At 37.2% G+C, this 72,089-nt stretch overlaps 1 protein-coding gene and 1 pseudogene across 1 annotated transcript; one reads left to right on the forward strand and one right to left on the reverse strand.

Annotated features, from left to right (window-relative positions):
• Positions 1–23,085: 23,085 nt before the first annotated feature.
• On the reverse strand, positions 23,086–47,645 carry LOC125829364 (uncharacterized; annotated as a pseudogene).
• Positions 47,646–48,386: 741 nt separating this feature from the next.
• LOC125829319 (protein COFACTOR ASSEMBLY OF COMPLEX C SUBUNIT B CCB1, chloroplastic) lies at positions 48,387–50,257 on the forward strand. Its single transcript, XM_049508556.1, has 4 exons — positions 48,387–48,792; positions 48,875–49,005; positions 49,679–49,831; positions 49,919–50,257. Exons 1-4 carry the CDS (start codon positions 48,484–48,486, stop codon positions 50,103–50,105), a joined length of 780 nt encoding a protein of 259 aa, XP_049364513.1. The 5' UTR covers positions 48,387–48,483; the 3' UTR covers positions 50,106–50,257.
• The last annotated feature ends 21,832 nt before the right edge of the window (positions 50,258–72,089 follow it).

Consider the following 72,089-nt stretch of genomic DNA (forward strand, 5'->3'; position numbering starts at 1 on the left):
ATACTTACCTCTTCTCAACTCACTCAACTCAACTCAAAGAAACATGATTCAACTCGACTCAACTCAATAAGGAGATATTCAACTCAGTGAAAGAAGGAACAACTTAATAATAAGATACTCGACTTTGGATACTTAACTTTGGATACTCAACTCAATATAAAGCAACAATAAAAGATGCAATAGATGGAAAGCTTTTAAAACAATAGAAAGTAACTCAATTTATTTAAAAATAACTCAGTTTGTATACAGGGATACAAAATAACTCTGTTTGTATATGAAAATACTAAATAAACTTTGTGTATATAAGAATACAAAATATCTCTATGGGAGTTTCTCTAATTGACAATTATCACTATGAGCTATGTGATGATATAGCGTCTTGCCCACACTGCCAGAACTGTCCTATACTTTGCCAGGGGATAAGACCTACTACTAAGTGGATCCACTAGTCTATGCTAAAAAGAATTAAAGAATCATCTTAAAAGTATGATCCTTTCTACCCACGTTGGCTACATTGTTTATGGGGGCTATGAGTTGTATGAACTCTCCTACATATCAGTGCTCAATACTACTCCCAAAATATAATAGTTCATATGTTTAAAAACGTAACTCTTTCTGTGTTTTGAGATTATTACTCAAAAATCTTTCTCTTAAAAGAGATAGTACTTAAACTGCTCAAAACTCTTTTGGAAATCTTAGTTTTCTCTCATCTTAAATGTAAAAATATTTACTCTTGGGAATATTTATTTCTCATATAACATTTTAAAGAAAATGAACTCAGCTCTACTCTTCTTCAACTCAGTGCTCAAGTCTTTTAAAACAATTTGTAAAAAGACTTCTTAAAATAGGGTTCATTTTGAATTATGGACGTGAACGACTAATTCAAGGTTTTCAATAACCATGCATAGAACTCAAACCTTGGAACTCGACAATTCCAGAACTCAAGGAGTCAATGATACTACTCATCTCAAGAATGCTCGACTCAGAGGGTTCATGCGAAATTATGTGCATGAACAACTCAACTCAACGACTTCATGGGTAGATATGTAATAGTCCCATGATTAGGAATAAAATCTCAAAAGGGATTAGGAACTCAATACTCTAGACTTAGAATTTGAAGATACTACTCCTCTCACATATACTCAATTTATGGAGTCTAATTACCCACTCCAATCAATCTCTTTCGAGCGTAAACCGCAGATCAAAAGTAGGAATTAAGTTTGCAACCTTAACCCATAAGTTAACCACATGCTTATTAGCCTAAATCCATGTATGAACAACAACAAAATAGAGCATAACACAATACCCACTACATTAAATCAATACCCAACCTCAAGAATGCACCCTTAGATCTTGAGGTTTTGGTGACCCATCACAAAGTTTAATGAATTTATACCTTGAATAAAAGCAGCCATGAGTAACATGAAATTAAGCAATTACAAGCAAACACACCTTGAATTCAACTTCAATTTATCAATTTCAAGAGCAAAAGTTTTAAACCCCCAAAGCTAAAACTGTTCTTCACAAAGTAAAAGTGTTTCTCTCTATAAACTATTCAGAACTTTCTCACAACTTATCTGACCTTCGAAACTGTCGAAACCCTCTTTTTCTCTTTCCTTTGGGCTATTGATAGTTTCCCAAAATTTAGCCCAAAATTCACTACGTGAATCGTTGGGAAATGTTAGTCGGGCTCACCGATCTGATTAAGTGAATCACCAACTACTCTTAAGTTCTCCTTTCTCTATCTTTGGCTTTAAGTTTTCAAACCTTAGTTGATGAGCTCGTTCGAGTCTGCTTTTCACATTCGGTGTATTGTCGAGTACTGATGAGTTGGAGATTTTGACTCATTTAGGGCTTAATACTCAAAGAATTAATGTCCTCAATGCCTATTTTATGCTCATAACTGATGTTAAAATGTTAATTTGCAGCAATGAAGGCAAAAGAGCAAGGCAGGGACATTACGAGGCTAAAAGGAGCGAAAAAACTGAAAAAGTTAAAGGAAAGCAAAGTTGGTACTCGCCAAATCCACTCGGTGAGTCGCCGAGTGGACCTTCACCTCTCCCAAAGTGACAGAATGCCAACCCATGGAAAAGAACAACTTGGCGAGAAAATGAGTGGTTTGGTGATACACCGAACAGATTGGTGAGGCCAATTTTGATCGCCTAAAGTTATAAAACAAGATGGTGAAAGGCCAATCCAAGAAAGCGAGAAGAGGTTCATTCGGCGTGTCGCCAATCGGTTCGATGATATCAACCTATTTCGCCGAAAGTTACAGAATAATTTTGCTGAAAAAAGCACATCAAAAAGTGATGAAAGGGACACTCGGCGTGTCGCTGACCAGTTCGATGAGCCTGAATTATTTCGCCGAGTGCCCTTTGTGCTGAACTTCTGGAAACGTATAAATTGGATTTTAAAAATATTTACTGGAGTTTTTTACTAGTTACCACATTGTCCATTTCTAGGTTTTTGATCTTGAACATTCGTAAGCATTGTTTTTACACTTTTGAACAGAGATTTAGGGTTTGTTTGATTTTTAGCTTAAAATTTGAGCATTTGGAGACTTGTGGATTGTTGTCCAACCTGATGGAAAACTTTGTTGGTAATGATTTCTTGCTCTCTATTATGTTTGGCTAAAACCCCTATTATTGGGGTGTGATTATGTAGTTGAATGCATTAATTAGCTAATGGGTGTTGTTATTTACTGATTTCATTGTGGATTTGAAGTGGGTTCAATTAATACTTTATGTTTTAATTGAGGAATTGTAGTTGCAAATGTAATTCCAATTTAGTAGTCTAAGCTTGCTTGAGAAAGAAGTGTTAGAGTTAAATTATTAGCTGATGATTGTAGTGATTGTGTTGTTACGGATTTATCTTGAGAAAGTGGGTCTGAATGCAATCTTACATATCTAGCTTGAAAAAGTAGATTGATTAAGGTAATGGGTTGTTAATTTGTGTTGTGCTTGTCGAGGTTGGAAAGGACTTGCTTGATTTGTAATAGTTGATTGAGACATGACTATTTCACCCAAAGCCTAGCCTACCCACTCAGATTCAACAACTTTTAGTAAATAATAATCACCCATTGTGTGAATTGTGCATTCAATTTATAACACTCCTAAGAAACCCTCTCTATTTGATTACCCTCGATTTTAGTAGTCGTAACTTGGTTACCCAAATTCCCCCATTTGACATTAATTTCCAAAACCTTGTCATTTATTTTATTGTTACAAAAATGTCTACATCTACAAAAGATTAGAACATTATTTTACTTCTTAATCGATTTCTTTATCGTATCACTCCCTATGGGATCGACCCCAACTTTTAGTTGGGTTTATACTTGCTAGCGACCACCTACACTTAGAATCGGATGAAGTGCAGTTGAGTGTTATCAAAAATGGTGCCACTGCTAGGGAGTGGTGTTTAGAATTCTTTTATTGAAGTTTAGTAGTGAACTGATTTTGTTGTAGTTGAATCAACTTATTTATGTTCTTTGTTGGTTGCTCTAAAACAGGTGAAGACATGAGTGTTATTGGGAGAAATGCCAGCCAACTAGGGAATAACAATGGCATCGGGAACTTGCACGTTGCCAATAAAGATTAGTTGGAAAGTGCGGGTGCCATCTGATTGCCTCCAACTATTGGCAATGCAGTGTTCCACGTGACCAACACTATGTTGCAGCTGTTGCAAATGAAGGGTCTCTTTGGAGGACTTGCTCATGAAGACCCACATAACCATATCCGAAACTTTGTGGATGTGTGTGGGTCATTCTCTTTCCAGAACATCACTCGGGAGTCAATCTGACTTCGTTTGTTTCCCTTTTCTCTAATGAGGGAGGCAACGAAGTGGTTGGCAGATTTACCAAGGGAATCAATCACTTCTTGGGAGGAGTTCACTGATGCATTTTATGTATGGTTTTTCCCTCCCTTGAAGATGGTGAAGTTGAGGGATAATATTCAGAATTGCAAGCGAGTGGATGGTGAGCCTATTCACGAGACATGGTTGAGGTTCCAGAAGTTGCTGCTACAATGTCCAACTCATGGACTACCGAACAATGTATTGTTACAATATTTCTACTAGAGCCTCGACTCAGAATACAAAGGGGTGGCGGACCAGCTCATTCGTGGAGGAATCATGCAACAACTGTTTGATATAGCATCTACCATTCTTGATGAAATGATAAAGATTAATAGTGCTTGGTACACTAGAGAAGATCAGGTGTTTCTTTTGAACTTTGGGATGACAAAGGAACAAATAGAAAAAAATCAAGAGCGAGATGAAAACATGGCCAAAATGATGACCCAAATGAACCTATTGAAAAAACATGTCATGGGAAATGGTTATGGGGCTATGAATCCAGCTGGAGCGATATTTGAAAACAAAGAGGTACAACAAGTGTCAAGACTAAAGAAGGGTTCTTGTCCGAGCTCTTTAAGGACGGGCGGGAATCAAGGTTGGAACATGTTTAGTGAGGATGGATGGAGAGGTTACTATCGAGATCGGTCTGATCAACATAGATTTTGGAGGAGAGAAGATGACGATGATGCCTGTTATGTGTACATAGGTAATAGTCCAAGATCTGGGGATAGTTTTGGGAGCTTTCTCGTGGATGATTTGTTGTCTCGCATTATAAATAAGGTGGAAGGATCGGACGAAGTGCTTAAAGAAATGAAAGAAGATTTCTCATCATTGAATAAGAAGGTGAACTCTCACTCAGATTCCATCAAGCAACTTGAATTCCAAATAAGTCAACTTTCAGCCCAATTAGAGTCTAAACCACAAAGAGTTTTGCCAATACTATGATGGTGAATTCAAGCATTAATCATGAAAAATTCTTGGCGGTGATGACTCAAAGTAGAAAAGCAATGGGTAGTGACGTAAAGGTAGATGGTGAGGCAAACACCGGTAAAGAAGGAAATGATGCCATTGATATAGAGGGGTCTGGCCAAGAACCGGAAATTGACACATCCAAAGAGGTTGATGATATTTCAAGACAACTCCTCAACGAAGAATTGTAAACATCAAATGAGGAGGCTTCTTTTTCATCAAAACCTACAAAACTGTTGCCCAAAGTCAAACCACCATTCCCTCAAAGACTTAAAAAATGGGATGAAGATGCAAAGTTTCAAAAGTTTCTGTCTATTTTCAAGTCTCTGTCTATAAATATTCCTTTAGTGGAAGCATTGTTGGAAATGTTGGGCTATGCAAAGTTCATGAAAAATTGGTCACCAAGAAGAGGACTATGGATTTTGAAACGGTGGAGGTGTCTCATAGTTGCAGTGCCATCATGACAAGCAATGTGGTTAGCAAGAAAGTTGATCCGGGAGCATTTACTATTCCATGCACTATTGGGATACTTCAATTTACCAAAGCATTGTGTGATTTGGGGGAAATTATTAACTTGATGACATATGCCATTTTCAAGAAACTTGGGTTGGACGAACCTAAGTCTACAACAATGCGCCTTCTCATGGCCGATCAATCTATTAAGAATCCCATTGGCATACTTTGTGATATTTTGGTGAAAGTGGATAGGTTCATATTTCTGGTCGACTTTGTTATTTTGGACTACGAGATTGACGCCGAGGTACCTATTATGTTAGGTAAACCATTCTTGGCTACCGATAGAGCCCTTGTGGTGTTGAAAGCAGTGAGTTGAAGTTTCGGGTAAATGATGAGGAGGTTATTTTCAATGTGTGCAAATCAATGAAGCAACCTAGTGATATTCATGTGGTCTCAACCATAGATGTGATTGACGATGTAGTGGCTAGTGTGAGTGAAGTGTTTTATGTAGGTGAACCCTTAGTTGTCGTCCTTTCGAATTATGATGAGGAAGAAATTTAGGATTAGGATGAAGTTGTGGCTGCTCTATCGGGTTTAGGTTCTCATTCTAAAAATCCATTGAAGCTTGACATTGATCTAAAATATTGGGAATGTCCCCCCGCTAAACCATACATCGAAGAGCCACCGGAGCTTGAGATGAAAGTGTTCTTGTCCCACCTTCAGTATGTGTTTTTAGGAGCAAACAACACCTTGCCCATCATCATAGCCGCAGATCTGCTTGAATGGCAGGTAAACATACTTTTCAATATGTTGAAACGATACATTAAGGCCATCGGCTGGATAATTGCGGATATTGCGGGGATTCCTCCGAGGATTTGCACTCATAAAATCCAATTCGATAGTGAATGCAAACCAAGCGTTGAACACCAAAGGAGGCTAAACCCACTGATGCAAGAAGTGGTGAAGAAAGAAATCATCAAGTGGCTTGATGCAGGTGTGGTATACCCTATTGCTGATAGCAAATGGGTAAGCCCCGTGTAATGTGTACCAAAGAAAGGAGGTATCACGATGGTTCCAAATGAAAAGGGGGAACTTGTGCCTATGAGACCAATTACCGGGTGGTGTGTATGCATGGACTACCAAAAATTGAATGCTTGGACCGAGGAAGATCATTTTCCTATGCCACGCATTGACCAAATGCTTGACAGGCTTGTGGGGCGTGGATGTTATTGCTTTTTAGATGGGTATTCCGGGTACAACCAGATTTCTATTGCACCAGAAGATCAAGAGAAAACAACTTTTAGATGTTCTTATGGGACCTTTGTTTTCAAAAGAATGCCTTTTGGGCTATGCAATGCGCTGGCAATGTTCCAACGATGTATGCTCTCTTCCTTTGTCGATATGGTTGAAGATTCAATGGAGGTCTTTATGGATGATTTTTCAGTTGTGGGTGACTCATTTGAAACATGACTCGAACATCTTGGGAAGGTACTACAAAGATGTGTTGAAATCAATCTTGTTCTAAATTGGGAAAAATGTCACTTCATGGTCAAAGAGGGTATTGTTTTGGGACATAAAATTTCAGGAGAAGGAATGCAAGTGGATCAAGCTAAAGTCTAAATCATTGCTAAACTACCTCCTTCCTATTTCGGTGAAAGGCGTTCGGAGTTTTCTAGGTCATGCAGGGTTCTACAGGCGTTTTATAAAGGATTTCTCCAAGTCTCCTTTGTAAGCTACTAGAAAAGGAATCCACATTCAACTTTGATGAAGCTTGCCTAAAAGCATTTTTTATGCTTAAAAGAAAAACTAGTGTTAGCTCCAATCATTGTTGCACCCAATTGGAGTGCCTCGTTCGAACACATGTGTGATGCTAGTGGTATGGCTTTGGGATATGTTCTTGGTCAATAAAAGAGCAAACTATTTCACCCGGTTTATTATGCTAGTAAAACTTTAAATGTAGCTCCAACGAATTATACTGTCACTGAACAAGAATTGCTAGTAGTGATGTATTCTTTTGAAAAAATTTAGAGTGTATTTGTTGGGTACTAAAGTGGTGGTGCACACGGATCATGCTGCAATCCGATATTTGATGGCTAAGAAAGATGCAAAACCAAGGTTGATTCAATGGGTGTTGTTGTTGCAAGAGTTTGATTTCTAGGTCAAAGATCGAAAGGGTGTGAGAACCAAGTGGCAGACCACTTATCTCAGCTGGAAAACAATAGTATTGATCCCGATGAGAGGGACATTGAGGAAGAATTTCCCGACGAGGTAGTGATGAGGGTACCCATGGAAACCCCCCGATATGCTGATTTTGCAAACTATGTAGTATGTGGGATCCTTCCCAATTGACTGAACTTATACCAACGGAAACGGTTCTTGTTCGACGTTAAGAAGTACTTTTGGACAAACCATACCTATTTAGGGAATGCACTGATCACATAATTAGAAGGTGCGTACCGGAAACGCAATTCTCAATGCTTGTCATGCATTGCCTGTAGGCGGACATCATAGCAGGCTGCGCACAGCCGCTAAATAGCTTCAAGGTGGTTAATGCTTGCCATCATTATACCAAGATGCTCACACTCTTGTCAAGAAATGTACTCAATGCCAAAATCAAAGAGTAGTGTCGAGAAAGCATGAGTTACCTCTACAACCTATTCTAGAGGCGGAGTTGTTCGGTGTTTGAGGAATTGACTTCATGGGACCATTTGTGAGATCTTTCGGAAAGAAGTATATCTTGGTTGTGGTTTACTATGTTTCTAAATGGGTAGAGATTGTAGCTTTTCCCAACAATGAAGGGAGGAGTGTTGTGCAATTCTTGAAGCGATACATTTTCAAAAAGTTTGGCACTCCGCGTGCAATTATTAGTGACGGGGGGCTCTCATTTTTGCAACCATTTGTTCACTTCGTTGTTGGGTAAATATGGAGTTAAGCATAAAGTTGTGAGCCCTTATCGTCCACAGACAAGTGGACAAGTTGAAGTATCAAAACGAGAAATCAAGGGAATTTTGACAAAAACATTCAATGCAAATCGGACTGACTTGTCTCGGAAGTTTGATGATGCTCTTTGGGCATAATGTACCTCTTTCAAGACTCCAATTGGCATGTCTCCATACCAATCTCGTAACCTGCCAATCGAGCTTGAACACAAGGCATTGTGGGCATTGAAGGCATTAAACTTGAATTGGGGGATGCTTCGAAAGGTAGAGTAAATCAACTCCATGAGTTAGAAGAATTCCGATTGCGGGCATATGAGAGTTCAGCCCTTTACAAGAAAATGAAGAAGTGCCATGATGCCAAAATCCTTCAGCGAGAGTTTAAAAGTGGTGACCTTGTTTTGCTTTATAACACTTGTTTGAGACTCTTCCCGGGGAAACTCAAGTCAAAGTGGTCAGGCTCATTCAAAGTAACTCGAGTGTTCACACATTTGGAAAAAATATTGGAAGTGGTTTGTGTATTTTTTCCAAATGTTTTGCTTGTTACCTGAATGTTGTTAGTATGTTCTTCTCGAACTTGGAGCTTGTTTTTTGTCCTGTGACCTTGTATCTCCCATATGTACAATTTATGCATACAAAAGTCCTTGTCTTCGAGCAGAAGCACTACCATTGTATATAAACAAGTTTTGAAGTCGAGGAAAAATTAATCAGATCGGCGCAGGTCTCTGCTGAACCTTCCTGGCACAAGTACTTCATCCATACTGCAGAAACATTTGGGGGGGAATATGCAATCAGGGTCAATTCCTTGCTGCAGAGGTAGGACAGTAGCCGCATTGTGTTTACTGGCCCATGAGGGAATACATTTTCGGATGGGTAGATCTTCATCTTCATCCTCTTCATCATCAGAGCACTAATAAGGTGAGATCTCGTATGATTTATCTAGACCTTTCTTGGTACCACACTCACTATCAGCCTTTTCATGATCAGTAGAGTTATTAGAAATGTAACATCTTCTTGGTGATGGCGTTGCTTGAAATGAATCATTTCTCAAAGTTTCAGTTGGCTTGGGTTCGCTCTCTTTTCTTATTAAAGGTCTTTCCAACTCTTTCTTTTCTTTTTTGCGACATATCCACGTTAGTATTACATTTCTTTTTAGCCATCGTCTTTTCATAATTAGTGGGAAGTCCTTTATCTTTCTCCGATCTTTTAGCATGAATTTTATTGTCCTGCTCTCTCTGCTGTTGTCGTGCTTCTTTGATGGAGGAACTTATTGAATATGATCTTGAAAGGAAGACGATTATTAATAATAAGATAAAAAGAGAGATACCATAAGTTGTTTCAGTTCTTATTGGTGTAAAATTTGTGGCCTATAATAAACCAGATAGATATAAGAGTATGGAAAGCGAATGTATGCTCTTCCAGAGTTTCTTATTACCTTTCAAATCAGATATATCTTGGTCTTATGATGATTTTCCTAGTTCAAGCTTCATGACGGGACAACTTGCACTCAAAGAAACTTGTTAATATCTCCTTTTTCAAGGTAGAGCAGGCTTCAATTGTCATCTTGCTCATCTAGTTTGTAAGTTTTCCTTCTATGAAATTCCACTTCAAATTTAGCTTGCCATACCTTAATCGTGACATGTATTTAAACTAGGATTATTTTGTCACTGAATGTGATTACATATATATTTAATTGAAGATGTTCAAGTATGACTCAATATTCCTTATCTATGCTCTTATGGTCCTCACCTCATCGAGTTCTGTACTTTTTACTTTTCTCTTTTGATTCTTCTTTCAAACCTCCTGTTGAATGAGTTTTGAAATTGATACCGTGATTCAAATTAACAATTGTTTCTTCTACAACTTAGCTTATCAGTGAATAAGTTCAATGCTCAAGCACGATATTAAAAAGTAAATGAATAGATGTATGCTTTATTATCTCTTTTCCTTCATTAAAATCATGGTTAACTTTGTTATTTATCTATGAGAATACATTTAAGGCCTACTGGTTACAACTGGACTACCAGTTATGCCAGACAATAACATGTTGCTACATTAGGGATTGCAACAAGCAACATTTCAAGTTCATGGTTTTTAAAAAATTTAGGCACATGCATTACTTGTTCTCCTTCTAATTGCTGGTCTTTAGGTGTCACCTCAGCTTCCTTTTTGTTCACATTGGCATGAACAGATTTTCCTATCAATTCCTGCACAATTCTCCTTCCTTCTTTCTATTCTATCCTCTCATCATGCAAATTCCTAGCTATTGTCTTCCCTTAGTCAAACATAAGGAGGTACTATCTTCTTTGTCTCACCCCTGCAGATATGGCCAAACTGCATACATGTACGCCAGAACAATGGTTTCCAATCTTAAGTAGTAGGTTGAGTAATGGTTCTTCCTTCCAAATCAATTATCATAATCTCGTTAGGATGCTCCTGTGTTATATTAATATCAACTAGAATTCTTGCATAAGAAATTCTAGTTTGCTTCTTGGTACATTCTTCCACAAATAAAGGTTCTCCCAGTCTGCTAGCATTTTACTTAGAGATATTGTTCCCCGGTAGTTTAGTGGAAGGTTATACAATCTGACTCATAGAGGAACTGTACTCGGGAACTCCTTTTGAAAATCGATGGTGGGAGTCTATATCTTCATCAATCATGACATACAATTCATTGTGTACAGTCCAGAGAATAGTATATCATCCCTATCCTGCATGCTTCTAAATCTTACTATGTAGAATCCTTCATCATGCAAATACAACTCTGGTGCAGAGACATTGTTTTAGTTTCTAGCAATATAGGATTTCATGTATGTGATGCTAGGACTTGTAAAGTATTAACACAATATTCGATTTCTTAGTGTATTCCTCTGGATCCTCTTTCTCCTGTGTAACCATAGAATTGCCATCTATTACTACTGGGGCCATAAAGTTAAGAGCCATATCATTCGCAGTAGTCTGATTATGTGTAAATAGTCTGTCTCTACTAACCTCTGCTCTAGGTTGTACTAGCTAGCAGGAGTATCCTTCGTCTAGTTGTAGAACTTGATCCCACTTCTCCTACAGTTTGGGTCAGTGATGATATTCTCGAATTGATTATAGCTTCCTTCTTCTTACTGATTTGTATCCCTGGATCTGGTGATTTCAAGCCTTCCTTCTACTACATAGTTACTGCTTCATTGGTTTTACATTCAATAGTTACTCCATCCTCTCAAATTCTCTCATTCTTCCTTACTCATACTGCTCTGTTTTGTGTCATTTCCATCCTTATGCGGTCATCCTCATTGTTGTCTCGCCATTGATGGGCACACATTAGCAAGCTGAACTAATCATGCACCGAGAGCTGATTATATTCAAGGATTTTATTAGCAAATAAAACTTTCTTTGCATATTACTGTTATGGCTGAAGTCGCACGTAGTGTTAAGGTTTGTACTACCAAATTGATGTAGTATACTTTGATTGTACCAACTTTGGTGTTGTTTATATTAATTTAGAAATTAGAAAATGTGTACCAATTAGCATGGGATACACGTGCAAGGCACACGTTTCTAGAACTAGTTTTTAAAAAGAAAATTGACTAGTAATTTATGGAGTTGTTATTTCAGTGTAGTGAAAAAATTTAGAGATAGATAATGTCGTTAATGATTACATTAACACTTTGATTTATATTGGATTGATTCTTTACTCTTTTTATTGCTGTCAAGTTGTAATTACATGTTAAAATTTAGCTATATATTCTCGATTACATGTATCACGTATGGCAAAGTTGAATACAATAAGAACACAATGAACTCAAAAGTTCTAATCATTTAGAGAAGATGTATTTTTCTTTTGTGTACAGTAGTTGAGTATAACATAGGTATTCTTGATCTCTTTGTGACTAAAGATATCTGCTTTCAATTACGGTGATTTTTTTACTTCAGTGATTAACTTAACTCATACTGCTTGTATACTTCTTTTTCCTCCATCTGAAATCAATTTAAGTAACATTTAGCATGTGTATTGTACTTCAACTTAGTTCAATCATTTTAATCAGAATGCTTCTCTAACTTACCTTCTAAGTACCGTTTCTATGTTTTGGTAGTTCACTGTCTCAATTAATGGAGTTATCATCTCCTGAATCTTCTCTAGCTTACCTCATGACTACCACTTCTCTCTATGGATAGTTCTCCTTCTTAATTAGTGAAGTTATCATCTTTGTCACCCCCCCCCCCCCCCGCCCAGCCAACCCAACCACACCACCTTCTCTCTCCCTTCTCTGTGTATATTTTTGAATGAGATGTTATTTCAAGAGCTTTGGACAAATTAAAATGGCCAAATATTTGGCTGTATAATAATAGAAAAAGAGCAACTTATGTTCGGCTTCAGTGAAAGATATATTAGTAGAAGTTTTATAGAAAAATCATAGAACTAACTTAATGTGATCATTTGATTTTGCAGATCAAGATTTCAAGGATAAAGAATCTCCTTTGTTAAAGTAAAGAGCAAGTCGAAGTTCAAGAGGTCTTTTATTTTTTCAAGGATGTTTAAAGAAGATATCATATGTATATATGCAGTAAGTATTTTTCTGTTAAGAGATGATAAAAACTTGGATGATATATCTTTTTTTAGTTCTTTGTAATGACATTGAAGTTTTATATCAATATTAAGTATTTAGTATGTTTATGAATGTGTTGTATAAAACTATAATAATTATTTAGTATAATTTTTCGTAAAATAGCTAATCAAAATGTGGTCTTAGCAACACTTTTACGATTAAATTGTTAAATGGACATTAATGAATAGAAGTTTAGTTGTTAAAAGTATTGATGTTGAAAGCAATATATAATTAACGAAAGGTATTTTGGTCGCTAGACTTTTTGATGATTTGATGAGAAATTCAAGACTTTTAACAACGGGATGACAAATTTAGTGAAGGGAAATCATTTCGCTAAAAAGGACATTTAACGATCGAAAAATTCAGTCGTTAACTTTAAACGGCCGGTGATGACCAAAATTTTTACGGTCATTATTGACCTATAGCGACCACATTTTGACTTTTAGCAACCATTTTTCCCCTTGCTATAAGTCATTTTTCTTGTAGTTATGACGATTGAACACACACAAAAAAGGAGAGAAATAATTGATCGACTGGTAAGACACAAATCTGTGAGGAAAATGGTCAGATTTGGAGACCAATTTCAAAAATCAATTTCTTTCAATTCAAGAGGAGTTTGATATTGGTTTTTGGATGTGGCACGGTACAATGAGTCTAGTTTCTTCAGAACCAAGCCGGTTGTCATTTTAATGCTCCAACACTAAGAAAAAGATGTTTTGGTGAGATTGTCCATAACTGTCAGAACTGCCCGATATGGGGACCAACTTCAAACATCGATTTTTGTCAATCCAAAAGATTTTTAACGTTGATTTTTTGGAGATGTCATAGTACTACAAGTCTAGTTTCTTCATAACTAAGCGGCTCATCATTTGGACACTCCTTCACCAAGAAAGTGATATTTTGGAGAGATTGCACATAATTCCGAGAAAAACTGCCTGAATTGAAGACCAACTTTAAAAATAAATTCTCGTTAATCCAAAAAACGTTTAATGTTGATTTTTAGATATGTTGCAATACTACAAGCCTAATTTCTTTAGAATCAAGCCACTTGTCATTTGAACCCTCTAACACTAAGAAAAAGACATTTTTGTGGGACCGCACAAAATTAACGCACCAAATTTGGAGTTCAACTTCAAAATTGTTTTTATGGCCGATTCAGGAGGATCTTTTTTCAATGATTCTTTGATCAATCCTTTATACATGGGAGATTCTTATATAGAAGTTACTTTGAATAATATTCTTTTCTTGTACAAGGAAAGCTGTGGTAAAATTGGAAGAAGCAAATCAAATCAATTCTTACACATCTAATGGAAGATACTAGCACTTAAAAAGAAAGCAATAATGCATTCCTAGAAAATTAGGCAAAGGAAAAAAGTTGGTAGGATTATTAAATCAATAATTGTTTCCAAGCTGAAGATTTACAAAAATGTGCAAATCAAGCTATGTTCTTATTTTATTCAAATTCCAACTTTGGGGACTTTTGTGGCAATCGGGAGTGTTGGTGTCCAAATTTGCATTTAAGTCTATGGTGAAAGTTTATTCCAAACTTAAAATCCATACAACTATGTCCACATTGATTTGGTTATCTCTCCCTAGAGAGTCCTCTGTATCATCCCTCAGGTGGATTAAAATAACAAATATCCTATGAGTATATCGTAATGGAATTGCACATGACCTTGACATACAACTTGTTTCATTGCAAGAAATAATTCACACAAATGTCTTAAGAGTAATATTGTCGGATCCATTATACTTCAAGTCTCGCCATCAAATGTCGGCAAACCTACACTTTAACAAGCCTTGAAGTAGGGGACATGTAACACCCCGAAATGCTAACCAAGAGTCGCTTGTCGATACACCATTGCTTAATCACTACAGTATGTTTTACTCTCATTTTGGGAACTTGAAATATTGTGATATTTGCAAACTTGCTTAACATAAATTGTGATCGTAATTTAATGGATTGTATTGGGGTATTTGCGTAATATTTTAGTTAGAATTATGTATAACTTGAAAGGGAGGTGAGGGTTATACATGTATGAATTTTGGGCAGCGAACCTTTTTTTGGGCAGCCACCTTTTGGAGACAGCTGTGCATGTGATAAACATCACACTTGAGACTATATTTTGACACCTCCTCTAGTGAAATTAGTTTACCCTGAAGTTTAAGAACCTTAGAACATTATCTAACCATTTGTTCTTCAAAATCACAAGAGAAAATCTTGGTCCTTTTGCCTGGAATTCGAGATACACCCTTCTCTTTGGTGAGTAGTCGAAATATGTTTTTGAGTTGAGTAGTGTTTATTACTTTCAGAATATATCATTCTCTAGAACTCCTTTTTAGGTGAATAAATATGATTTGGAAAGATAATTCATATACCTACAACTCTTATGTTAATGTAAAACTCTAATTTAACTATTATGAATTCAAATTATGAGACGCAACATAGGACAAGTTTTGTCCAGATTTCAAATTTAAAAATCCTGTATGTAACAATTGTTAGTGTATCGATGATATCTTTTTGTACAAAATATGTTTTGCGGTGATTCTTGATTGTTTGCAACCTTAAGAGATGTACCTACATCTTTCATGAAGGATATACAGTCCAGTTTTGCCGTTTTCCTTTTCAAATCTAAGTTGCGACATGAGGTACTAGGCTTGCCAGAATTACTGTTTTGGGAGCATAGTCATATATGTACAGGCTAAGCTTACTTGTGATGATAATCCTGTTTTACATTAACATTATTAAGCTACTAGGGATTAAAGAAGTTATTTAATTTTATTTTAAGGTTGTATATACTTGTGAACAAGTTGAGGACCTTGATACGTTGGTTGGTCTACGGTTTGAACTCTTGAAGTTGTGTTGGACTGTTTCTAAGCTAAGCACAGAGGTTTCTGTATAAACTTGTACTTGTACTCCTTTTACCTGTTGGTATATCTGAAAGTTTATCTTGGTACCTTGGTTACCCCTTGTCACTTTGCATTGTCGTGTTGGTATCCTTTAAGAGATTAAAGACGCTTGTGTAACTCGCCCACTTGTACGGATTGTTTGATCACTTGGTACTCTTGTTGGGACCTTGTCCTTCTTGTGGCTGTGACTTTGTCACTATTGGCATGCCTCTTGATTCGGATCATTTGCCAACTTGACTCTGGATTTTTAGTCCGTCTTAAGAATGGAAGTTGTCCATCTTAAGTACGAACTAGAAAGCCATTTTTAATATGGTTCTTGGTTCTCTTGATTATTGGGCTTGACCCTTCTTGATACAGGGCATCGGCCCTTCTTGATACATGCTTGTGCTTGGTGTAGCGACATGATGTATATATTGGGCGAGCCTTGTTATTGAATCTCTTGGAAAATGGTGATATGAGCGTTCTTGACATTTGGATCTTTAAATATTGTTTACTTGATTTGTTTGTTATGTTTCAATTGTGTTGTCTATGACTTGAGAAAGGTAGCTTGGTGAATCTGAGGGCTCCGAACCTATAGTTTTTACACCACTAAGATATATGCTTAGCGATAGTTGTTTCTATCGTAGGGAATGATCGAGAGGAGGCATGAAGCTGGCCATTGGAGATGGAGATTTTGAGAGCCTTAAGGAAGATCACATTTGCATATAGGCATCTATATTTTGTATAAACCTTGACTTATACATGATACATGTGTTGTATATTTACATGAAATTTTGAGGGCTAATTTGATCATGTCACCATGGGTTGTAATATAAGTTTGGCTATATGTTTTGTTCTTTTGGGGTGTGTAAGCCCAAGTCTTGTAATATATTAAATTTACCACTTGTTTTGAATGGTTGTGTGAAGCATGAACCACCTAATTTGGGTACTCGGAAGTTGGTAATATTCTTTTTATATCATTTTTGCAATGTGAGGATAATATATGCATAAAAATCTCGTGAGTTATTGGCTTATATTATTGTGGAAGGATTTTTCCATCATAAGTTAAAATTCTTCGCAATATCAATTTGATATCAAATAAATGTTTAAATGGGCAGGATGCACATCCTTAACTATTTCTTTTTCTTTTTTTTTCTCTTTATGAACCTAATCCCTCTACTAAATTATAATCAATATGGCCATAGTTAACCTCTTTTAAATGTCGCAAGTATTTAATTAGATTTCTTGTTTAAGTGGTAGTATCCTTTCGAAAGGGTCGCTACAAGTGTTGGCATCAGAGCCTAGGTTTGTGGTTCTTGGACTTTTGTTGTGAATTACATGTATACTTGTTTGTTTTCGAAAAATGTTCTACATAGATTATTTTTTCACTTACATGGTTTATAATATTTTTATCACATGTAGAGTGCATATGCATCAAGTACATGCCCCTAATGCAATGTGATCTTCCCTTGAAGTAATTAAGTTATGGCCTCTTCTTTTGACTGACCTATGGAAGCTACTCATGAAGGGTTGGGTACCTCTGTTTCCCAACCTCATGCACTAGAAGAAGTTGGAGAACATTTCTCGAATCAATATGTTCACTAGTGGGTCTGAAGTGGGAAACCATCAGGGTGTAAGAGCTGGTCCACATCCTCACATGAGTCGGGTACTCAAGCCATGAATCTTCCTTTTCAACAAATGGCTGAATTTTTTCCACCACATGGCTGAATCGATGCATGATCCCAATGGCATTAACTTTGAGAAAATGAGGAAAATGGGTGGAGTGGAGTTTGAAGGTACTGTTGATCCCACAGATTCTAAACAATGATTGGAGAGCATGGAGATGGTATTTGAGCAGTTGGAGTGTTCAGATGTTGCCAAATTTAAGTATTCTATTTCACTATTACAAAAGGATGCTTATGATTGGTGGATAAGTGTTCTGAATGCCAAGGTAAAACCTCTTGTTCTTACTTGGGATGATTTTCTTAAGGAATTGCGTATGAAGTATGTCCCACCTGCTTATTGTGATGCAAAGAAAAAGGAGTTTTAGAATCTAAGGCAACGAGACATGTCTATTGCTGAGTACCAACAGAAGTTTCTAAGGCTCTCTCGTTATGCTGGAGGTATTATTAAAGAGGAAAAAGACAAGTGCAGGAAATTTGAAGATGGTTTATATGATTCCATTAGGAAGAATGTGGTGATCCTGCAACATGAGAACTTTTGTAAGTTAGTGTCTGCTGCTTTTACTTGGGAACGACTTGATAAAGAAGAAGCTAGTAGAAATGAAAACAAATTCCAAAAGCCTAGACCAGATTTTGGAGGTCCATCCAAAAGGGGAAGGTTTGATGATTCTAAGGCTGGTAGTGATAACAGGCCACCTCAACAAAGGCAAAACAAATCAGAATTTTCTACAACTGGCACTCCAAATTATGGCCAAGGCAAGCCTCACGTTCCTACTTGCTCACAATGTGGAAAGAATCATTATGGTACTTGCAGGAGAGCTTCTGGTGCATGTTTTAATTGTGGGAGCTTTGATCATAAAGTGAAGGATTGTCCTAATCATAATAATGCTCATTCCTTAAGAACTGAAGGCCCAGTTCATAAGCCTTCTATTAATCCTCCTCAAACTAATAGAGGTGCAAGACCTAAAAACACCCAAGCAACAGGTGCAAGTGGAGCTAATAAATCTAGTGGACCAAGGGCTACTAAACACGCTTATGATATAAGGCAGAGGGATGATCAAGATGGACAAGACGTGGTTGTCGATAAATTTTACTTATTTTTCTTATGTGTGTTTACACTATTTGATCCTGGTTGTACACATTCCTATTTTTGTTCATCACTTGTTCTTCCTGAAAACGTGAAATCTATGAGACTTAATTATGATGTGATGGTTGAAAGTCCTTTGGGTTATCAAGTTGTGTGTAATCGAGTTTACCAAGATTGTCCCTTCGTGATTCAAAACCTAGTCTTCCCTGCTAATTTGATTGAAATGCCCTTCAAGGATTTTGATGTTATTATCGGGATGGATTGGCTTTATAAATATCATGCAATGGTAGATTGTAGGTCTAAGCATGTGACTTTTAAAGATCCTACATTTTCACACATCATTGTACAAGGTGAAAGATCATTGACATCTAGTATTATTTTTTCAGCCTTGGCAAGAAAGTTGATGTGTCAAGGTTGGGTTTAGCAAGATACTACAGAAGATTTGTGAAAGGCTTTTCCATTATTGCCTCCCCTTCGACTAAGCTCTTGCAAAAGGAAGTAAAGTTTATTTGGGATGATAAATGCCAAGAGAACTTTGAAACTCTCAAATCCTTGTTGACTCAAGCGCCTATACTTACTCTACCAATTGAAGGGAAAGAGTATGTAGTATACAGTGATGCTTCTCACAATGGTCTAGGATGCGTTTTGATGCAAGAAGTGAAGGTAATTTCTTATGCCTCTCGAAAATTAAAACCGCATGAATTGAATTATCCTACTCATGATCTTGAACTTGCTGCTATAGTGTTTGCTTTAAAAATATGGCGGCATTATTTATATGGAGAGAAATGTCATATATTCACTGATCACAAGAGCTTAAAGTACTTGGGTACTCAAAAGGAGCTAAACCTAAGACAACGTAGATGGCTTGAACTCATCAAGGATTATGATTGCACGATTGATTATCATCAAGGTAAAGCTAATGTGGTTGCAGATGCCTTAAGTCGAAAATCCTTCGCAAGCATTTCTTTGAGTCATTTGCCCCTGCTCCTTGAGTTAAGCGCCATGAATGTTTGTTTTACACTTGATTCAAAGGGTTCAGTCATTTCTAATTTGCAAGTAAAGCCAATATTACTTGAACAGGTGAAAGAAGCACAAAAGTTAGATGAGAAACTTGTAAAATTGATCAGAGAAGTTCAAAATGGGGAAAAGCTTGATTTTACAGTAACGGAGGATGGTGGCTTATTTTATCAAAACAGGTTATGCGTCCCTTGTGATGACAAATAGAGGAGATAAATATTAAATGAAGCACGTACTTCACCATATGCAATGCATCCTGGTGGTACAAAGATGTACCAGACCATCAAAAAACATTATTGGTGGAATGGTATGAAGAGAGACATTGATGAGTTCATTTCCAAATGTTTGGTTTGTCAACAAGTAAAGGTAGAGCATCAAGTCCCAGTTGGTTTACTACAACCCTTGTCGATGCCAGAATGGAAATGGGAGAGAATAACTATGGACTTAGTTTCTGGACTTCCTCGCACTCAAAGGAATCATGATGCAATATAGGTGATTGTGGATAGGCTAACCATGAGTGCTCGTTTATTAGCAATTAGGATGGATTACTCACTTGAGCGTTTAGCCGAATTGTACATTAATGAGATTATAAGACTACATGAGATACATGTGTCTATTGTATCTGATCGAGACCCAAGGTTTACATCTAGATTTTGGGGCAGCTTGCAGGAAGCTTTGGGTACTAAGTTGAAATGTAGCACTTCGTTCCATCCTCAGACAGACGGCCAGTCGGAAAGAGTGATTCAAATTTTGGAGGATATGCTTCGAGCATGCATTATGGAGTTTGAGGGTAGTTGGGACAAACACTTGGCTTTGATAGAATTTGCTTACAATAACAATTACCAATCGAGTATTGGAATGCCTCCCTATGAAGCCCTGTACAGAAGGACATGTCGGACCTCTCTTTGTTGAAGTGAAGTTGGTGAAACAAAGCTTGTTGGTCCTGAAAATTGTGCAACAAACAAAGGACAAGGTAAAAATTATCAAGGATCGTCTAAAGATTTCTTCGGATAGACAAAAGTCGTACGCTGATCTTAGAAGGCATGAAATTGAATATCAAGGTAAAAATTATCAAGGATCTGTCCAGATTTCAGATTTAAAAATCCTGTATGTAACAACTATCAGTGTATCGATGATATCTTTTTGTACAAAACATATTTTGCGGTGATTCGTGATTGTTTGCAACCTTAAGAGATGTACCTACATCTTTCATGAAGGATATACAGTCCAATTTTTTTGTTTTCCTTTTCAAACCTAAGTTGCGACATGAGGTACTAGGCTGGCCAGAATTACTGTTTTGGGAGCATAGTCGTGTTTGTATAGGCTAAGCTTACTTGTGATGATAATGTTGTTTTACATTAACATTATTCAGCTACTAGGGATTAAAGAAGTTATTTAATTTTATTTTAAGGTTGTATATACTCGTGAACAAGTTGAGGACCTTGATACGTTGGTTGGTCTACGGTTTGAACTCTTGAAGTTCTGTTGGACTGTTTCTAAGCTAAGCACAGAGGTTTCTGTATAAACTTGTACTTGTACTCTTTTTACCGGCTGGTATATCTGAAAGTTTATCTTGGTACCTTGGTTACCCCTTGTCACTTTGCATTGTCGTGTTGGTATCCTTTAAGAGATTAAAGACGCTTGTGTAACTCACCCACTTGTACGGATTGTTTGATCACTTGGTACTCTTGTTGGGACCTTGTCCTTCTTGTGGCTGTGACTTTTTCACTATTGGCATGCCTCTTGATTCTGATCATTTGCCATCTTGACTCTAGATTTTTAGTCTGTCTTAAGAATGGAAGTTGTCCATCTTAAGTACAAACTAGAAAGCCATTTTAATATGGTTCTTGGTTCTCTTGATTATTGGGCTTGACCCTTCTTGATACAGGGTGTCGGCCCTTCTTGATACCTGCTTGTGCTTGGTGTGACGACATGATGTATATATTGGGTGAGCTTTGTTATTGAATCTCTTGGAAAATGGTGCTATGAACGTTCTTGACATTTGGATCTTTAAATATCAAACTTGATACCTTTTATATATTTTTTACTTGATTTGTTTGTTATGTTTCAATTGTGCTGCCTATGACTTGAGAAAGGTAGCTTGGTGAATCTGAGGGCTCCGAACCTATAGTTTTTACACCACTAAGCTATATGCTTAGCGATAGCTGTTTCTATCGTAGGGAATGATCGAGAGGAGGCATGAAGCTGGCCATTGGAGATGGAGATTTTGAGAGCCTTAAGGAAGATCACATTTGCATATAGGCATCTATATTTTGTATAAATCTTGGGACTTATACATGATCTATGTGTTGTATATTTACATGAAATTTTGAGGGCTAATTTGATCATGTTACCATGGGTTGTAACATAAGTATGGCTATATATTTTGTTCTTTTGGGGTGTGTAAGCCCAAGTCTTGTAATATATTAAATTTACCACTTGCTTTTAATGGTTGTGTGAAGCATGAACCACCTAATTTGGGTACTCGGAAGTTGGTAATATTCTTTTTATATCATTTTTGCAGTGTGAGGATAATCTATGCATAAAAATCTCGTGAGTTATTGGCTTATATTATTTTGGAAGGGTTTTTCCACCATAAGTTAAAATTATGCGCAATATCAATTTGACATCAAATAATTGTTTAAATGGGCAGGATGCACATCCTTAACTATTTCTTTTTTTTTTCTCTTTATGAACCTAATCCCTCTACTAAATTATAATCAATATGGCCATAGTTAAACTCTTTTAAATGTCACAAGAATTTAATTAAATTTCTTGTATAAGTGGTAGTATCCTTTCGAAAGGGTCGCTACAGGACATTTGTAGACACATAAATTTTATTGGAATAAATTCATACAAAAGTTGAATCAAATCTATATTCATTTAAGTTGAGTGGTGTAATGTGGGCTTTACAAATAAATTAAATAATTTTATTAAATTCAAGTCAAAAGTTTGTTTAACCTTGAAGGCCAAACCTAAGTCACGTGTCACGATAACTATTCATCCAAGACCAACAAGATGAGACCACATGTCAAAATGATGTGGTGGTCCCAGTCAAATTCAAGAACCAATCACAATCCGTCAAGTGTTAAAATGACATTATTTGGCCAATCATAAACAACCTTGTCCACTCCCTACAAATAAAAATATAGAATACGCAAGAAATTCTGAAAATAATTTGAAAAACACTTCAACAAGCATTTTGCAAACATTGGTGAAAACTACAACATCAATTACATAGTTCTTCGAAGGAGTGGTCAACGAGGTTTTCCCAGAGATCGACTTGAAAAGACAAAGTCCTTTTCGGTGTTTCTAGATATCAAACACATCTCAAGAAGGTCTACAACATCCTACATTCGAGAAATACACTATTGTCAACCCTCAAATCATGGTGAAATCTTAGGAGAGAAGAATCAAGAGAAAAACATAATTGTACTAAAAAATTCATCAATAAAAAATCACATTTTTCTTTTATTTATTTTGGTTGCTGTTATATTTCAGCACTACAAAAATTTATTGCGAACAACTACTTCCACCATTAGAACACTTTTCAATCTTCATCATATGTATATTCAGATCGTGGATTATTTACCATCATGCTAGTTATCTAATAACCATTTTTGCACAATCAATTTTCCTTCTTGCAACTCCACATTACTTTCAGTCACTGAACCATCAAATATGCTAAACTCTACTCCCACCTCTTTGCTTTTTCTTGTATTACTCTAAGAAAAACCTTTCCACCTATTCTCATCCATCAATATCTTAAACAAATCCCTTGTCGTATGTCTAAACTTCTCTTTCATCGTAATCATCTTAAACACTTCCTTCTACTTCTCTTTCTTAACCTTTGCCTTCTCATCCACAATCACCTCAGAGGAAAGGCAACATTCTCGGTGCTGATGGGTTTCTTAACTACTTGTCTCACATAACCTTCCTTCATTGCAGAACTACCATTTGCCATAGCATTTACGTACGCCCTAACTTGCTCCAAAACAAAGAGTTGTCTTGATGGAATGTATGCGTCCACTAACGATCACAAGACCAGGTCCTTAGTACAGTTTAAGTGCTGAAAGTAAACAACTACAAGTAAATAAAGACACATGATTTTACATGGAAACCTTCTTGCTCAAGGGAGTAAAACCACGACCTGTCACACAGGATTTTTCAACTGTTTTCACTAATCACCAAGCAAAAGTGAAACACAGACTTCAGCTTACAACAATGAGATTAACCTCCTAATCTCAACCTAAGTAATATCCATATTACTTAAACGAGCCAAATCATGCCCTTATTGCCCATTATATTAACTATTCCTAATCAATATAGACTTGTATCCGTATGACACAAAGTTACTCCTAACTATGCTCTTACACGACTCATACAAAGTTTTGAAACGTTTCTAACAAGAGTGAAACATATCCTACAAGATAAGTACAAATACAAGCAATCAAAACATCAGCATGTTCAGAAATCAATTCTTCAATCAATCAGATCCCTTGTTGTTTTGTATGAAGCTTGATTTTTCTATCTTTGAATAAATGAGTAGTTAGTTGTTTGTCATTTTTGATTATATCAATCCACAAAGAATTATTGACCATTGGACAAACAACCTTGTTCGTTCTTATTGGTTAAGTACGCTGACGACTTCACCAACCACTAACAAGACAGTTTTTCCAGTTGTACAATATATTGCCCTGGATGAGAACACTTTGCAGAGGACCGAGTCCCTGCATTTGTTAGGATCATCAAAACATCTGAAAACCTATCATTTTCCCCTTTTTTGATGATAACAAACAAACTGCCTCACATGATTTTATATGTCATTCAAATTACCAGTTCCCCCTGTCAACAAACTCTAATTTCAATACACCAATTCACAGGCAATTCCCCCTTTTGACATCATTAAAAATGAGTGACAGTAAACATATACAAGCTACATGCAAAATCGTAAGGAATTTAGGGCCATGGGCCACACAATACATGAGCATGTAGGCAGAAAATAGAGAAGACAAAAGAATACCAAACAGGGAAAAATAGATAATAATATTATATCACAATACTGGCCACAGAGTCCAGTAAAAAACAGTACATGACATTAGATTGAGCAAAAGGGGAATTAACAATAAACACAAGAAGAATTAAGAACAAAAACAACATTTTTTTAGGATGGAGGGGGACGAGGAGAGAAGGACTGTAACACAAGAGTCAGGCGAGTATTAGCATCAATATGCGCCTAAATGAGTTGCTTGTTATGAGACTAGACTTCCTCACTGAGTAAGGCATTTGTCTTTAGCAGCTATGCATTCTTAGCTCTCAACTTTTCAACTTCCTCCTTACTGTCTGCACTAGGACTAGATCCTCGAGAAATAGAATGTTGAACCTGAGCCCTAAGTCGTGCAATTTTCACCTCCTTAGTACTTAAGGTTGTTGTGAAATCATTCAACTCACGCTTGAGTGCTTCCTGTTGTCCAAGGACTTCAGAGACATGGGACTTGGCTTTGACTTTACCCTCAGCACACTCACATTCCAAAAGTGTGGCTGCAGTCTCACATTTGCTTTACAGTACCAGGTACCCCTCTACCAAGAGGCACTCCAAAATGTTCAAACACATGATTCAATAAGTACCCATAGGGTATGCCATGCTTGGAATTTTTCCAGGTCATAACTCTATGCGTGTGCTCGAGCATAATCCCAGGAAGACTGATAGCTTCAAGTTCATCCAATTGTTCCATGAGAAACAGATCGGCTGCAGATGCCATAGTCTTCTTTTCACTTCTGAGCACGACCACTTTATTCACAAACTCAAAGAACAACTGGTACTCCCCTCTGAGAAACTTTTTAGGAAGACCTGCACATTTAATGTCCCCATGCTTGGTAGCCCTTTTGAACAAAATCAATAGAAGGCTTACTCCGTTCAACGGACCTGATCCCTTGAGAGGGAACTCCCAGTATAATTCCCAAGCTTTCTTCACTTAGGGAAATCTTCACCTCGCACAGTGGTCTGAATACCTCCATCATCAAGGAGTTCCATTTTGTAATAGAACTCACGCAGTTCTAGCTCATGTAAATATGGTGTTGGATATTCAAATAGATGCTCCCAACTTTGTAGGGGGACATAGTCATAAGGCGTGCACATACCATGTTCTGTGAATATGTCAGTATCAAACACCCTTCCATTTAGAACTTTTTGTTTCTCAAGTTCAGAAACGCATTCCTCTCTTGTCATGACCTTTCTTTCAACTGGTTTATGTCCAGTTGGACCTGTTCCCTTTACATACTTTGATTTTGAGACAACCTTTGTAGTACCCTTGGCCCTTTTGCAGGTGATTTTTCCCTAGATTTAGGATCTCCCTTAGGCTTAATTCTTTGTTCCTCCACCGTTTCACCATTGCTTTAAAAATATCCTCAAACTCTGTTTCGTTTGAACCTATCTCTTGAGGCAATGAAATTGGATATTCAGTAGGCACACTGTGAAGTTGTCTTTGCCTTCGATTTCTTATGGTTTGTGCCTCAATCGTTGCCAGAGCATCCCCAAGCAATTTTTGGATTGTACCTCTCGTTACATATCTCCTATTGTCTCCCTTGTTAGGGGATTCAACCATTTTTCCCTTTCTTTTTCTCTTTCTTTTCTTCTCTAACTCAATAGGCTCTTCCTCAATTCTTACTCCATGAGCATCTTGAGTTTCTCCAAAATCTGGTGCACACATATTTGAAGCATTTTATCCTCGAACCCCTCTTCTAGACCAAACAAGAGGAACTTCTTCATCCTATTCTTCACTGTTAACTCCCATGGTTTTAGGGGTTTGGTCAAACATAGGATGAAAACTATGAGGGACCTGTTCCTGCGACCAGCACTCCTCTTCCAAAAGAGTGGACTGAATATCTCCTCGGAGAGATGTAAGACTTTGCGCTGCCACTAGTTTCTCTGTAGCAGCCAGTATGTTAGACTTTGTTCCTTTGCCCTCAAGCAAATCCCTTCGAACAACCTTTCAGACATAGTAGATGAGACTGGACCTGGTTGATACACAACTTCCAAATCTTCAATGGGCATCTCAGTGACAGGTTTGACAACCAACTGTGCCTCAGAATTTTGAGAATCCATCCCTGATAGAACTAATGTTGGAGAACGAGGCATGTTTTCCATAGGGTTGAGTACAAGAGACTCTAATAGTTCAGTGTGGGTGTGATATATTCGCCAGTTTTACCAACCCCACATACTGGAGTAGATGGAGAACCCTCAGAAGGAAGAATTGAGAAATTGAATGAACTAGAAATTTTGATTTCTTGGGAGAGAGAGGAGATTTTGGGGGAGAAGAAGGGTTTGACATTTTTCCAAGAGAAAGGAGAGGAACAATTTGAGAAGTAGGGAGAAATTTTGAAGAAAACTTACATGATTTGATTTGTTTGAACACAAACAATGGGATGTATTTAAGCTAGGTATCGGGTCCTTGAACAGTAGCGACCTTCTATTTTTAAACTATAAAGACGTCTGTAACTGACACAAGAGAAGGGGAGATGAAACGTGGCAGTGACCGTTGACAGAAAACTGTGTAGTACAAGTGATACTAACCTTTAAAGGGACAAGGTCCCTTGCTATAGATACCCCTGCCTATTATGGTTAGATCTTCCCTTTAGCCAACATGTCATGAGTGTGTACCTGCAGTAAGGTACTAGGTGTGAATTCACAAAAAACAAGCAATACAACAAGTTTAGATATTTCCCTTCCTCAGCATAATAAAAAAGGAGGCTTTATGCAAATTTGTTTTGAAATCAGCTCAGCTTGTGCATTCCTAGACTCAGTCTATTCTTGACAAAGTGCTCTTTGCTTAGTTCCTTGGTGAAGATGTCAGCTACTTGTTCCTCTGTCTTGCAGTATCTCATCACCACATTTCCCTTGTCAACATTGTCCCTGAGAAAGTGATGCCTCATATCTATGTGCTTGGTCCTTTTATGCTTGACAGTATTCTTCGTCATGTTCATTACACTTGTGTTATCGCATATGAGAGTAACAGTATCTGTGAGGACACCAAAATCTTCGAGCTGTTTCTTGATCCACAAGAGTTGAGCACAACACGAAGCAGCAACCACATGCTTAGCTTCAGTAGTGGACAAGGCCATTGAGTTTTGCTTCTTAGTTCCCTATGAGATCAGTGATGACCCTAGAAAATGAGACATGCCTAAGGTGCTTTCCTTGTCAACAAGAAAACCTACATAATCAGCATCAACATATCCAATTAAGTCAAAGGAATCCCCTGAAGGATAGTATAGGACCAGGTCTTGTGTTCCCTTTCAAGTATCTCAAAATCCTCTTAGCTGCCTTCAGGTGTGATTCTTTTGGAGCTGCTACAAACCTAGCACACATCCCCACACTAAAGACTATGTCTGGCATGGTTGCAGTAAGATAGATGAGTGAACCAATGATTCATCTATACATGGTTTGATTCACATCAGTGCCTGCTTCATCATTATCAATTTTGACATTTGTGCTCATTGGAGTATCAAGTATTTTGGCCTCCTGGATGCTGAACTTCTTGAGTAGTTCTTTGATGTACTTATCTTGACATATTGATGTGCCCTGAGGGGACTGTTTGATTTGCAAACCCAAGAAAAAGGTGAGCTCCACCATCATGCTCATTTCAAATTCACTGCTCATCAGGGCTGCAAACTCTTTGAATAGAGGATCTAAAATGGCTCCAAAGATATTGTCATCTACATACACTTGCACTATAAGAAGCTCTTTTCCTCTAGACTTCAAGAACAAGGTGTTGTCAATTTTTCCTCATTTGAACCCATTTCTGAGAAGAAACTTTGACAGTTGCTTATACCAGGCTCTAGGTGCTTGTTTCATGCCATATAGAGCTTTGTCTAACTTCAGCATATGGGTAGGTAGGTCAACATCTTCAAATCCTAAATGTTGCTTTATACATAAACCTCCTCTCAAGTACCCATTCAGGAAGGCACTTTTAACATCCATTTGAAACAACTTGAACTCTATGTAGGTAGAAAAGGCTATTAGAATTCTAATGGCTTCCATTCTTGCTACAGGTGCAAAGGTCTCATCATAGTCAATTCCTTTTTCTTGATTGTACCCTTGTACCACTATTCTTGACTTGTTTCCTGTGAAAGTTCCATATTTATCCAGCTTGTTTCTAAACACCCATCTGGTAACAATAATGGTTCTATTGAGAGGTCTGGGAACCAGATGCCATACTTTGATTCTTTCGAACTGATGAAGCTCTTCCTGCATTGAATTCACCCAGTCAGCATCCTTTAAGCCTCCTTGATATTACTAGGTTCAATGGTGGAGATGAAAGGTGAAAAACAGCTAGATTTCTTGTTTTAGATCTAGTTTGTATTCCAGATTCAAAGGGAGATACAAGATTGTCCAGAGGATGGTGATACGCTCAAATTACACCTCTTTTCAGAAGCATAAGCGATCGTTATCCCGAGAACCCAACTTGTAAGTTGGGGTCGATCCCACGAGAAATATGGTTCAGACTTAAGTTCAATAACGATTATATTTGTTTAGCTAATGTATTTTCGAGACAAATAAGTAAAAGGGGGGGGGGGGGATTTATGTAACAAATTTTGGAAATTATGAAAGTAATTAGTAAGCAAGATTCAAACTTTTGTTGTTATCAAATTGAGAATGACACTAGAGGGTACGTGTTCCCCATAAGCTCATAACTCCATAATCGTAGTAATAGCAATCCCTTCCTAGTGTATTACATGCAAAGCGATAAGTTATGTATCTCTAAATCCTTGGTCCGGCATCTAGAGAATTTCACCCTGGACCTTGGTCTGGCTGCGTGTGTATAATTTACTAACCCTTACCATTACCTCATATTAGACGTGACATCGATGCATGGCTTAGTTTTCACCCTCGCACCAATCAACATTAATTTTATTAGATAGTATCACACTAAATCTATGTTGATAATTATTTTCTTATTAACTACCTCCTTGATCCGGCAAGTAGCAACAAGGCGAGTTCTAACGTTGCTCGCAGTTAGAAAGACTTCTAGACAACCCTAGTTGTGGAATTAGTTACCCATATTAGCAAGAAAACAATTCATAATGTTTGAAGAATAAATAATGAACTTACATAGTAGAGTAGAATAATCCCATAATTTCAACTTGAATTTCAAAGTAAAAATCACCAAAACGTGCTTAGGAAGTTAAGAATTGCTAAAGTTGCAAGTTAATCTCCAAAGCCAAACACTAGAATAAAAATAATAATCTCCAACCCCCCAAAACGAGGTTTACATACCCTATATATAGAGAAATAAGTCCTAACTAAAAAGGAAATGAAATAAGGAAATAAAGCTACAGGACGCGTCTTCATTCTACGAGACTGACCTACGGTCCGTAGGTCCCTTCCATGTCTCAGGACTTAGGCAATTTTTCTTTCTTCAAAATCTGCAAAATCTCTGTCGCAATCGACGATTCAACAGTACAGACCGTGAGTCTATCTACGGTCAGTAACTCTTCTCCGTAACGCCACACTTGGATTTTTTCAGCATCAGGTACTGGAACCGATCTTTGAATGATTTGACGAAACAACGGTACGGTCCATAGATCAATCTACGGTCCGTAAGTCACAACCATGGTTCCACACTTGGTCAAGAATTCCCTGATTTTCAGCAATGCCTTTTCTGCCCTTCTACGACTATCATCTATGGGGCATAACTGGACCTACGGTCCGTAAGTTGCCTCCGTAGATTCCCTTTTCTGCACTTCTTTCAGTTGTGTCTTCAAGTTTCCGCGCCTGAACCTATTCCCTGCAAACATAAGAAAAACACATATAAACTAATACAAAATAGCCCTAGATACACACAACTCTCAAGTGAAATGTATCAAAAATACCGTAAACTCACGGTACATCAACACCCTCAACTTAAAATTGTTGTTTGTCATGACGCGATGCACTAAGACTCTAAACGACACTTGTATAGAAGCAAGCAATTTAAGCACAAGCAATCACATGACTCTCTATCCCAACTCTCTTTTCGGGTGCAAAATCTGTTCTCTTAGACTCAACAAGCTAATTTGTGCGGATCAAAATATGACACAGATCGACCAATCAACTCACCACATACACTGTTCTATTATCACCAAGGTACCAACTTTCCAACAATGTCACGAGTGCCCTTACTTCAAACGAAATCCCTTTTTTCACACAATAAATATGATTTTAAGTATAAGGATTCATTCAACACTCACGCTCATAAGTAACTTCTATTACAAGTAGTGCTCAATACCATATGTTTACCCTTATTTTCACTGCTTAGACTCTCCAACTAGGTTCTACGATCACTATAGGACTTTCTTGGCTTGTAACGTAGGCTCAAGGTCAGGTGTGGTACATTTGGGTACTTTTAGTGACCTTCTTCCCTCCTTGACATTACATTAGGCTTTTCTACCTCTTTTTGCCCTATTTTCGACATCCTACCTTTTTCTCCTCTTTCCCTTGATTCTTTTCCATCATTGATGTGACTTTCGACTTTGTAGCTCTTTTATTTTTCACTTTTCTTCTTTTTCTTTAGTTTTGCTCACTTTCTTTCGCACAAAGTCACATCCCTTTTTTTTCTTTTCTTTTTCAACACCAAACTCTTTTCATGCGCATTTTTCTTTAGATTTCCCCTTTCATAGCCACCCTCAACTTAAGGAATTTCTTTTAGTTGAGGTGCACAATACCCGATGTCGGATCAGGGCCAAGATTGAGGTCACTTTTTTGCATTAGCCACCCTCAACTTAGGCCAGCCTAAGTTGAGGTGCACATGTCCAAGGAGGGACCGGGGCCAAACCAATAGATTACGGGAAGGTGAATTACGAGTTTAGAAAGAAATGGTCTCTTTTAGGCTCAAAGCATTTGGATCAATGAGAGCATTCATTTTCATTTCGTCGGATTCTTTTAGGCATTTAGTGAACTATTCAGAACAATGGCCTATGATCACTTCCTAGCCTCTAGAGTAGATTATCTTCGCATGACTAACCGGGCAAGTTCTAGATTGGCACCACTTGTTTGAACAACCAACGATTCTCGCACACTCTTGGCACACAGTTCCATTATCAGATTATCAGATTACCCAGTTCAAGCTTTTAGCTTAAGTCATGAAATCAAATTTGTCATTATCATGTCATACTCAGAGCCAACACATTCAACTTATTCTAGTCTACAACTTTTAGCACACATTTCAATATCTTTGGACGGGTATCATTTTTCAACAAGCTCATGCCATCATGTTTATGCTATCATTCTTTCTCATGTTTCTACACATACAATCCTAAACATGCCGGTTCAACAAAAATTAAGCAGTCTCTTGGGGAAAAAGAACATAGGCAAGAAAACCCCAAGAGAGGATTATGAGTTAGGTTACTCAGACTTCACCCTATCACTCACAATCCATTTACCCCACCCCCAACAAAAATAGGTGCAATTGTCCCCAATTCAAACAAAAAGCAGTAAAAATTAATGGATTTTGGTGAAGCAAACATGTGGCGCGTAGCGCCGAAGAATCATCAACAAGCGGTTGGGTCCGGTTTCCCAGATTTTGCTACAGCAACAGTGGAGTCACCCTCAGTAGTGCCCGCATCTTTGGTCACAACACCTTCTGTAGTGCTATTTGTCGGTCTCACCGCACCCCAGTGGTGCTCACATCATCTGTCATAGTAGGCAGAACCTCAGAAACGGGCATAGAACTCGATGCCCCAACAACCATCTCACGGGCCCTATTCTACCTCTGCTGCTCATCTATTATGGAGGCTTTTTGTGCCTTCTTCTCCTGCCTGCGCTGCCTTTTGCTAGCCTTTCCTCCTCTGTAAGCTCTGTTTTACGACTAGATCGGTGCCTCTTACCTGGGAACGTGCAGGCTCGGGCTGCTTCTCCACATCATCTCCACTGAATAGTGCAAGGATGACGTCAACATCGACCCGGAGATTAGCTAGCACGTTCCAAAAAAAAGGACGTATCAATAGTAAGAGCTGGCTTCTCTAGAACTCTCAAATCGAAGGCATCGAGCCGCCTATGAACTGCTTGGACCTTTTGGTCTGTTTTAGCCTTCATCATCTTTTCTACTCTCTCTTCGGACTCAACAATCAACTTCTGCATCTAAGGCTTAATATGGTGCAGCAAGGTGTCCATCTGAGCCTCTAACTTCTGGTCTCGGGCATGTGGTATAACATTGGCTCGAGAAAGCGGAATGGCTCTAGATGAGCTCGGGGCCTGGCTAGCGGCCTGTGAGGAGGAAGTCGGGGTATCATCATTGTGGGCTGGAGGGGCAGGATCATCACCCTACATCTGCTCCACCGCATCTACTAGATCAGCATTCTCTGGTACATCGATCCGTGGCCCTTTGCGTGGCGCTGCTACATTCGCCTGGTCCCGAATCATCCCAATATCTAGAGTTCCTGTTGCATGGACCAATTTGTCACAGTGCCAGATCGGCACTCCAGCATCTCTACATAGCTGAAAGATCATACACGGGAACGGGTAGGTAGTAGTGGTCTTAAAAGCCCTCTCATGAATCTCCGTTGATATCATCCGGGCAAAGTTTATCTCCAGCCCTGCCACCAACGCTGCAACCATGACCGCTCTATCCCACGTCACCAAATTATCAGCCTTGGTTGGTGAGACTCTATTTCGCACCAGTAACCAAAAGAACTTGGCCACCAAGTTTCGAGTGCCCTTTCGAATGCCCATCCGTGGTGCGGTGACCCACTCCGCATGCTCTCCATCTACAACGATGTGCCTGGTGATCCATAGTAACAAATCCTCCCTCTGCTCGGCATTTTAGGTGAAGGCTCAACTCCGCACTGTATCCCATCTGTAGTCAAAATCGGCCGTGTTTAGCACCCAAGTGTGATCAAGGCCAGGACCGTAGAGGAATCGACCGATGGTCGCATGAGAGATGTCCACCGAGAAACCTCGGACCATGGTTGAGGTGAGGGGGTCCTGGGCTGTGGGCTTGGATCACTTATCAATTGACCATCAGAGAGTGGCAACATAGGTAGCCTAGAACTCCTGCACAATCTCCCCGCTATACATTTTGGGGTCACGAGCCATCCACTCGCATTTGTGAAGCTTAAATAAGCAGTGAATGTCGGGCATGGTGTGTAGATTTCCCATGAGGACTCTGCACTCCTAAGAAATAAGCCGGTCCATCCTCTCTTTCTCATTTAGCATTTTGGCATCCCAATAAATTTGTCATTGCCCTCAACACACCATCCGTTTGGTTCCCCAGCCACCGGATCAGGGTCGTAGGTTTGTGGCACCGGGACTTCTCCCGAACTAGTGGCCTCATCAGATGAGGTAGCTTTTTCATGTGAACCTGAGCCTGTGGAGGATCCAGAATCGGATCCGGAAGCATGGGCGGGCTCATAGCCAGAAGCAGTGGCAGACTCTGAGCCGGAAGTAGAATCAACCTCAAAACGGAAGTAAAACCAGCCAATGACTCGATCAGTGTGTTCTCCACATCAGACTGGGAGACAGCGACTACGTCGGTGACCACCTGCCGGGATGTATTCCGGGTAGCCCAAGGTGTAGTAGGAGATGTCCTCGTGGCTGGTGGCACATATACTAGATCATTTTCCGCATCCGCATCTTCATCAATCAGCCTAAAAGTAGGCGCCACGAATTTTGATTTGCCCCTTTTGGAGTAGGTCACTTTCTTCTTAGGCGCCATGGTACTTGTGGATGTTTAATTAGTACTAAAATAAACTCATAACACACTCGAAAGGATTTTAGAACTATGAACGAACAAAAATGAAAAACAAAAAAAATCAGATAGTGCCTTTAGTGACCACCTATGGTGGGCATCTACGGTTCGTAAGCTGACCTACGATCCGTGGATCCCCTCCATAGATCGGAGGTACCAAAAAGTTGGTCTCTGATGGGAACCACAGATGTGTAGAACGGTTCGTAGATTGATCGACGGACCATAGTCCATTTCCATGGTTCCATACTTGGTGAAATTCTCATATGCCACCAACCACGGACTTGATCTATGGTACGTAGATTAACTTACGGCCCGTAGACGGGGTCTCGTGGATGGGATCTATGCCAGGTCTCAGACATGCTTCGATTGGAAGCCCACATTTTTGCCATATTCAACAATATCCTAGTCTAATCATGTATTTCAACATAAATTATGCTAGTTCGTCATTCTAGGCGTTCCAATTACTAAATTTTACAGGTATTTTCTGCAAGATAAATAACCCTAAGTCGAAACTTACATTTAGACTTATATTTCGTTATTTTTTTCACATACAACAAAGCAACACAATCATATTCTATTTTCCCAAGGGTGCATTCACTTCTAATTTAGCATACAATTTCATATATTAATTAGCCCAAGGTCAAGACCCAATTTCGGACTTTCTATAATCAATCGATGAATCGAAATTCAAAGTGAGGGGAAAGTCTATTACCTTACAAGCAACTGGAGTGGGGTGATTGTGTGATGACTTGACACTTTTGATACCACAACTTTGCCTTTACGTACCGAACCCCTACACCGAACCTCTTGGGGAATTTTGGGGATGAGTGGAGTTTGGAGAGAAAAGGAAATTTGGGATTGTAGGGAAAAGAAAGGGATGATTAATTGGGGAGTTATGGAGTGATTTAAGGGATTGTGAAGTTTAGAAATGGTTTGGGAGTAAATGGAGAGAAGTAAGAATGATTTGAAATTAGGGGATTTTAAATAGGAGGGGTCCGGGTCGGGTCAGGCAGAACTAGGGTTTGGACCCACAAGACCCCGCATACGGTCCGTGGGTCGATCTACGGTCCGTAGATCACTCTTTGACTTAGAAAATTTAAGAGACTTACTTGGGATCTACGGACGCCATTCATTGTCCGTAGGATGAACCACGGACCGTCGATAGGGTCCGTAGACCTCTGCACCAGACCTTTTTCTGCAGATTCTGCTTTTCGCCCCTGCACATGTAGCAACCATTAGCCCTTTCTGTTTACATTTTCTGGACAATTTTTAGACACGGACCCTAGGCTATATTTAGCCAACACTAAAACAAAAATCAAACAATTATCTAAATGAGTACAGAGAAGCAACTAAACAAAGAAAACTACTAAACGGAAAACAATAACCTATTGTTGGCTAGATTTTTACATCTTGGGTTGCCTCCTAAGCAGCGCTTGATTTAACATTGCGGCACAATGCAGGCCTCTTGATTACTCAGACTTCATCAAGATAGTAGGCCTCAACAACTTCTTGCACATTTTCTGCGTTTCCCAAATAGATCTTGATCCTTTTCCCATTTACCATGAACCTTGTTCCTTTATTGTTCTCAAGATCAACCGCTCCATGGGGGAGCACTTTTGTGAGAAAAAATGGCCCGGTCCATTTGGACTTGAGTTTGCCCGGAAACAAGCACAACCTAGAGTTGAATAGAAGCACAAGATCACCCACAACAAATTCTCGATTTTCAATTCTTTGATCATGATACATTTTCATCTTCTCTTGGTAAAGGCTGAACTTTCATAAGCTTTTAGGCGAAACTCATTAGCATATTCAAGTCATTTATTCTTTGATTAGATGTGGCTCCCCAATCCAAATTTAGCTTCTTCGTCGCCCACATAGCCTTATGCTCTATCTCTACCAATAAATGGCAAGACTTCCCATATACAAGTTGGTAAGGAGACATACCCATGGGAGTCTTGTATGCAGTGCGATAGGCCCATAGAGCATCATCAGGCTTCCTTGACCAATCTGTTCTATTAGCATTCACAGTCTTCGCCAAAATCTGTTTGATCTCTCTATTAGACACTTCAACTTGCCCACTAGTCTGCGGATGGTAAGGAGTGGCTATATTGTGGCGGACACCATATTTCTCAAGTAGCGCCTTGAACAACTTATTCCAAAAGTGGGAACCTCCATCACTGATAATCTCCCTCGGTGTACCAAATCTGGAGAAGATATTCTTTTTCAAGAATGCGGTGACACTTTTACCTTTATTGTTGGGAAGCACAACTGCTTCCACCCACTTCGATACATAATCAACCGCAACAAGAATATACTTCATCCCATGTGAACTCACAAATGGACCCATAAAATCAATGCCACATACATCAAACAACTTTATCACCAATATAGGATTCATAGGAAGCTCTTACCTCTTTGAAATCCCTCCTTCTCTTTGGCACCGGTCACAAGACTTGGCAAAATCATGAGCATCTTGGTGGATGGTAGGCCAGTAGTACCCACACTGCAAAATCTTATGCGCAGTCTGAATACCACTATGATGCCCACTAATAGGCGATGAATGACATGCCTCAAGTACACTCAACATCTCAACCTCGGGCACACAGTAACGAATAATCCCATCAGCATAACTACGATACAAGTAAGGCTCATCCCAAAAGAATTTCTTTACATCATGCATAAACTTTTTCCTTTGGTGAAAAAGCAAATCCGGGGGCACCAAATCGCTTGCCAAATATTTAGCAAAGTCGGCGAACCAAGGAATCAGATCATGAGAAGCAACTAATACATGTTCATCTGGAAAAGCATCATTAATTTCAACCCTATCACCAAGCTTTAGCATAGCGTCTTTCTCTAATCTGGACAGGTGATCGATGACTTGATTTTCGGTCCCCTTTCTATCTTTTACCACAAAATCAAACTTTTGTAGCAACAATACCCATCTAATCAACCACGGTTTTGCATCATTCTTTGCCATCAAATACCTCAATGCAAAATGGTTAGTATGCACTATGACCTTAGTACCAAGCAAGTAGGATAAAAAAAATTCGAATGTGAAAACCACCGCAAGAAGCTCTTGTTCAGTTACCATATAGTTCTTTTGGGCAACATTTAGAGCTTTGCTAGCATAGTAAATAGGATGGAGAATTTTATCTCGCCTCTGTCCCAATACCACACCAAGCGCCACTCCAATCCGGTGAAATAATGATAGGTGCAGTATCTAACTTCTTCTTCAACTCTTCAAATGCTCTTACACAAGCATCATTAAAATAGAACTTACACTCCTTCTCAAGCAGTTTACATAATGGATGTGCTTTTTTTGAAAAATCTTTGATGAACCTCCTATAAAAACGTGCATGCCCAAGAAAACTCCTAACACCTTTTACAAACATAGGTGGAGGAAGTTTTTCTATTACCTCAACTTTCACTTTATCTACTTCAATGCTCTTCTCAGAAATCCGATGACCTAGCATTATACCTTCTTTCACCATAAAATGGCACTTCTCCCAATTGAGCACTAGATTGTAGTCTTCACACCTCTTAAGCACCTCGGCCAAATGATTCAGACAACGATCAAAAGGGTCACCCACCACTGATAAATCATCCATGAACGCCTCAATAGTGTCCTCCACCAAATCAGAGAATATTGACATCATACAACGCTGGAAGGTTGCTGGAGCATTACACAACCCAAATGGCATCCGTTTGAAGGCGAATGTCCCATAAGGGCAAGTGAAGGTAGTCTTTTCTTGGTCTTCCGAAGCTATAGAAATCTGATTGTAGTCCGAATAACCGTCAAGAAAACAATACCAACCTTTACCCGCCAGTCTATCCAGCATCTGATCCATGAATGGCATAGGGAAATAGTCCTTTTCTATCCAAGCATTTAACTTTCGATAGTCCATGTAGACTCTCCATCCAGTCACGGGCCGCATCGGAACAAGCTCGTTTCTCTCAGTAGGAACCATAATAATCCCACTTTTCTTAGGCACACATTGAACCGGAACACCCAACTACTATCGGCAATGGGATAAATAATTCTGGTATCCAACCACTTGATGATCTCCTTTGTAACTACCTCTTGCATAGGCTGATTTAATTTTCTTTGGTGTTCAATACTAGGCTTGTGATCCGGCATGAGTTGGATTTTATGAGAACAAATACTGGGAGGGATCCCAATAATATTCACAATAGTCCACCCAATGGCTCGCTTGAACCTCTTAAATACGGTAACCAAACACTCTATTTGTCGCCCATTCAAATCAGGAGCAATAATGACTGGTAAAATATCATTTTCCCAAGAACACGTACCTCAAATGCGGTAGTAGAGCCTTAAGCTCTAATTTTGGTGCCTCCTCAACAGACAGTCGTGCAGGTGGGGACTCACAATCTTTCATGTCCAACTCCAACTTCTTTGGTTTTGACCGATATTCACACTTATCAAGTGCGGCGACCAGCTCATCATACTCTTCAATACCATCACTATGGAAGTGCATCATAACCACTGCTAAAGCCTCAACACCCAGTCTCTCCTCAACCTGCACCTCAGAAACACTCTCAACTATATAGGTTATCGCCGATATCGATTGGAACTCACTATTTTTCTTCATAGACCTACAAATATTGAAAGTCGCCTCTTCATTGTTCAGTCTAAATTTCATCTGCCCCTTTTCCATATCAACTAAAGCGCACCCCGTAGCTAAAAATGGTCTCCCAAGAATGATGGGAACCTCAAAATCAACCTCACAGTCAAGAATCACAAAATCTGCAGGAAAGATGAACGACTCCACTTTCACTAGTACATCATGGAGCACACCTATGGGCCTCTTCACAGTTCTATCGGTCATGATAAATCGCATCGTAGTTAGTTTTGGATCTTCCAAACCTAATTTTTTGTAAATCAACAATGGCATCAGATTAATGCAAGCCCCAAGATCACACAATGCCTTAGAAAAATGCAACAACCCAATGGTACATGGAATAGTAATGGCACCAGGATCCTCCTTCTTCTGTACAAGGGACCTAGTAGTAATAGCGCTACAATGTTGCAATCTATCATCATCCTCGAAGCTCACTGTCATTTTCTTGGTCACCATATCCTTCATGAATTTTGCATACCCAGGCATTTGCTCCAAAGCCTCTATCAATGGAACATTGATGGAATGTTGCTTCAACATGCTAATAAACTTGCGGTATTTGCTTTCTTCAGCCTTTTTCACTAACCTTTGTGGGAAAGGAGGTGGAGGTCTGGGTATGGGGACAACTTTCTGAGTTACCTCATATTCCTTCTCTGTCGCATTCTCGGACTCTCCAGTCACCTCAACCACATCATCATCTTTACTAGCATTAGTTTCTACCCCAGACGGCATAGGTGGATCAATGGTCTGCTTACCTCCTCGAGTCGTGACTTCCATGCAATGTTCATCATTCTTTGGATTTTGGATAGTATTACTAAGAAGAGAGACAGGTGAATGTGGGTTTACTGTAGTCGACAACTGAGTCATCTGTAGCTCAAGATGCTTGATCGATACTGCGTGGGCGTCAACTTGTTGATCAATACCAGACAAGTCATTTCACATCTCCTTCACAGTCTCATCAGCCGCGTCAAACCTTCTCATCATTTTCTGCATCATATCCTCAATACGTGACATATTACCTCCAACTTCCCTAGAAGCAAAATCCTAATTTTGAGGAGGAACATAAGGTCCAGCCCGATCATTTCTGTTTCCATGGTTGTTTCGGTTGTAATTGTTGTCGCGATTGTAGTTCCTATCCCGGACATATTGATCCTCGCGGTTATAATTACCATAGTTTCCACCTTGGTTTCCTTGACTTTGGCACTAATTATCTGTGTTGGAACCTTGGGCGTTTGGTCGGAAACCCCCCGTCTGCTCATTCACCGCATAAGCATCCTCTTCAAAATAATACTCTTCTGTCGGTGGTGGAGTTGTAGTCAAATAGTTCACAGCATTTACCTTCTCCGATCCTTTAGTCACATGCTTTAACACCAACCCTAGTTCAGTTCTCATCTGTGCCATCTCCTCGCGAATCTCATCTGCGGGCTGGTTGTTTGGAGCTTGAATGACAAATGTGATCCTCCCAGTGTCTGACTTTCTAGTGCTCGAAGCTTTATTATTTCGAGATATCTTCTCTATTTTCTCTGTAATTTGTTCAAAAGTGCATTCATCGTACGAACCTCCCGCAATAGTATCGAGCATTGCCTTACCATTATCATTCTGTCCTCGGTAGAAGTACTCCTTCAGTGACTCATCATCAATACGGTGATTCGGGACACCCCTCATAAAGGCAGTGAACCTATCCCAAGAACTACGCACAGACTCTCCAGGTAATGCTACAAAGTTGTTGAGTTTATCCTTCTTGTTCAACTTCTTGGACACTGGAAAGAATCTTGCTAATAACGCCTCTATCAACTGCTCCCATGTATAGATTGAGTTGTCTAAGTTCATTGAACCATACAGCAGCATCTCCTGTCAATGATAGAGGAAACACACGCAACCCAATGACGTTCATATCCCAATCCGATCGACCTATACAACTTTTGCAGACATGATTAAGTTTGGCTATGTGAGCATGTGGATCATCCGCTGGCAACCTCGCAAACAAGCCCGTCATTGTAAGCATCTGCATCAAGCTACTGGTCACCACAAATGTATGCCCCTGAGGTAGAGGCGGTAGGACAAGAGGTCCATCAAAATCGGCAATATTAAGGTTGACCCTAAAATTTTCATACAGACGTGGTCCTTGTGGTTCTTGTGGTTCTTGTGCCCTCGGTGCATCTCCTAATATATTCTCAACTAGAGCCTGATTATTCACATCAATTACCCTCAGAGGTTGCAATCCAACACCTTCACCTAACTTGTAGGGAGTAAGTGGTTCGCCTTGGCTCCGTGTACTTGGCATACACTAAAGTAAGACCCTGAGAGAGACAAAAACAAAAGAAAAAGTAAAATTAGGAAATATTTGACTAAAGTTCAATAATGCAATTAAACTTAATCTAAAAGCCTTATTTCCCGGCAGCAGCGCTAAAATTTGATACGCCCAAATTACACATTTTTTCAGAAGCATAATCGATCGTTATCACGTAAAGAACCCAACTTGTAGGTTGGGGTCGATCCCACAAGGATTATGGTTTAGACTTAAGTTCAATAACGATTATATTCATTTAACCAATGCATTTCCGAGACAAATAAGTAAAAGGGTGGGGGGGATTTGTGTAACAAATTTTGGAAATTATGAAAGTAATTAGTAAGCAAGATTCAAACTTTTGTTGTTATCAAATTGAGAAGGACAATAGAGAGTATGTGTTCCCCATAAGCTCATAACTCCGTAATCCTAATAATAGCAATCCCTTCCTAGTGTATTACATGCAAAGCGATAAGTTATGTATCTCTAAATCCTTGGTCCGGCATCTAGAGAATTTCACCCTGCACCTTGGTCCGACTACGTGTGTATAATTTACTAACCCTTACCATTACCTCATATTAGACGTCACATCGATGCATGGCTTAGTTTTCACCCTCGCACCAATCGACATTAATTCTATTAGATAGTATCACACTAAATCTATGTTGATAATTATTTTCTTATTAACTACCTCCTTGGTACGGCAAGTAGCAACAAGGCGAGTTCTAATGGTGCGCACCGTTAAAAAGACTTCTAGACGAAAGAATTATCAATGCATGCAAAACACTATTTAGGAATTACTTAGTTACTATTCATACTTCGTTAATCACTCATGGTTCCCACAACCCTAGTTGTGGAATTAGTTACCATATTAGCAAGAAAACAATTCATAATATTTGAAGAATAAATCATGAACTTACACAGTATAGTAGAATAATCCCAGAATTTCAACTAGAATTTCAAAGTAAAAATCACAAAAACGTGCTTAGGAAATTAAGAATTGCTAAAGTTGCAAGTTAATCTCCAAAGCCAAAAACTAGAATAAAAATAATAATCTCCAACCTCTAAAAACGAGGTTTACATACCCTATATATAGAAAAATAAGTCCTAACTAAAAAGGAAACGAAATAAAGAAATAAAGTTGCAGGATGCGTCTTCATTCTACGAGACTGACCTACGGTCCGTAAGTCGATCTACGGTCCATAGGTCCATTCCTTGGCTCAGGACTTAGGCAATTTTTCTTTCTTCAAAATCTGCAAAATCTCTATCTGAAACGATGATTCAACAGTACGGATCGTAAGTCTATTTACGGTCCATAACTCTTCTCCGTAACGCCACACTTAGATTTTTTCATTATCAGGTATTGGAATGAATCTCTGAATGATTTGACAGAGCAACAGTATGGTCCGTACATCAATCTACGGTCCGTAAGTCACAACCGTGGTTCCACACTTGGTCAAGAATTCCCTGATCTTCAGCAATGCCTTTCCTGCCCTTCTACGACTAGCATCTACGGGGCGTAACTGGACCTACGGGGCGTAACTGGACCTACGGGGCGTAACTGGACCTACGGGGCGTAACTGGACCTACGGGGCGTAACTGGACCTACGGGCCGTAAGTTGCCTTCGTAGATGCCCTTTTCTACTCTTCTTTCTGTTGTGTCTTCAAGTTTCCGCGCCTGAACCTATTCCCTGTAAACATGAGAAAAACACATATAAACTAATACAAAATAGCCCTAGAGAAACACAACGCTCAAGTGAAATGTATCAAAAATATCGTAAACTCACGGTACATCAGATGGGAGGATTGATGTTTCCATCTAGACTTTCTTGTGATCTCCTCATCATGATCAACATCTGATTGTAAGAATCTTCTTCCTGAGATGAACTATACGGACCAAGTTCTTCTGTGGGTTCTACACTACTTTCTTCATTTGAATCCTTTTCAGCTACAGGGTCTTGAATCAAGCTATCTTTTTGGATTTTCATCAGTTTCTCAAGTTCAAGATCTTCACTATGTTCAGCATTGCTCTGATAACCAGATTCATCAAATATCACATGCACACTTTCTTCCACACATAGAGTTCTTTTATTGTAGACTCTGTATGTTTTGCTAGTAGAGGAATAACCCATAAAACCCCTTCATCACTCCTTGAATCAAACTTTCCAAGGTCATCTTTTCAATTGTTCAACACAAAGATTTTGCAACCAAAGGCCTTTAGGTGACTGAGTGATGGTCTTCTTCCATTCAATAGTTAATAAGGAGTCTTCTTGAGCACTGACTTGATGATGCATTTTGTGACATAGCAAGTTGTGTTTACTGCTTTTGCCTAGAAATTCATGGCAAGTCTTGAGTCAGTGAGCATGGTTCTGGTAATGTCTACTAAGGTCCTATTCTTCCTTTCTACAACCCATTTTTTTGAGGGGTTCTGGAAGTAGAAAAGTTGTGATGAATCTCATGGTCAGTACAAATGCCTTCGATTTGGGCATTTTCAAACTCTATACCATGATCTGATATGATGCTTGCAATCTTGTAATTTACCTTCAGCTGAATTGCCTTTGCAAAAATGATTAGTACCCCAACTGTCTCCTCTTTAGTTCGCAAAAACATGTTCCAGGTGAATCTGGTGAAGTCATCAACGATCACCAAGATATACTTTTTCCCTCCTCTGCTTTGAACTCTTACAGGTCCACACAAGTCCATGTGGAGAAGCTCTAGTGGTCTGGTTGTACTGACACCTTTCTTTAGTTTGAAGGATGATCTAATTTTCTTCCCCCTCACATAGGAGTCATAGACTTTCTTGTTGGAGAACTTCAACTTAGGCATTCCATGGACCAGGTCCCCTGCAACTAGTTTGTTCAACAAGGATGAGCTCACGTCTCCAGTCATCTGTGCCACAGATTTTCATTGTCAGATTGAGCACTCAGACATGTGATACTATCCCCTTCTATGGAGTTAAGATCTGCAACATACATCTTTTAACCTTTCTGACAGACATACAACTTTGTTAGTAACACAGTTGTAACTATGCATCAATCTGACACAAATTTCACTTCATTTCCTTTATCACAAATTTGAGACACACTCAACAAGGTGTACTTCAAACCATTCACATAGTGTACATTGTCTATGGAATGTTCCACTGATCTTCCAATTTTCCCAACACCAAGAATGAATCCCTTTTTGGCATCTCCAAATGACACACCACCACCTTGGTGTGCTTCCAAAGAGAGGAAGTTTTGAGTGTCTCCAATCATATGATTCGAGTAACCGCTGTCTATCTACCAACATTGACTGCTTCCTCTCTTCTGCAAAAGAATTACTTGTTAGATTTAGGAACCCACTTGAGATGGAGTTCCCAAAAGCTATCAAAAGGTTTGATGATAAACCTTCCAGTCCAAGGGGGCAACATGTTCTTGCTAAAGGGATGCCTAGGACCAGGTACCTTCCCTTTTTCTTATTTAAAGGAGTTCTCTTGATTTTCGTTTATCCTTTTCAGAGACTCATAATTTCTTTTCAAGTGACCATTTCTTCCACAGTGGGTGCACAACAGATTATCAGAGACTGGCACATACTTGCTATGAGTGTTGTAGGGAGGTTCTATCTTTCTACACCCTAGGCCATTTCTGATGTTGAATTTCTAATTTGCTAAGTTTGAAAGAATCTTAGCTGAGCCAGTCCATTTCAGGGAGTGACTTAACTTTTCTTTGACTTGACTTAGGTCCTTTACTAGTTGTGAATTTCTCTCAAGAGAGGCAGCTAGATTGGACTCAGATACTTTCAGACTTTCCAGTAAATCAAGCTCAAAAGTACTGAGTTTTCTTTTTCCACCCTCAGAGGTACCAGTTTCCTCTTAAGGTTGACAACTCTCAGTCTCCAGAATACCCACCCTAACACTCATTTTTACATTTGAGAAATAAGGGTAGTTTTTTCATCTTCACATAGACTCAGTTTTTCACTCAACATTATATTTTCATTTGTTATTTCGTGTAAAAGTCAATCAGCACAACAACAAGTTTTCTCAGTCTCTTAATTGACAAAGTGTCTAAATCACTTTTGAGATCAAACAGAGTTAACTCATCCTTGTCCTCTTCATCATCAGATTTTGCCATCAATGAGAATATGGCGTTGAAGACACTTTCATTTTCATTGATGACCATTATTGAGACATCTTTATGATTTCCTTCCTCCTTAGAGTCGCTAGAGGCTTTTCCCCATACTGCAAAGGGTTTCTTCACAACTTGATCTGCATTGGCCTTTATTTTAGCATAGTTAGGGACTTGGTCCCTCTGCCGTGGTTTTAAGTCCTGAACTTCATGATTTTGGCTCTGACAATCTCTCATGAAGTGTCCAGACTTTCAAAATGTGTGTCAGAGGTCATTAGCATTCGTCGTTCTGGTGGTAGTCCCCTTCTTCTGAAATCCTCCATGCTTTTTGACTATCTTCTAGAATCTTCTAGTCATATAAGTCATCTCATCCTCATCTTCACACCCATCATTTTGGTAGATCTTTAGTGCCACTGATTTCTCCTTCTTTTCTTCCTTCATAGATGAATCCTGCTACCTGTTTAGCTCATAGGTTTGTAGGTTTCCGATCAGATCATCCATGGTGAAAACCTTTAGATCTTTGGCCTGGGTGATGGCACTCACTTTGTTTTCCCATGACTTCAGATGGTCTCTAAGAATTTTTCGAACTTGTTTGCTTTGGTGAATGGGCTCACTAAGACATTTTGGTTCATTTGTGATGGAGGTAAACCTTGTATGCATCTCATGGATGGTTTCTCCTTCCTTTATGCTAAAATTCTCATATTGAGTCGTCAGAATGTCTACCTTTGACTCCTTGACCTGAGTTGTTCCTTCGTGGGCTGTTTTGAGGCAGTTCTAGATTTAATTGCAGTTTCACAGGAAGAAATCATGTTGTATTCATCTAGACCAATCCCACAGACTAGCAGCTTCTTGGCCTTGTTTTTTTTCAATTTTCTTCATGTCTGCTTCATCATATTCCCTTCTGGTCTTTGGAATTACTCTAGTCAGCTCTTCTTCCTTCACATCCTTGGTGGGAGCATAGGTCCATCAAGTAATACATCCCACAACTTAGTGTCTTCTGCCATGATGTAATCATGCATCCGTGTCTTTCACCATCCATAGTATTGTTCGTTCAATCGAGGAGGACGAGTGGTGGATTGACCTTCTTCCAGGCTTGGTGGAGCAGTCGTTCCTTCAAGATCTTTCTTCTCTTGGTGTTAAGCAGATAGAGAAGTCAGCACTCAGATACCAATTGATGGAATGTATGCGTCCACTAACAATCGTAGGACCAGGTCCTTGGTATAGTTTAAGTGTTGAAATTAAACAGCTGCAAGTAAATAAAGACACACGATTTAATGTGAAAACCTCCTTGCTCAAGGGAGTAAAACCGCGACCTATCACACGGGATTTTCAACTATTTTCACTAATCACCAAACAAAAGTGAAACACAAACTTCAACTTACAACAATGAGATTAACCTCCTAATCTCAACCTAAGTAATATCCCTATTACTTAAACGAGCCAAAGTAATGCCCTCATTGCCCACTATATTAACTATATCTAATCAATATAGACTTTTATTTGTAAGACACAAAGTTACTCCTAACTATGCTCTTACACGACTTATACAAAGTTTTGAAACGTTTCTAACAAGAGTGAAGCGAATCCTACAAGATAAGCACAAATACAAGAAATCAAAACATCAGCAGGTTCAGAAAGCAATTCTTCAGTCGATTAGGTCCCTTGTTGTTTTGTATGAAGCTTGATTTTTCTATCTTTGAATGAATGAGTAGTTAGTTGTTTGTCATTTTGATTATATCAATCCACAAAGAATTATTGACCATTTGACAAACAACCTCGTCTGTTCCTATTGGTTAAGTATGCTGGCGACTTCACCAACCAGTGACAAGACAACTTTTCCAACTGTACAACATATTGCCCTGGACGAGAACACTCTGTAGAGGACCGAGTCCTTGCATTTGTGAGGATCATCAAAACATCTGAAAACTTATCATGCATTTTTAGAAATGCATCCTTCAATCTCTTTCCCAATAAGTCTTTCATCTTTATCCGTACCCTTAACTTATGGATCTTCATCAGCTTTCTCATCGGTAATATAAGGGAATTCAACATTCCCTTCAATTTTCACCGTACTATTAACGTCAACTTCCTTCACTTCCCCTTCCCAAGAGAAAACCAAATTCAATTCTTACCCCAAAATAATTATGTATATTCATATAAGCTTCTCCTTCGAGATTTTTCATGCGGATTTTGAGGCTTCCTTCGTCATCAATTAAGGTTTTGTTGACTAAAAGATTATAGGAAGTTTCAACACTATTCAAAGCAGTTAGTTTCAACATAGTGCCAATTGTGAACATCGGTGCCATCAGGTCGATCTTCTAATACGATCCATCGTTTGTCTCCTTCTCTACTATGATCCGTTCTATGGCGGCGGTGAGATAGAGTACAACGTCGACAATATGAACACATGAGAGAGGAATTGATTCTGTGTTGCGAGAGTACGTGACGGACCAATGGAACACAGTGAGAGACAAAAGAATAGGATCGAGAAAGATTAGAGAGATGATTTTGGGGATCTAATTTGATATGAATTCATTTGGTTTAATGGGTGGGGTTCGGATTAAAAGTGGAAATCAATTTATTTTAATTGAAATTGAGTAATTTTAATTGATTTGGGGGCTTTCATCCAATTGAGGGGTATGAGTGACAAATTTGTAGACGGCGAGGGTATAAATGACTACATATATAATGAATGGTAAAACTAATAATTAATCGAAAGTTGAGGGGTAATTAATCTAAAAACCAAATGTTACCTTAATTTGGGGTTGATTCTTTGCCACAAATCACTTTTTTGATATATATTCTTGGGAATGTCAAAGAAAGTAGAAATGTTTTTTCACTGCAATATACAATGAAATTTGAAAGAGATGAAAAGGGAGAAAATTGGGCAAGCTTTTCGGCTATGGCTTAGTAGGGGAACGAGAAAGTTTTTGGATTTATTTTTTAGTGGGACTCAGGGTTAAACTTAACAGAAAATTTTGATGAATTGTTACTTTTAGGGCAAAAGATCAAATTGAGTCCTTTTGATAATACATTAAGAACTATATGAATCATGCAAAATGTATTAAGGATCAAAATAAACAACCCCATACATTAAGGATCATTTTGACCATTTTCTCTAATAATTAAAGTGTTGGGCGTTGGAGGGTCATAGAAATAAAAGGTGCAATCAGAAGCAGTTAGAAGTTGGAAGGTGATAACGTCTGGGCACATTTGTGTGTTTTGTTGAGTGGCACCAAAAAGTTCCATGGCAGCAAAACTTGTACTCTCTCCTCTCTCTTTTCCCTGGAGTTTACAGAGTGGGCAGAAACCGCATGTATGTCTTCGAACAAGACCCAGAAGCCGCCTCACCGTTAAAGCCTATAACGATGTGCTTTTCAGTGCTGCTAGTGCTACTCCTATACTTTATCAAGAAAACCCTTCTTCTCTCTTCTCACTTGCAGCAGCAGCAGCAGATGCTGGTTATTCGTTGGCTAGCTACTACACTTCTCTAGGTCTCTTTGTCATCTCTGTTCCTGGTCTTTGGTCCCTTATTAAACGATCTGTTAAATCCAAGGTCATTACTATTTCTTTATTTCATTTGATTCTTTGTTTCTGTTGGGTTTGGCTTGTAATTGATGGTGAATTTTTGGATGCAGATTGTGCAGAAGACATTTGTTAAGCAAGGGATAGATGAGGGAAAGAAAGCGGCTAACCAGGTTGCTGGGGAAATTCTTTCCTTCTTCACTCGAAATAATTTCGCTGTGTTGGATAGAGGAGAGACTATAACGTTAGTAGTATCCCTTTTTATTTCTCTTACCTTATCCTCCTTTGAACAACTTTTATCTACGGAAAGGACTTATTAATATTATTAAATTGGCAGAAAATATTGTGAATTGGACAATTGCATCCTCCAGCTGTATTATTATCTTCATTCTTTAGGTGTAATGGATGTGAATAACTAGTGTTTGTCTTTGGCCTAAAATGGCTGCAAACTGTGTCATTGGCTGCATAAACTTGTCTTTTCTCATGTTTATTATTGAAATGATGTTTTCAGCTGAAAGTGAGATTTCTTTTCCAATCTTTGCATCTGAGGGCACTCTGTAACTTTTCTTTTTTACTTCTTTCGGGAAGCTTGTGCCTACTAATGAAGTAATATCCCTCTATTATTATCTTTGCAAGTACGTGAGTGACACCAATGCTGTTTTCACCATATCATCTTCTGTTTGCCCGTAGGAGGCCTTTCTTCCAGAAAACTCAATCCAATGCTTCCGATTTACTAAAATTCTTTTTCTAGCAAGCAAAGAGGAGTTCATTCATATAAGTATATTTATCATGCCTTGACATGTGAGAGTGTTTTTTTGCCTCAATAGGGTAAACTTTATTAATAACAAACACCTACATAGATTGTTTCAGCCTCTCTCTCTATTGATATATATTAGTATAACTTTTGCATTTTGAAGGTTTGAGGGAATGATGGTTCCAAGCCGAGGACAAGCAGCATTGTTAACTTTCTGCACGTGTGTAAGCTTGGGAAGTGTTGCCCTAGTTCTTACTATAACAGTTCCAGATGTAGGCAATAATTGGTTCTGGATTACTGCCTTAAGTCCGTTAGCGTAAGTACTGCTAATAAAAGAAAAATCATCTGTCAACTCTGATTTTGAATTGCTGTTGACTGGAAACCATATTTAAATTGGGAGCAGGGGTGTATATTATTGGACTCGAGCATCCAGAAAGGAGCAGATCAAGGTGAAAATGATTGTAGCAAATGATGGAAGCTTGTCGGAAATTGTTGTTCAAGGTGATGACCAAGAAGTAGAGAAAATGCGGAAGGAGCTACAGCTGAGTGAAAAAGGCATGGTTTATGTTAAGGGCTTACTTGAAAGGTGATATAACTTGGTTTTCTTGTAAGATATATATGTCTGAAACATACTCCTCCATGATGCTTGGTCAACAACATTCTTATGTTGTAACCTGGAAAGTTCTAAGAAGCTGTAAATTAATCGCACGTGCATATATTAGTCAGAAGTTCTTGTGCAATAGGGGTGAATGTGTCTACTATTTGTTTGTTACTTTCTTACTACAACCGTCTATGACTTGATCTCCATTTTTACTTAAAAAAATCCTAGTCACGAACCTTCTCTAAAATACATAATCTTAAGGAGAAAACACTGCAAAGAAAGGGGGAGAATGAAGTGCCCGTTTCATAATTAGCTTAAAAGATTGTATCTTTTGTCTGGCAGAAACACTGTGTACCAGGAAGGTATTTGTGGGATATTAAGATGAATGAGTTGTGTGCAAACAACTAAAGGTATATAATTGAGCAATGATGATAACATAACTCCTCCCAAGCCTCTGAAAATATGATAATCCATCATCAGAACATTCTCCCGTTTGCTAGAGGAGCTATCAGCTCCAGTAAATAGAAAATGCTATGTTCTTTAGATGTGAACAAGGCAACCATCATCATCCAACATCAAGTACAAATAGACTCCATACTTGGCCCATGTTACTGGCACTGCTACAACACACAGTTGATCCATATGGACAACTCTTTGCACTAGATAGGTTATATTTATTAGTCTCTTAGACGTGCATCAATCAGTTTCAAACATCTGGCTTCTTTGGTGAATCCACAATTGAGTATTACGTTCTACAAGTCTGGAGATCGGTTATAATAGAACTCATTTGTTACCATCTTCTTTTACTATCGAATCTACTGGTCTATGATCTGATTCACTTCAGGGTATCTCATCAGTCAGGCAGGAAATAGCTAAATTATCAAGCATCCTATTCGTCTCTTAGATGTTAATGCTACTTCCTGGGAGCCTGTAGGGGTATTGACCATTAAGATCAAGATGGTTCAAACAAGATTATTGACAGTGAGTCTTCAAAGGAATTATGCTTACAATGTATAGAAATGACAAGCTATACTATATGCACTTGAAATTTGCACTAAAGATTCTATTCTAAAGAATGAGATACTGCATTAGTTGCAATTGTGATGTCAGTAGTTAATTTTTGCTGAATCTCAACCTAAGCAGCCACAATCCTTAAATGATGCCCATGTTTGTCTTTGAAACCAATCTTGGCGTGGCCAATGTGGAAACTGTCAAAATTGCTGAAGTATGTACGTTTTGAACCCCCGTTTGGCACTTAGGCAGGGAAATCAGTTGGTTGGTCAGCAGGATGGTGAATGCTACTAGTTTTGGTAACGACTGCAGCATCATAGTAATGAAATTAAGCATGGACTTCATATTTGAACTGCTACAAATCTTTGTATTTCTCCCATGTTGCCTTCTCCCGTATTGCCCTTTCCATGGACATGAAATTGAGTTGTTGGGTACACCTGGGGACAAGAAACAGCAGTTGAAAGAAAAAGGGCTACTGTTCATGGACGTGAAGCTGATTGGGCAGCCTGTTTGGCCATGGTTTAGAAGAATGGGACAGTGGACACACATCCTCAACACTGAAGTTGAGGCCAAGATATTTGGTCTTAGATACATTCTAAGAAACACTTAGTCGAAGGCAGTCAATGCCAACAACATTACCACCGCCATTGGAGTTGCTCGTGGAATATTGGAGTTTAACTAATGGCCTCTGGCATGGACGAGCACAATGATAATGCTCAAATGTATGCTATACAAATCAGTAGATCGTCAATCATAAAGAACCAATCAAATAGGTTGGGGTCGAATCCCCAAGTAGCGGTCTATGCCAGAATTCAATTAAGACGTAAGATTCGTGATCTAATCCTTTATAGAATTGTAGAATCAATATTTAACATAAATTTAAGTCTTAGAGATTTCAAATTAAAAATTGAGGAGAAAATAGCCAAAAGTCCCTCAATCTATTGTTGGATTCCCAACTACACACTCATACTTCACGGGGGTCCTATTACACAGTACACCCCCTCCCCAAACCTTTTATTTTTGATATTTTGCAACTCTTAAACGCTATCTTTTGTCATTAACTAGATATACACATATGTTTGTATACACGTGCTAGGTTGGCCTACTTTCTTCAATTCTATTTTCCTACTTATTTCTGAATTCAGTGGACCCCACATTTTATTCTTCTTAATTTACTCTTTTAATTAGGTTAAAATTCTCAATTCTAAACATAACTAACAACATGACTACTCTTCAGTTGAGTTTCAACCTTTCTTCTTCTTCTACATTGTTCTTAACAAGTAATCCTCATATAACCATAATTGGTTCTCCCTCACTCACTTTTTTTTCATTTCAAAAATCAACTTTTTAAAGAATCCTTTCCGCTTAGCTCATTCTATTTGGAGAAGTACCTATAGTCATGGTGACCCAAGAATGGGGTATTTCAAGATTACTTGTTCTGACATCCAGATAATTTGAACAATGTATATTTCTTTTAAAAATAAATAAAATCTATCTTTGACTAAATAATTGGGTCTTGAAAATTAACATTTTTTAAATCTTTAAGGGTCAAATGTAATGGTGTAGGAGAAAAGTGTTTTCATGATTCTCCTTACTGGAGGAAGGAAAAAGAATGGGTGTACATATGTTGTGGTTCTATATTTATAAGTTGAAGAGGGAAATAATTTATTTTTGGGCATTGACATGGAGAAGAAATTTCAAGCTCCATAACTAGATCTTATTTACCTTGCTATTCTGTATTTATGAGTGAGGAAAATAAATTTTGAACCTTAGATATGAAATAAAAAAAAATTAGAGGTTCAAGCTTTAAAATGGAAGTTACTATGGGAAGCTTTGAAATGGAAGACAACTTGCAACTTAAAGTTTTAATTTTAGGCCGATTTGGACTTGTATGTAGATTCCAAAATGTTGATAATGTGTTTTAGAAACATCCTCACGCGCCTAAGGGAGGTGCATTCACCTTTTTTGACAGGTTAACGTTTAAGGGCTACAAAATATCGAAAATAAAAAGTTAAGGGGCGTAATAGGACCCCCGTGAAGTATTGGTGTGTAGTTAAGAATCGACTAATAGGTTAAAGGGGCATTTGACTATTTCCTCAACAATTGAGAGTTTGTTTTAACAAAATTGTTAACAAGATCAAAGGAACAAAAGTAATTGGCAAGTTAGAGAATAATTCTAGGAGTGTGCACAATTGGGTATCGAGTTTGATAATGGGTAAATATGATTGCTCAACAACATCAATTCCTAATGAGTAGGCTAGATCAATCAACAATACAATAAGCAAATCTCAATCGTAAATTGCTTATCATAAGAGCTTTTTCAAGCCTCACATGCATGCTATACGAACCAAACTATAACCTTAATACAAATCCTTTTTTCAAGCAGATCTAGGAATTGACATCAACACCTAAATTTCTTTTTCAAGCTAACTTAGCAATTAAATTCAATAAGCAATTATCAATCAAATCATCCACTCCATGCAATCCTTCTCAAGGAAACAAGAAGATATAAGCTATATTTGAGTTCGCAAACCCAAACCATGGATCAAAACACAACAATATGATTGAACCCATTGAAATTAACATAAAATAGAGAAATACACAAGAACCCAATATTCAATTCAACACCCAACTACAGACACACACCTCTAGAACTAGGGTTTTAGCTATACAGTGAAACTAAAGAGAATTATATCAAATGGATTGTTTTCCATCAGTTTGATTGATTCTATCGTCAAATCAAAATTACCATATAAAAACCCCATGAAATTCAAGTACAAAAATAGCCCAACACTCCAAAATCTTAGAAGGTTCTCAGTACTCTCTATTCTCAGTGATAGAAGATGTTTTTCTCTCTCTCCGAAGCAATTTATTTCTCCAAAAGCTAGCAAGAAATGTACTTCGAGACTCATCCGGTGACACTAGTCGGACTCACCGGAATTGTCAACTTCCTCGCTTTTCGACTTCAATCTCAAAATTTAGGTGTTGGACACTTTTGGCAAGCCCGAATGAGTTCGCCTTCCATGATCTACGATCCGCTCATTTGCATCTATGCTCGCCAATTTGTTAATCATTTTCTGCAGAACTTTCAGAATGTTTCGGCGATCAAATCAAACCTCACCGACTAATTTACCAAGTCGTTGTTCTGCATCTTTCCTCGCCGACCTGCTTTGAACTTTTCAGCAGAAGTGTCAGTCATGTTTAGCTAGGTCTAGCCCTGTTGGCGAGTCACCGTTCACACTTGGAGAGTTGCCTTTCTCACCTGACAAGATTCAACCTTGTCTTTTTCTTGATTTTTCTATGTTTTTGGTTTCTTTTTGCATACTGTTGTCCTTGCCTTGTGTCTTTAAGCTTTCATACTTGCAATTCAACAATTTAGCGTAAGAAATGGACATAAAAGGCATTGAGGACACTATTCGGTGAACTAAAAAGCCTTAAATAAGTCGAAAATTTATGACTCGTCATTACTCCCAAATTAAAATTTTGTTTGTCCTCAAGTAAATCAAGAGATCAATTAGTTTAACAAAGGTGTTACAAACCGTGCTTCTTGAGAGCTAACATGCAGGCGCTATCACAAGTTTTAATTCAAAACGTGCGATTCTCAATTATGTACCAAAAGCTTCAAATAGTGACTAACCATTATCAATTAAAGTACATGCTCACAAAGGCAAACTAAGGATGCAAAACTATGTTCCAACAAAAGTATTCAAATGCCCTCACATTAAAAATGATTCTATGCTCTCACAATGCAAATTAAGAATGATTTTTTTGGAATAAAAAATGAACTTCACACTCTCAAAGAGAAAAACATGTATGTTTCAACCCATATACTTGCCATATTTTCCAACTATCAACTCAATTGGCTTTTGCACGATCCTGAAAGTCTTTCAAGACTTGTAATGGGACTAAGGGTAAATATATGATCATTTTGGTTTAGTGACTCCACTTTCTTGAAGCAATTTGTTTTTCTTTCAACTTCACCACTTCTCCTCTTCTTTCCTCCTTTTGAACATAAGAACTCATTCTCTTTGTTTTCACAACATTCTTATCTTATGGAGCTCATTAGACACCCCATTTATTCAATCAATCAATGTAGTTAAGTGAAGCATTATTTGATGGAAAGAGGGTGTGTACTAAGTAATATGTCTTTGTGGAGGATGCAGATAGAGCATAGCATCGTAATTTTGAGGTGGAGACGGAGAAGCTCATTGTGGACGATTAACTTAAAGCAGATAGAGAGGAAACAAGTTGTGGGGGCCTCTAGGGAGAGAATGACCACTGATGGCATCCCACAAGTTGGGTTTGAGATACTAGGAGTTATGTGTAGTTCCACACCAATAGACTTTTCTACCACTATTACAGACTCTAGCGCTTAGTTGCCCCAAGATTTTCTTTACCCCTGGTTTTTATTTTCACTTGAGTGCATTGGGTACAATGCACACCTTTTTGAGAAGGGGTGGGGATAGTCCGTGCGATGAGTATCTTGGAAAAGTCTCAGTAACCAAGATACTTATCTTAATTTGCTTGTTGAGTGTCTTGGTGATGTCTTAGTAACCCATATACTCTCATGTGTCCTTCTGTTTCCTTGTTGTATTATTTCCTCGAAGACCTTCAATTTTGGTTAAGCATACATGTTTTGGATGTTTTGTGAATGTGAAATAAGAATAGGAATGCATGGCATGATGGTTGATGTTGACTAAAAATAGGACCCTCTGAATCATTGATGTCTTGTATCTACTTCTTTGATTGATTGACTACGTCAAATCTTTTCATGACATGATATAAACTGATAGGATAAGCATGACTTAAGCTAGAATAAGAACTTGATAAATCTTTGATTGATAGTTAGAATATGTTCCATGTATATGTGAGGTTGTTGCATTATTCTTATCATATGTCCCGATTCAGAACTTTCCCCATTAGTCTTGATAAGATAATTGAATTTTTTATTAGGAAATGATCATAGTCATGGTTGAAGATACTCCACTTAGTCTAAAAATGACCAACCAAATGAATGTGTATCCGTCGATCAAAATATTTTACCCGAAAGCAGACCCTTTTATTGTATTACCCAATTCACCTTCTTGTTTGTTCCTACAAACAACCTGTATTTTTGCCCTGATCGCTCCCATGCCAGTGTGCACCTCAACTAAGTCAAAATGCCTAAGTTGAGGGTGGTTATTGTAGAGAAAAGTGAGGAAAGAAAGGGGTAAGGAAAAAAGTGTGATGAAAAAAGGGAGATATATGGTTATTGTAGCTATAAAAGGTAAAAAAAATTAAATTAAAAAAAAAGAAACGTAAAAGAGGAATAAAACCCACACCCAAAGTTGTTGAAATAAAAAACAGAAGGAGAATGAGGGTGGAATAGTCATTTGTTGCAAAAAGAATAGTTAGCTAATGTAGTGACAAGGAGGGCATTAGTCACTATATACAAATATATCATACCCGTCCTCGAGCCTATGTTACAATCCATGTAAAGTCCTATAGTGATTCTAATCCTACTGTGTTAGAGTCAAAGCACAAAAAATAAGAGCGAACCTATGGTATTATGCATGCATGGTTCAAATTTCTTTAATGAGAGTGAGTGTGTACCTAGAACCTGTTCTTGAAAATCATCATATGGTGTGAAAAAGGGATTTCTTTCCGGTGAGGCACAAGTAGCACTGTTGAGAATTTATTATCTATGTGATTTTAGATTGGGTATGTAACCTTATTTATTTGTATGATTATGTCATTTATTGATACAAATGTGTTAGCTAGAGAAGAGAAGATTATGCACTGGTTGTTGATAGAGAGAAGAGGGTGTCATTATTGTAAAATCCATATGATTTCCATAGGTTCTTGATCTTCTTTTTCTAGGTGTCGTAATGTGATAGTTGTATCAGTCACTTGATAACAAAACGATTTTAAGTTGAGGGTGTTGATGTGTCGTGGATTTATGGCACTTGTAATGCTTAAAAACATAGGATTTTTTAAGTCTTTTAGCGCATGTTAGTAGATGTGATGATTTTTTTCATTGTTTTGTAGGAAAACATGTTTATGGTAGCTAAAGGATAGAAGTCAGGTGTAAAAGTGATGTTTTGGTTATTTACGAGTCATTCTACGAGTCATGGTCTGAACCACGAGTTGTAGATGGTATCATAGATGGAGGATCAAAGGATGGGAAATAAAGTCTGAGAATTACAAGCCGCCGATATGGGTTGTAAATGGTTGTATGATTTGTAGAATCAAGGTCATAGAAAAAGTACTGAAGATCTAAAAAAAGTGGACTTCAAAACTATGAGTGCACATGACAGGCCGTACACAAGTGCCCATAGATGAGATTTGGAAAGTTTGAAAATTGGAGTATTAAAATCTTGATGAAACAGGACGGGTCGTAGAACAGTTCACTTAATGTAAATCTAATACGTGCAAAATAACCTGAGAACTAAGCATTTACTGCCATCCACGAGAAGGCGTCACAATCCATAAAGGGAACTAAGGTCTACACTTGACGTCGCAAAAGCTGCTAAATTCCATTTTCCCACAATAGTTTGGATTCGGTTTAGTATGTCTATTAATATATTTTCTAGGTTTTATGTATGATGTTACGTTGCTTTTAAGTTTGAGAAATATTTAGTGAACTACTTTTGTATTTATTTCTTGAATTCTTGGGATTTTAATTACACATTCATCTTTGATTTTTTACTTTGCAAATCAATTAAGGATTATGATTATCAATATTCAGATTGTAAGTGCATGAAATCTTTTCACCAAATTATTTTGAATTGTGATCAAACAATTATGAGTAGCTAAATCCATAACAAGGTTGTCACACCCCTTTTTGTGCACAGCGGCGGAAGGGTTTTTCCAATTTAAGTGACGTTATTGATTAGGGGATTATTTTATTTTCGTTTCAGAGTCGCCACTTGGAATTGAGTTATGGTGTTCCAAGTCACCTTTTGTTTAATCCCTAATCAAAAGAAAATGACTCTTTATATAGTTTGCGAACTAGAAATTCAGTTAAGGAATTCTGTTAACCGAGGGGAAGGTATTAGGCATCCCTCGAGTCCCGTGGTTCTAGCACAGTCGCTTTTATTGACTTCTACCTACTTTAAATCATTTGTGGACATATTATTTTCAGGTCATGACTTGTTTGCATTTTTATTGTTGAACTTTTATTTGGTCTCAAATCGGATGCATAACTGCATTCTCGACTTTTGACATATAAATAGCTTATGAGCATAATTGTTTTCTTCTCTTGAGTGCATCACCTAATTTTATCTATAAGTAATCTTATTTTAAATTAATGAAAGTTATTATATTTTTAGACAAGGTGTGTCACTGCATCCTTGAGTTTTTTTTTTCAATGTCTCAAAAAAGATGTGCAACCGCATTCTTAATTTTTTACAAATATTTTTAACGTGCATAAAACTCATCGAGTATTAAAAGTACTTACTCTTATTTTTCTGAATTCTAGACAACTGATCTTCTCATTTCATTATTATATTTATTGATGATACTTTTAATTAAATTAATCCACATTTTAAAATATATATTAGAATAATTTTATCAAAGTGTGTCACCACATCCTTGAATTTCTTTTAAGTGTTTCAAAAAAGATGTGTAACCACATTCTTAATTGAAACAAATATTATTATTTTTTACATGCCTAAAACCCATCTAATGTTATAATAAAATATTAAATAAAATCAAAATAAAACAAATCTAAACTTCTAGGATACAATATAAATTTTGGTTATCTTATATTCTTTTATTTCTATTCACCCTTAAAGTTAATGTTAAAATTAGGCCTACACATATTATATATATATTTTTTTTTATCTTGAAGTAAATGGCGAAATTAGGCATACTCATATTGTACTTTTTTATTAATCCAACAAAACAACGACGAATTGCTAAAGTAAATCTCATTCTTTATTTAATAAATAAAACAACAATAATTTTGTGAACCCAATAATTCCTACTTTATCATTATTAGCATCGAGAACAACATCATGACCCATTCATTTTAAGACATCACAACTAATGAACAAAAATAGATAAATAAAAATAACCACCAATAAAGTTACTTTCATTCATTAAAGAGATATAAACACTTAACACATTCTTCATTTTAATCAAATTATGAATAAAATAAAAGTGTAAGAAAGCTTATCATAATAATTACATCAAATTTCATGAATAAATTAAATAAGAAGATAAAGTAAAGTTGAATACCGCAAAATCTTAACCGAAGCTCGATTAGAACACCCACAACTTTTGTAGGTTGTTTGTGATGGTATATGTGTTTGTGTTGATATGGAAAAAAAATGGGTAAGGAAGAAAAGATGTGAATGTGTTGATGAAATTTTAAAAGATGAATAAAACAAGGATGTGTATTATTTGGTTTTTTGTATGTGCAGATTGTGTTTTTTCTTGTTTCTTTTTTCCTGTACGTTTGTGTTGCTGTGTGTTTTTCTTTCTTGTGTTTTTTTTTTTGGTTTTTGCGTCTCCTTTTTCTCTTGTGTATGTTGGTAAGTTTGATAGATATAGTAGTAGTAGTGTGTGTATCGTGTGAGTATGTGTGTGTATAGTGGGGGGGATTATGGTGTAGTGGGGTGAAATGGGTTTGTGGGGGTAGTGTAGATATATATAAATATAAAATATAATAATAAAAAATATTAACTAATTATTTTTAATTAATATAAATATAAAAAAAAAGTAGCTAGTTAAAAAAATAATTAAGAAACACTAGTTTATTTATTAAAAATACATTAAAAGAAAACATATGTTTTTTTGTAGTTTCCTAATCTTTTAAAATAAACTTACTAAAATACGATAAAAAATAAAGGGAAAAGGGTCAAAAATGCCCTTAAACTATGTGAAAGGAACAAAAATGCCCTTCGTTTATAGTTTGGCTCAAAAATGCCCTTAGCGTTAATACTTTGGTTCAAAAATGCCCTTAAACTATGTGAAAGGAACAAAAATGTCATCCCTTTATAGTTTGGCTCAAAAATGCCCTTACCGTCAATACTTTGGTCCAGAAATGCCCCTATAGTTACAAAATGGGTCAAAAATGCCCTTTTCCGAATAAATATATATTTTTTCTTTTTAAACACATTTTTTTCCTAATTAAAATATTATTGAAGAACACTATTATTGTTTTCTTTCTTCTAAAATCACTTTAACAAATAAAAAGGTAGGAAATATTTTTTTTCTTCTTAATCTCATTTTATCAATTAAAATAGAATAACGTCATGTACCCTTTGGACATATAATATATGTCATATATAAGATTATAGTATATCCATCATTAATTTATATTTATATAACGATAAAAAATAAGAAATATTTTCATTTTTTATTTTTTTCTAAATTGAAGTAGGATAAACATTTGCTAATTTAAAAAAAAAAAACATTATTAGAAAAGAATGTGTTAAAAAAAATATTTATTTGAAAAATGAGCATTTTTTACCCATTAAATAACAATAAGGGCAATTTTGGACCAAAATATTAACGGTAAGGGCATTTTTGGACCAAATTACAAACGGATGGCATTTTTGTTCCTTTCATATAGTTTAAGGGCATTTTTGAAACAAAGTATTAACGCTAAGGGCATTTTTTAGCCAAACTATAAACGGAGGGCATTTTTGTTCCTTTCACATAGTTTAAGGGCATTTTTGACCCTTTTCCCAAAAATAAATAAAAATAAAATATTTGATTTATATAAAAAAGCAATTTTCAAGTACTAAAAATGGTGTAATACTTTAAGTTCGGTCAAAATTATGTGTCTACAGTTTGCCCTTCTTTGACTGGAAGCACAAAGAGTTTCCAAACAAAGAAGTAGACAAAGTGACAAGTTTTGACCGGACTTTTATTTGAAAGAAAAATTTGCAATCGAGTCCTTGTTTTGGACAGCCTACATATCCCAGGTTATAAGGAAATCAGGTCACGTGTAGTTCAAGGAGATGAGGTGATGAGTTAGAAGTTAAGTGAGGTTCCATCGAGGCTCCGGGTCGCGGCTCTTATCCTTACATAAAAAAAAAAAGAAGCTAATAGTCAAAAGGAAAATAAAAGTACAAGCTCCTATATATGCAGCTTCTCTTGAGTCTTCACTTGAGTCTTGACTTTCAGATATCACCTTGATTTTTTTTTTGGTGAGTATCTTGATCTTGAATTGAATTCGATGCTTAACTTGCCACTTAGAGTGAGTTTTTTGGCACTCTTCAAAATGACAATTTGAATATGCTCTTGAATGACTGTATGTTTTCTTGATCAGAAGTTGAATATAAATAGCTGTTAGGAAGTTAGGCTGCTATATACATTGAAGAAGCTGATTTTGGCTATCATGGGATTGATCATTCTGAAAAGAGTTGAAACTTTCTTCCTGAATTTCAAATCCATTTATGTTGAAAAAACCTGAAAACCATCACAAACAAAAGAAATACACAAAAAAATTTGCCCTAGTTTTCACTGGAAATTTTTTGTGAGTTATTAGCAGATAATTTTTTTTAAAAAAATAAATTCAAACTAGGAAGTGTTTATCCTAGAAGAAAGTAACCAAATCCTATTATGTAGGATGGTCTTGCTAATCCCATTGTCCAGGAGGGTCCTGCTAGGGTCCTGCTACTCTAATTCTCATTGTTAGAAGGGTCCTGCTACACTAATTCCCATTGTTTAGGAGGGTCCTGCTAATCTAATTCTCATTGTTTAGGAGGGTCCTGCTACTCTAATTCTCATTGTTTAGGAGGGTCCTGCTAGTCCCATTATCCATGAGGGTCCTGCTAATCTAATTCTCATTGTTTAGGAGGGTCCTGCTACGCTAATTCTCATTGTTTAGGAGGGTCCTGCTACGCTAATTCCCATTGTTTAGGAGGGTCCTGCTATGCTAATTCTCATTGTTTAGGAGGGTCCTGCTATTCTAATTCCCATTGTTTAGGAGGGTCCTGCTACGCTAATTCCCATTGTTTAGGAGGGTCCTACTACTCTACTTCCTATTGTTTAGGAGGGTCATGCTACTCTAGTTCCCATTGTTTAAGAGGGTCCTGCTACTCTACTTCCCATTGTTTAGGAGGGTCCTGCTACTCTAGTCTCCATTGTTTAGGAGGGTCCTACTACTCTAGTTCACATTCTTTAGGAGGGTCCTGCTATCCTAATTCCCATTGTTTAGGAGGGTCATGCTACGTTAATTTCCATTGTTTATGAGGGTCCTGCTACGCTAATTCCCATTGTTTAGGAGTGTCCTGCTACTCTACTTCCCATTGTTTAGGAGGGTCCTGCTACTCTAACTCCCATTGTTTAGGAGGGTCCTGCTACACTAATTTCCATTGTTTATGAGGGTCCTGCTAATCTAAATCTCATTATGTAGGAGGGTCCTGCTAATCTAAATCCCATTATGTAGGAGGGCCCTGCTAATCCCATTATGTAGGAGGGTCCTGCTAATCCCATTATATAAGAGAGTCCTGCTAATCTAAATCTCATTATGTAGGAGGGTCCTGCTAATCCCATTATGTATGAGGGTCCTACTAATCTAAATCTCATTATGTAGGAGCGTCTTGCTAATCTAAATCCCATTAAGTAGGAGGGTCCTGCTAATCCCATTATGTAGGAGGGCCCTGCTTATCACATTATGTATGAGGGTCCTGCTAATCTAATCCCATTATGTAGGAGGGTCCTGCTAATCTAAATCTCATTATGTAGGAAGGTTCTGCTAATCTAAATTCTATTATGTAGGAGGGTCCTGCTAATCTAAATTTAATTATGTAGAAGGGTCCTGCTAATCTAAATCTCATTATGTATGAGGGTCCTGCTAATCGAAATCCCATTATGTAGAGGGTCCTGCTAATCGAAATCTCATTATGTAGGAGGGTCCTGCTAATCCCATTATGTAGGAGGTCCTACTAATCTAAATCTCATTATGTAGAAGGGTCCTGTTAATCCCATTATGTAGGAGGGTCCTGCTAAACTAAATCTCAGTACTTAGGAAGATCTCAATTAACAGAATCATCAAATAAAATCACCACAATATTTTATCCCCCCCTTTTTTTTTTAGTTTTTAAATGTCTTATATTAGGAAATGTTTATCCTAGTAAAAAAAATAAAAAAAATGAAAATAATTATCTCACACTAGAAAACGTTTACCATAGGAGAAACAATGCAATAATTTTTTTATTTTTTCTTTTTCTTGCAATAATATTAACAAATTTGAGTCTTCAAGATATCTTTTACGTAAGGAATATTTCCCTGTTTTAGAAAAGAAACAAAAGAAAGTTAATGTTTTTTTTTTTAATGGTGGTCGATTTGTGGCATTGACTTTGAGGATAGTTGCTCCTGTTGTTGCCATGTTTGAAGCTAATTTTAGCTTGAGATTGACTGCTTTCGTTTGCTAGTCAGCTCACCTTGATAATCTTGAAAATATCTCTAGTTGTTCAGAACTTCCAACTTCAAATTTGTTATACTGTTTTCACCCTCCAACAATAATTGAACCTTGTATTCAAAAATTGTCCATTGCTGACAAGTTACTATGCATATCACTATTTCTTGAATCATGTCACGATTCATGGGCTAATCAAGCTTTGTTTTGTGCAATTGAAGAGATGGTAGCAATTTTGAAATCATTTTCTGCCTGCTTAATGAAGACTATCTCAAGATTGAATTAAGCGAGACACAAAATAAGAAGAAATAATATTTGATCCTTTTAAGAAGAATAAATAAATAAATAAACAAATAAATAAAAATAAATGGATTCCATTGATAGTGGTGGTCAATTCTAATGATCATGACATGCATTTTGGATTAAATGGTCTGGTCTGTCCAAACAATCTAAACTTTATCTTTGTCAAACTTTCAACTTTGAAGTCAGACTTCTATAATCCAACTTTTGCACTAGATTTATGACTAACACTTGACTGGTGGTGCCTCGAAAGGTTTTCACTAGCATGCCTGTTTTTTTTATTATCTCTCACTCACTATCGTCTTACGGTGCCCTGAGGGTTTTCATCAATATATAAGACTCTCTCATTTTTTACTTTCTCTCGACTCAAATGATCCCCTATAGGGATTTTGAGGATTTTCATCAATAAGATTTCCTCATTTTTCAATCTTTATGCGAGTGACATAACATTTTTCCTTATTTAATCAACACTGAAAGCTTGATTGACTTTTCATTGTTAAAAATTGATCAGAAGGTCTTTATTTGGATTGTAACGTGGCTTTTGGATAGGGTAAAAATGAAATGATTGGAATGAAAGCTCAAAGATACTGCGTAACAGGGTTAAGACTTACAACTTTTGAAATCAACTCTTTTTACAAAAATACAATAAAATAATAATAATAATAAGAATAATAATAATTATTATTATTATTATTATTGCCCCAGTTTTTGTGATGAGAGCTTTCTAGATTTTTTCTTGCTAGGACCGAACCTCAAAATAAGGCTACCTACGTATCTTGTCAAAGCAAGAATCAGGTCGAACGTAGTTCAGGAAGTTTGTTTTTTGTTGTTATTGAATTTTTATTTTTATTTTTCACTCCAACTTTTCTTTTCTCTCTCTTTTTTTTTTCTCTTTTTCACTTTTCTCTTTCTTGACTTTTTTTTTCTTTTTTTTTACTGTATTTTGATTCCAAAAGAGGGGTATGAAAGAAAATAAAATTAAGGCTCAAAAGGGATAGCAAAGGATTACATGGTGTTTGGATAGTAGAATGAAATGCCTTCGTCATATTAATTATTAAAAATGTCAAATACAAGCAATTCCCTTTAAGATGTGAAGTGAAAATCATGCACTATTTCTTTGCAACATATGTATTGATGAATATGTATATCATTTTGTTGCATGTTTGTCAGCTGGGAATCTCCATTTGAGTAATACCTTCTTGACAACAAATGACATGCCAAGTTAGATGATTTTTTTTTTATACTAAATGAAGTATCAATGTGTCTAAGTTCTTTATTCATTTCCTCAATTTTATTTTTTTTGATGTATTCATTTCATGATTAGATATAATTTTAAGATCTGACCAAATCCTTTTGCATATCATGTCACAAAATTGAACTGAAAAGAGATGTATATGTGGAACGCCAAATAGAACGGATCAAAGTGACACAGAATAAAGATTATATTAAAGATATAAAAAAAAACTTGGTGACAAGACAACAAACTAAATTTAGGTCACAACACTATAATAACTCAAACTACGACAAGACTCAACAAACAAATGCATAAGAGAAATGATAGAAAGATTTAACTTGCTAAAAATAAAAATGATTGCATAGCAGAAATGATGACAAAATAAACTATCTATACACTCTTTTTAGAGAAAAGAAGAGTGTCTCTCGATCACCAAACTTCTTAGCTACTGCTTTGCATGTTAGCCTTCGTAAAAGCTCTACAATTTTAATTGTCTTTTCTTCAGAATTTTCATATTCTTTGTCATCACATATCATCTCGATAAAGAGTACATCACTATGCGTCGATAGAGGATTCTTAGTAACATTTGGGGGGTCATCATTTTGAACCACAATCATCTTTGTTTGAATCATCTCTTCCACCTTTTTTTTAAAATTACGATAATCTTCAATACTGTGCCCTGGAGCATCAGAATGGTATGCACATCGTGTTGTAGGATTGAAACCCTTTGCATGTGGATTCACATAATTTTGAGGAATCGACTCTATTATTTTCAAATGTTTCAACTTGTTAAATAAACTTGTGTAAGACTCTCCAATTGGTGTGAAATTGTTTCTAGGCCTTTGACCTCCTTCAAATCCCTGTTTCGGACAAAGATTATAAGGTGCTCGAAAATTTTGAGAAGAAGGGTGAACATTGTGATATGTTGACGCTCGCCATTGAGGATAGTTTGGTCGGTATGCATAATGTTGTGCATTGTAAACCGCATATTGAGGTGGTAGTTTGGTGGGTATACATATTGTTGTGCATTGTAAACCCCATATTGAGGTGGAACAACAGAATATTGTGTGTCTTGCATAGGGAGATAGTGATGGTATTGAGGTGGTGCAGATTGATAAGGTGGACCCCTTAGACCTTTTTGTGTTCCTGACACAACATTTACTACATCCTCCTTCATTTTCTTTCCCCCAAAATTTCCTGATCCATTTTTAATCACCTGTGTTGTAGCTTTCAAGGCAGCTTGACTTACAATTTTTCCAAACTTGATGCCATTTTCCACCATTTCACCAATCTTAATAACTTTAGCAAATGTTTTTCCAACAACGAAAAGTAAATAATGCAAGTAATCTGGTTCTTGCACTTGAAGGAAAACATCGATCATTTCAGACTCTTTCATTGGCGGCTTAACCCTAGCAGCTTGCTCCCTCCACCTAATAGCATATTCACGAAAATTTCCAGTGGTCTTCTTTCTCATGTTGACAAGTGAAGTGCGATCTGGAACTATGTCAATGTTATATTGAAATTGTTGAACAAAACATCGAGCCAAATCATCCCATGTATGCCAGTTAGAAGTATCTTGGTCTATGAACCATTCTGAGGCAACTCCTATCAAACTTTCCCCAAAATAAGCCATGAGCAATTCTTCTTTGCTTCCAGCCCCTCTCAGTTGATTACAATATCTCTTTAAATGAGCTATAGGATCTCCATGTCCATCATATTTCTCAAACTTTGGAGTTTTAAAATTGATGGACAGATGAACGTGGGGAAACATGCACAAATTATTGAACGAGACACTTTTGTGACCTCCCAATCCTTGCATATCTCTTACACTCTGTTCCAAACCTTTCATTTTTCTAGCCATTTCTTCATGTTCCTCGTTCTTAACAACATTTTCAACTTCAACATGGGAACTATCCTGATGAGTGTGAGGGTAAGAGTTTGGAATTTTAAAAGTCAATTCAGGAGTATAATCTCGATCATATTGAACTTTGGGTAGAGGATCGTTGTTGGATTTTGGCTCCATTATAGGTTATTGAATGACATTAGTCGGCACAATTGGAATGAATAGTGGATTACTTGTCACAGGCGTAGTCAAAGGGTGCACCGTAGAAGTTCCAGCTACATTGGATGCGGGACCGAATCCAGGTGGATAAATTGGATCACTTATCGATACTTGGACAGGGGGTGACATATTTGTATTTAGATAGTCACGGATTGAAGGCGGTGGAGCTTGTCCACTCATCCAAGCTTCGTACATCTCCGTCACTTGCTGTCTTAGTATCATTATCTCTTCGGCTGACACTGCTTCTTGTGACATCATCTAGTTCTGGACCTCATCATTGTCCGACTCATTTCCCTCTTTGCGAGTCTTTTTTTTTTCCCCTTTTAACCTTGTATTATAGGGATGAGATGTCAGCTTAACCACAACTCAACCACCTTAATTTAACTGTGCATAGATAATAATGTTTGTTAGGGTTAGACCTTCTTCAGTTATAATTTTTTTTTAAAATAATGCATTGATTAAATCCGTTTGAGATTGCATACGTAACACGCTTGAGAAGATCTCTGCATATTTTTTCAAAAACTCAATAACTAAGCTTTTCTTTTTTAGAGCTTTGAGATAAAATTCTTTAGTTTTTTTTTATTATTTGAATTATTAAAAGAAAATTAATAAAAACTTATTTTTGATAAAGATTAAAGCTTCTTGTTTTCCATTTTTTTTTTGAACTTTTGAAAAATGATTATTTTTTTTTTGAATAAAGATCACCAAACCCAAAGAGAGTTGCCTACGTATCTCATTGAGGTGAGAATTAGGTGTGCGTAGTTCGTCCAGATTGGACAGTAAAAAAACTTTAAGATATTGACTTGACTTGACAAATGCATTATTTTCCAAAGTTTTATGAAAGTAGATTCTTTTGATTTTTTTTTAATGTACAAAAAAAAAACTAAAAATAATTTATTTACTTTTTTTTTGGTAAATTGAAAAATCTTTCATTTCATTTTTTAAGCAAAATGTATAATAACTTCTTAAAGAAGAAATATTTTTATGTTTTCTCCATTTTGTAAAAATCGAAAGATAATATTTTTTCTTAATCCACTAATCACACTAAAATGGATCAACTTGTCTACCTTCTAAATAAATGCATTTTCATTTAGCATATAATTATAATCTAAGTGGTCAAGTAAAAGAGCGATACTTGTCCTAAGCTGACCCAACTCTGTTTCGAGACTCACTAAGTCAAATGCAAATGATGCAACTAAGTGGAGTCTTCTAGGAATAAGCATATCTATGTTACAGTTTTACTAGGTTCAAACCTGAAGGAGATATGTATCTAGACTGACTTACCCGAATGGACAACTCGAGTCAGGGAGGGGCAACTTATCGGTAGTAGCGCTATTCCGACTTCATTGCGGGTCCAACACGGCCTAAAATGTGTGACTAAATATCCTTCACTGGGTGTCAAGACACTCCAGCTTTATCTCAAGGGAAAGTAGGATGCATAACTGCATTCCTATGAACATGTGATAAGTGTATTCAAAAACTCAGAAGGTGTTCACAAGAGAAGATAACTTTGTACAGTTCAACAAATATAAAAAGGATAAATGAGCATTAAGTAGCACATTAAGCCATCATAAACAATATATCCAAAAAAAAAAAAATTTATAATAAAATCATGTAAAAGTCAACATAACAAAGCTTGAATTCTAGTTAGTCCCCAGTAGAGTCGTCAGAGATGTCACACCCCTTTTTGTGCACAATGGCGAAAGAGTTTTTCCAATTTAAGTGACGTTATTGATTAGGAGATTATTTTATTTTCGTTTCAGAGACGCCACTTGGAATTGAGTTATGGTATTCCAAGTCACCTTTTGTTTAATCTCTAATCAAAAGAAAATGACTCTTTATATAGTCTGCGAACCAGAAATTTAGGTAAGAAATTCTGTTAACCGAGGGGAAGGTATTAGGCATCTCTCAAGTCCCGTGATTCTAGCACGGTCGCTTTTATTGACTTCTACCTACTTTAAATCATTTGTGGATATATTATTTTCAGGTCATGACTTGTTTGCATTTTTATTGTTAAACTTTTATTTGGTCTCAAATCGGATGCATAACTGCATTCTCGACTTTTGACATATAAATAGCTTATGAGTATAATTGTTTTCTTCTCTTGAGTGCATCACCTAATTTTATCTATAAGTAATCTTATTTTAAATTAATGAAAGTTATTATATTTTTAGACAAGGTGCGTCACTGCATCCTTGAGTTTTGTTTTCAATGTCTCAAAAAAGATGCGCAACCGCATTCTTAATTTTTTACAAATATTTTTAACGTGCATAAAACTCATCTAGTATTAAAACTACTTACTCTTATTTTTCTGAATTCTAGACAACTGATCTTCTCATTTCATTACTATATTTATTGATGATACTTTTAATTAAATTAATCCAAATGTTAAAATATATATTAGAATAATTTTATCAAAGTGTGTCACCACATCCTTGAATTTCTTTTAAGTGTTTCAAAAAAGATGTGTAACCACATTCTTAATTGAAACAAATATTATTATTTTTTACATGCCTAAAACCCATCTAATGTTATAATAAAATATTAAATAAAATCAAATAAAATAAAACAAATCTAAACTTCTAGGATACAATGGGTGCTTTGGGGAATTATTATAAATGGTTAATGTACCTATTTGATGGTATTTTAAATTGGTTAAAACCCCAAAACCTAAAATTAGACCCCATTCTTCAAATTGACCCTTCCCTCTCAAAATAGATTCTCTCAAAAACTCCATTGAAGACCTTGATGAAGCTCAAACTAGAAGATGGGTCTTCAACTGATTTCTTCTTCAATTTCATGGGTCTTCAATAATTAAGGTATGGTGACTCTTGATTCTTGGATAACCTCTCATTCAAGGAGTTCTATCAAAAATTTTCAAAAGTGATTCAAAGACCAAAATTCCCAATTTTCAATCTAAACATGGGTTCCTTGTCAAACAATTTTCTAAATCATTCTATTGATGAATTAATGTGGAATTAATGTTTTTAAGATAATTTTCAAAGGAATTCTTAAAGAACCCATGATCCCCAAATTCTCAAAATTCGCCTATGATGTGGGTCTTTGTGAATATGATCTCTATTGGTGAACTTATGTTTAGATTAGATTGTATTGTTGTTTCCTATGATTATCTATACTTATTCATGTTGAATTGTTGGTATATTGATGAGTTGAGGATTAAGGCCTTATGGGCAAAGTTATGGGTTGATCCCTTTGTTTATGGAATTGTACTTAGACTATGTTAATGATATTGAATTACATTGTTGATTCCTATTACTATCTATGTCAATTGATTATGAATTGTTGAGGATTGATCCATGGTGAACACGGCTTGGAGAATTGGTAAGTTGACCTAACTTCTAGTCTATAGTATGAGAATTGATGTTGTGTGGTTTGATCCACTTATGGTGGAGGTGTTCACTTCTTGTCTATCTATGCATGTTGAGATCATGGCCTTGAAGGCAATAGACGTGAACTGAATTGATGATTATGACGCATATGTTTATGAAGTTATTCTATGAAGGTTATGTATGAAATCCTCGATGCTAGCATGATGTTTAAAGTGTGTTGATGATGAGGACTATAATATGAATGATAATGTTAGGGATAAGGTGTGGTCTACATGACTGATTATGTTAGGTACTATTGTGGAATGACCTTTACCTATATGACCCATATATGAATGTTTGATCATACACATGTTAGGAGTACCTATTCAATGATTGAATGTGTCCTTGTCTCCTATGATGAAGTGTGGGTGTGTGGCCTAGAATCCCTAAGGGCTTTATATGTGTATTGCTCATGATTTGGGGACATTGTGAATGTGTGGTGATCCCTTTAAGGGAAGTGCACTCAATATCAATGTTGTTGCTAATATGTCACTATGAGGACCAATACACATACACACTCTACATGTATAGCTATGAATATGATGTATTATGGTGTCTATTGAAAAGTGAACTCTTATATGCACCCTTACATCTTATTATGCATGCAAAGTGTATGATTAGCAAGGTATGAATATGTGTTGTATAAAGGTGTTTATGTGAAAGGCTTTCTCACATATGTACACACACATGAATGAATGAATGAATAAGGTTTATGATAATCTAGTGAAAGTGAGTCTCTTGAAAGGTTTCCTCAATTGTACTCTAAACTAGATTATGTTATGAATATGGTATGATTATGTGAAAGGTCATTCTCACATAATGTAGGTTCTATGATTAAAGGTCATTCTCATCTTTGAAACCTTTGAGCTATATGATATGAGGGATTAAGTCCCTAAAGCCTACTTTATGAACTAATGTTAAATAAAGGCTTAAAGATGTTTTAAAAGAGAGTTGGAGCTTAGCACCGAGTGAACATGAAAAATAAGAGTGGGGGCTTCAAGTTTAGCAAGTCCGGCTTCCCACAAGAGAACCTTCACGTTTAGCAAGTTCGGGTTCCCAACATAGATGTTGTCTCATGAGATAGAAACCTCCACTCTTAGTAAGTCAAGGTTTTCTAGTAGCAATCTCCTTGTTCCATAACTACGTGCCCCCGTAGGTCTTAACTTAGTGGATGCACTAGATAGCTATTATGTATGTAGGTCCTACTTTGGCAACTAGTACCCTCTCTTTTCGGTGTGGGAGTAGAACACCGGATTCTATGTAGCTCACATGGTCTATGTCGGTTATGGCAATGTCTCCCAAAAGTTAAGAAATGAACTAAGATAAGAATATGAACTCTAGTCATGATTTCTTGAAGAGTTACTTAGTGTAGGTAGGACTACGGACCCTACTTATACATTGCACAAGTGTACTCTAAGGGAGATTATGATTACACTCTTTATGTAATGAAGACTATGGTTTATGTATGTTAATATGAAAGCATGTTAAGGTTGACTTTACTTATGTCAAGACATGAAGTATGATTATGCATGTGAATTACACTTATGACTTCTTAATGGGTTTGCTTAGTATATGTGGGGGTATGGGACTCCATGTGTACATTGCACAAGTGAGCTTGTGAA

Source organism: Solanum verrucosum, unplaced genomic scaffold, assembly GCF_900185275.1.
Source record: "Solanum verrucosum unplaced genomic scaffold, falcon-dt-bn FXZP01000157.1, whole genome shotgun sequence".
Classification (NCBI taxonomy): domain Eukaryota; kingdom Viridiplantae; phylum Streptophyta; class Magnoliopsida; order Solanales; family Solanaceae; genus Solanum; species Solanum verrucosum.

Coding starts and splice junctions, on each gene's coding strand:
- LOC125829319 (XM_049508556.1), top strand. CDS start 48,484: ATGGCAGCAAAACTTGTACTCTCTCCTCTCTCTTTTCCCTGGAGTTTA. Junction 48,793..48,874: donor AACGATCTGTTAAATCCAAG/GTCATTACTATT, acceptor TTTTGGATGCAG/ATTGTGCAGAAGACATTTGT. Junction 49,832..49,918: donor ACTGCCTTAAGTCCGTTAGC/GTAAGTACTGCT, acceptor AATTGGGAGCAG/GGGTGTATATTATTGGACTC.